This window comes from Pinus tabuliformis, chromosome 4_2 (assembly GCF_031772625.1).
Source record: "Pinus tabuliformis cultivar Carrire ecotype Pingquan chromosome 4_2, CPIR1, whole genome shotgun sequence".
In the NCBI taxonomy this organism is placed as follows: domain Eukaryota; kingdom Viridiplantae; phylum Streptophyta; class Pinopsida; order Pinales; family Pinaceae; genus Pinus; species Pinus tabuliformis.
In genome coordinates this window covers 807,915,997-807,988,085 of record NC_142304.1, presented here as the reverse complement: position 1 = coordinate 807,988,085, position 72,089 = coordinate 807,915,997, and positions in this window count along the sequence as shown.

Below are 72,089 nucleotides of genomic sequence, written 5' to 3'. Positions count from 1 at the left end.
GTTCGTCTCAGAGATGTGACAATTTCAGTTGAATTAGAGAGGGATTCCCTTTACTAGTTTCTTACATTTGTTCTTTATTTAAGTAATTATAGGTGAAGGTAATATTTTCTCCTTATTGGATTCAATGATGATTATATTCTTAGAGCAATGAGGTTGTTCAATTTAGTTTGCAAAAGAGTTTAATGATATTATGGATGGTTTTTTTGTTAAATCTTAGTAGCAATTTTATGAGTTGATTATTTCATGAAGGAGTTAAAGGATATCAATTACTTCTCATTTAACGAAAAATAAGTTTTTGGTCTTTGACATTAAGTTAATAATCCAAGAAATGATAATAATGAATTCAACAAAGTGCTATAATAAAAATGCATACATGTAATCAAAAATATGTATGCAGTTTTCAAAATCTAACCTCAAAGTCTTTAAAAACCCATGGCAGAAGACCACAAAATCACCTAAATAAGGTTTAAAAATACACATGACCCTCATGTGTTCTAATTATGTGCATTTTAGTATGCTTTTTCATTGTATCTTGCCAAATATATCTACTCTATCCCATTAAAATAGTAGTTATATACTCTATTCCATTAAAATAGTAGTTATATTCTAAAACAGGGAAAGGTAGCTTGCCTTCCCACAACACATGCTATCAAAATTTCAATTCAACTACATGTGTTTCAACCCTAATTTGAATAGAACAAAAAGGTCAAGTTTAGAATTGTTGTTAACTCGCCAAAATCAAAGCATCTTCCTTCCTTAAATGATAAAAAATATTAAGTTTTTATAATGTAACCATGTAATCCTTCATTAAGTTATAAAATGTAGCAAGTGGACTTGGGATTCACCATCGACAAGTGTTTCATCTGAAAGATGGTTTACAATGAATTATTAAATGTATTGTAGTATCATAATGATCGATGTTAGGAAAATTGGTAATGATTGTTATCTAAAAAGGAGAAAATCATGGACAAGTAAGTTATAATTGTTATGTTAATTATTCATTGTGGGATACAAGCATAATTTGGCTAACCTTTTCATTGTCAATTACAATACCTGAATTCTAAACATAGATAGTGTGCAAATGCCAATGGGGTATTTTCAAACCGAAGCTTTTAAAAATGTGCTTAATTTTATAGTCATAAAATACAAAAACAAAGTATAGAGAACTAACCTTCTGCAAATCAGCACAGGTAAAGAGATATCGTTACATAAATAGGAAGAACATTGAATATGCAGTGTCAATCTCAATGCACAGTCTATAAAAATCATAAATAGTCACTAAAATCATACATGAAAGAAAGGTTAAAATGACCATAAACATGACCAATTACTAGTTGAATGAAACATTGTAGTATTGCATCTATAAGATCTAGCCTCTAACATCCATTCCAATGATGTTAGGTTCCATGCATTGAACAACCACTGATTTCTCACTGCAAGGACAACATACACATTGAATGCATCTTGCAAGGGGAGGTAAACATCATTAAAAGCTTATCATCTCGATTGTATGGAAATACATGTGTTAAATAGCAAATCAAAACTAGAATCAGTCTAGGCTATTGGTATCCTTAATTTCTTGGATGGACACATTGACCTTCAGTCTCTTAAAACCACGTATATTGCATACAAAGGTGACATGCATATGCATGGGTTGCCTTGTTTATATCAATTTGTATATTTTTAAATTATATAATATTGAAATTTGATTCCTTTGTTTATATCAATTTATATATTTTTAAATCATATAATATAGAAATTTTAAGACATGGGCTGCATGCAACCTCTTAATTGTTATTATCATTTAAACCATCGGACTAACGCACATGCATTTCTACCCTTAGAGCTACGCCTAATGCATTTGGAAGCATAATAACATTCTAAAGATAATTTTTATTCGCAAATAAGGACTTGGGTTCTAGGCTACTAAGAGAATGAAAATTACAAATTTTTATTCGCAACTAAGAACTTGGGCTCTTGGCGGCTATGAGAATGAAAATTACAAATATTTCAGGTTGGGGATTCATAGTTCCTCCTTTTATTTTCCCTATTCCATATGCAAAATAAAGGACATGAATATAATTTGTACTAGATTAGCCATCATGGTGTTAGTTATCTTCATATTTGGTGTCGCTGCATTAGAATAATTTCCATCGGGTTTAAGAGGGCTCCAATAGACCTTGGAGAGTATGACAGACAATCTAAGAAGGCATTCAGGCAAGCAGCTTTGGTGAAATCTTCAACCTAGAGATAATAAGGATATGGGTCCTTACCCAATAGGATAGGATATGAGATGGGTCCTTATGATATGATTTTTCATCCCCATCATTCTAAATCAAAATGTTCCATCGAAGGTTTCATCAACTCGAAATGATGGGTACAATTTCATCTGTGTACCCTAGTTATAAAATTTCCCCTATATTTTAACATCTTAGTTACTTTACGAAAGAATTTTCGGCGTAAATCACATGGTATTTCATTTGTCGACGCGTTTCAAACCAATCAGTGTGGTTCATCGTCAGGACAAGTTGAGGATCAAATCAAGCTATGCATGTTAAATAGACAGAGCAGACCTCCAACAGCTAAAATTCAAGAACATGAAATCGCTATAACGGCTAGGCTCTTGACCAAAGATCCATTGCATTCCTATGTCATGAGTAGCTTAGTAAGAAGTGTCTAGATCCTAGATGTATGTTAGCAGGTAGATTCCAACGTAGATAGGTGTTCCATCTAGATCCCTAGTGGAGGTAGCTCTACAGGCTTGGTGATATGAGAGATACCAGTGTGGCTAGGTCCCTCTGTGTAGACCCCTACTTCGCTAGAGTTAGGTCGTGTCTACTTGCCGATAAAATATATACTTGTGTTGATTATAATATCATTTAGCACAAGGAGATGGATTTGTGCTGGCATGAGCATGGGAATCTTCATGATTCAACTAATGAACAATTAACGTTGTTTATTCATAAAAAGTGGGTGCAGGACATTTGTTCAATTGGATTTAAACTTTGAGATTGTGATCTTAATTTCGCCTTTAACACTAATATAAGGTGTAGAAATTTAATTGTAGATTCAATCTTCTCCTGAAATTTACTAAATCAAAAGACAAGAATCTACTCTACCAATCTGCAGAAGTAAATTCATGATTGAGAACAAGAATCAATAACATGCATCAAGATTAAAGACACATACACATATATATATCTAGGGGAGAAAAACTGCTCAAAACCCCTTATTATTTGTATTGAATTAATCAAAGGATCTGGATGAATACACTATGCTTTTCTCAACCTTGAGCTCAACTTGCACCTGTATCTTCTATCCTCTACTTGATTAACTAACCTTGGCCAACACTTGCCAAATTTTCAAGCCTATAATCTCTTATTTTCTTGCATTGTTTCCTTGAGAATTAGGCCACTATTAATTAGGAAATTCCTCAATGATAATTGCACAAATCCTTTAGGCATTCCTCTAATTGCATGCATGATGTGTACAATTTGGAATATTCTACAACTGATAGTACACTAACTTTGAACTCCAATATCAACTGGGTAACTCAAATTTTGTGCATCCATGAGTTAATTTAGGTTTATTGATCAATTAATCGGATGATCACTGAGTGCAAACCCCACTACTAGACGTCCCACTAGTTCCTCTAACTGTTGGAACTAGTTTAACTAACCATAACTCAATTTAATTGAATTAAATTGTTACAACTGAAATTAACTCAACCTAGGCTCTTAAAATTTAGGAATCACTATACAAAACTAAAGTTATCCCTCTAACTCAAACTAAATAATCCAACTAAATCAAAATAACTCAATTAACTCTTACAAGTTGTCTGTTGACATGGAATTTTGAATTTTCTGCTAATTTAATTCAAAGGAAAAATTAAATTAGGAATTTCTTGTTTCATTTTCAACACTCCCTCTCAGAAAGAAAGGTATTATCATATATCCCAATACTACTTTATGGAACTCAAATTTTCCTCTTAACAAGAACTTTTTCAAAATATCTGCATCGTTCTCCTTCGTCGGATTGTCCTACAACAACATGATCTGCCTCTGCACACAATCTCAAAGATGATGGTACTGAATATCTATGTGCTTGGAACAATCGTAAAAAACTAGATTCTCAGAGAGATTGATACAACTCTGATTGTCATAGTAAATCACTATAGGCTCCATCATATGACCAAATAACCCAACAAAAATCTTCCTCATCTAGATAGCCTCACAAGTTACTTGATTGGAAGCTATGTACTTTTCTCCTGCTAAACTAAGTGAAATTGATCTCTAATTCCTATTGTATGCAGAAACTATTATTGACCCAATACTAGAGATTCCTCCTGAAGATCTCTTCCGACATGATGCACTTCCAACCCAATATTCATATGTGAAGCCTTGCAACTTCAGTCCCTCTGTTTTTCTGTACCAAAGTCCAAACTGAGTGGTGCCTCTGAGGTATGGTAGCACATGTTTAGCTGCCCTCCAAAATGTTTTGTTTAGTTGAACCAAGGCTTTGCTCAATTGATTGACTGCATAACACAAATCTAGCTGAGTTTTCACCAAATACATGAGTGAACCCACCAAATTCCTTTACATAGTAGCATCCACTTCCTCACCTGAAGTGGCATCCTCTTTCCTCCATTGTGTCTCTAGAGGAGTCTCCGTGGGTTTTCATTTTTCCATGTGGAACTTTTGAAGTATCTCATTAACATACTTTCCCTGAGAGACAAATAGTTCCCCATATTTCTGCCATACCTCCAAACCAAGGAAATAGTGCATTAACCCAATGTCCTTGATCTTGAACTCTCTTGCAAGGTCCTTCTTGCAAAACTCGATCATTTTTTCATCACCTGTGAAAATCAAGTCATCAACATAAATAGAAATAATCAACAATTTACCTTACCAGAATGTGGTAAAGGTTTGCATCTGATTCACTTTTGGTGAAGCCCAACACGGTGATGTAGCTAACGATCTTGGAGTACCAAGCACATGGTTCTTGTTTCAATCCATACAATTCTTGCTTGAGTTGAAACACATGTGACTCTCTCTTGAAGGTATCAAATCTTTTAGGTTGCTTAATGTACACCTCCTCCTCAATCACTTCATTGAGGAATGTTGTCTTCACATCCATCTGGTGTATTATCCACCCCATCTATGCAATCAAAGTGAGAATTGATCTAATGGAAGAGTACCTTTCTACAGGAGAAAAGGTCTCTTCATAGTCAATCCCTTCTACCTAAGAGTGCCCCATAGGCACAAACCCGACCTTGTGCTTCTCAATGCTTCCATCTACTACATGCTTTACATTGTAAATCCATCTTGAACCCACCATTGACTTCTCTGCAGGTCTTGGGACCACTTCCCAAACGCATTTTATAACAATGGATTCATACCCCTATACCATAGCATCAAACCATATTGGCTGCTCTACTGCTTCCTCAAATGAGGTTGGTTCTAGCTTGCTCATCAGAGCCATGTACCCTATGTACCGATATGGTGACCTCCTCTGCCTACGCTATGATCTGGGTGATCCTAGATTCTCTCTAGAAGCCTGTACTATTTTTTCATCTTTCCTGGCCTACTTCCTTCCTTCCCTGGATGTCTCTGCCTAAGTGGTGGTCTCCACTCTCTACTCCTCTCCTTGTGGTTGCTCCACATCTTCTTGAGGTTCTTCCTTCAGATTCAATAACTCTTGATCTACATGCAACTCAAGCTCCCTCTCAAGGGGACAGTTAATTTCCTTCTCCTCATTGAACCTCACATCTTTGTGAATAATTATCATCCCGAGAGATTGCAAGTACACATGATAGTTGTGAGGTGTAACAGTGTACCCAACAAATATTCCCAACTCAGTTGTTGGCTCTAGCATTTTACTTGCTTCCTTGGAAACATGGCAATATATTGATTATCTAAAGATCCTGAAGTGTGGCACATCTAGTTTCTTCCCTGAAAAATCTTCTTTTGGTATACTCATCCTGAGAATCCGATGAGGACTCATGCTCTGCACATATACCATTGTATTGCATGCTTCAACCCACAAATGTAGAGGTATGCTTTGGTCATGGAACATCGCCCGTGTTTCTCCCACAATACATTTGTTCTTCCTCTCAACCACCCCATTCTGTTCTGAGTTATGAGGTGTTGTCAATTGCTATTGAATTCCTTCCTTTGCACAAAATATTTTAAACTCATTCGAGACATATTCACCACTGTTATCATTCCTGAGAGCCTTCGCTTTTATCTGAGTGTCTTTCTCAACAAGTGATTTAAACTCAACAAATTTAGAGAATGTTTGGTCTTTCCTCTACATGAATAAAATATAGCACTTACATGAGAAATCATGTACAAATATAACATAATACATGTGATTGGTCATGGAGGCTTTCCAGAAAGTTCCACCGACATCAAAGTGGATCTTTTCAAAGAATAAATGCACCCTGCTATCTCGGTCATTGAAGGTGGCTTTTGTGTACTTCCCAAAGGTACCCTTTGCATGTACTCTACTGCTCTAGTGCTCCATTGGGGAGGCCTCTGGTGATCTACTGCATGATTGTCAAATCCCCATGATCTAAGTGGCCAAGTCTTCTATGCCACAATTCACGACATCTCGGCTCTGCACCTTCTCCCCCTTTCTACTCAAAGCATCTGTAACAACCCTATTGAAAATTCCATGTAATAATGTTAAAAACAATAACCACGGATGACTGGGACATTTATTCCAATCTTCATGTTCGGAAAATAGCTCATGAAAAGATAGAAAAGATAGATCAACGCCTTAGAAATAAGCCTCTTTGAGGGGGGAACCTCCTTTACATTACACAAATGAACAATTCTTAGATGATTCAAATGAAAAAACCTCCTTTCTATATATAGGAGTCTAAGGGGTCACAATATAACCAAGCCGACCTAACAATAATAATATAAAGGCACAAAAATAACCATAGAGGGATTCTATGGGGCATAATAATAACAATATGGGGACAATAGGGGCACAAAATCATTAATAAGGGATACAACTACAATAGTAATGGGGGAATCACTAGTATTATAAGGACTTAACATGTCCCTTTCCTTCAAAAAAGTGTTGTCGTCAACGCTTGAGTAGTTTTGGATGCTTCTGTGTAAAATTCTCATCCTCTCATGTGGAATCTTCAGCGGATAAGTTCTTCGACTTGATGAGATACTCCAAAATTGATCGATTTCGTCGTTGTCGAGTTCTTGTTTCTGTGACTGCTTCTGGTTCCAATATAATTTTTCCTTCCTCGTCAAGTTCTGGCAATATTGTTTGAATTGGAAGCTTGTCGCCTATAACCCTATTTTAACATGAAACATGGAAAATTGGTGTTTGGTCAATTTAGTGTCCTAAATTTCTCTACATAAATTATCAATCCGAGTATTCTAAACTGATGAAGTTTAGTGTACTATATGTGCTAGATGGCCCTTCTGACTTCAGTGTTTTTGAGTTTTAAGTTGTTTTGGGGCTTTTAATCCTTTGATCCCTAATGACGTACAATGTATTTAACAAAAACCTTAAATCTACTTCTGCTAAAGAAATTAAATGAAGACTAAGAGTGCTTAAAGTCAGATTTGGAGGTAAAGTTTAGTCAAGAAAAGGAAAACAAAGTTCCTATTTCTGCTTTTATTAGTGTTTCGAAAACATGAACTAAAGGAAATGAAGAGTGAAGTTGCAACTATAGTCTAATTAGCTCATTGAAATGTTGAAAGTGGAATTGCAGCTGTTTATGATGGAAATAAAGCTGAAATGAAATACTGAAATTGAGATTACAACTACTGTTTTAGTCTATTGCATAATCAAAACTTAATGAAAAACTGAAAGTGAATTTACAACAAAACTAATTGAAAGACTAAGACTAAAAATGAAATTGCAACTAATCTAATATGGAAAACTAAATGAAGTGCTTAGTTACTCTGCTACACAATTTTGGGAGAACAACCTCCTTGTGATAACATTTTGAGGAATTTTCTACTTCATCATTCTAATAGAAAATAAATACAAAAATGCAAGAGAAGACTCATTACATAAATGAAATATCCAACCGCTTGGTTTAAGATGAACCATCAACTGGAAGGGATTTTTAGAAACATTCACTTACAATATGAGTCACTAAACTAGTAATAAAATGACAAAATAATAATGGCACTAATCATCTTTAACTAAAAACTTAAAGACTAATGAACAACAAATGAAATAAATTACTCTACACTACTGAACTCAACTTCAAGCTACTGATAAGAAACTAGAAAGAAATGAACAAAAGAACTATACTGTACTGAAATAAAACTATTCTACATTAGTAAGAAGATGACAAAAACTGCATTATGAACAAAGTTAGAAAATGGTTATAAACATCATGGAAAAAACAGTGAATTTACAGTTCAACTATGAAAGACAGAACAAAAATAAAATGTAACCTTAGCCAGCACAGGGGTCCTCTGTTGCTGCTCAGGTTATACGTACTTAATCAACACTCCAACAAACACTTTCAAGTATCCATGAAACACACAGTCTTCATGTTAAAAAACAAAGAATGAGTTCTCAAAATTACAAAGCGGTAATCTAAACTTAACACATGAGCAAAATCGAACTGGTTCTACATTCTTCACATAGGTATTTATAATGAAATTATATAATTGTTTTAAGGAGAAAAATAAGCTACAACAAAACACGTAGGCAGACAGGTACACATAATCATATTCCTTAGTTGTTGGAGACATAAATCTAAGGTAATGGTTGTTGTATTCTGTCCGTACAAGTGGTTGATGAATTCTATCACCTTAGGAATCTGCTTTGGATCCCATCACTGAGAAATGTGTACAAAACAAAGTCATGTTTGCCTTAGGTTTCTATTTTTGACTTCCCTTTGATTAGAGTCTTCCTTGTCGACCTGGGCCAAGTGAATAGGACACGATCCATGCCCTAATGTTTTCCAAGCTACCTATGTAGTCCTTTTTCCCTCTTGACACCTAGAACCTGCAAAAGTGCGGAGGCAACTGCGGAACAACCGGTTAGCTGCAGAATGTGGCTGCGCTCCGTAGCTAAAAGATAAAAACTTATTCAAACATCAAGCATAAAAGTATAACATATAAATCACTAAAATTCTCTCCTTGAGGTAATGTATAATGGTGATTGATGATAAGGATGCATTTTTCATGGAAAAGCAAAGAAGAATGGATGAGAAAATTTGCTAAGGAAAGGGCAGTTTTGGAGCTCAACATACCCCCACTACAAGACTATTGCATGTCCCCATGAAATCAAAATTGTGCACTTCCTCCTCCTACTGCATTTGTTCCAAGACTTTAGTCAAAATATCCAACCTCTTCTTGCTTTTCTTTGCACCAACTGCCATCCTTGGCTTCCTCATGAGAAATCTGTACTTGAGGTTAATAATTGCCATATTTAGCTTCTTATTCTTCAATTTTAGTTTTCTATTCTTCTTGTGCCATAAACCCAAGTGAAGCATAGTGTTATCATGGATAATATTATCCAACTTGTTCTGTTCTTTTAAGGCTTCATTTTATCTTTGGATGTGCTTATTTAGAACTTATAGCTCATAGATCTCCTGTTTAAGAGAGCTAGTTAAAGTTTCTTGTGAGGTGGCAGGCTGCTCTGGATTAGTTGAAGTCCCTGGGTCTACTGATGTACTCTTTTTCTCCAATGACTCTATGTGGTCATAAATATATTGTTGGATTGGATCAATACTAGGAGAGGATCTTCTTGGGCTGCTCTCAAAGTTTTGTGGAGGAGAGTTCTGTGGGCTTTGCTCATATGGAATATTGTTAGGGGACTGAGTTGGAGTTTCTCCCTCTAAATCTATAAACTGGGTCTCTTTTGATTTCATTTTATTTACATTTCCCCGGAGTCTAGAACTCCTCCTCAAGTTTTGGGAGCCTATGATCTCTTCCTCTGTAACATGTTTCCTTTTTCCTTTCTCCTTATCTTTCTTGAGTTGTTCCCTGATTTTGATTAGTCTCTCAGAAAGCAGTTGTTCATCCTCCTTAGGTGATGAAGGTTCAGGAATATCCTTGTGGATTTCTTCAACCTTTTCTTTCATTTTTCTCCTTTTCTTAGTCTGCTTTCTGATCTCTGTTAATTTCTCAGAGATTGGCTCTTCTTCATTGTTTTTCTGTGTTGAAGTTTCAGGGGTGTTTTGAATGGTGAGACTGGTCTTCCTTCTCCTACTTCTTTTTACAGGACTTCCCTCAAGAAATTCTAGAGCATCTTGGAAGAAGTTCCTTACCAAAAAGTCCTCCCATGTGTCCCCTACACTTCTCAAATGAAATTCAACTAAAATCTTCACTAGTCCATGGTGATATAGAGTGGTTTCTATTGACTCAACTTTTTTCTAAACATTAGTTGCCATTCTTGTCAGACTATTCAAAAAGAAAAGGGGTAGATTGAGGGTTCCATATTCTAGAAAATTCATTAACAGTCATATATGATATACATACATAGAACCAAACCTCCATATGCATGTAATAAACTTTTGCAAAATCAACAACATGATACTCCATTTGTTTTTAAGTGCAGAGATTGGAATCCCTTTTCTAAAAACTGAAGTGTCCATACCTAGATTTTTAAGAATGACCTTCCAGGATTCATCATGAAACTCTTTGTTCTTAAACCACCTTTCTCCTAGCCTTGGGATTTATGTTGCTTCAACTATAAAGGACTCGGTAACTGCAAATTTGATGTCACCTATTTCCACATACATTCCATCAAATGACCTGGCAAAGGATTTGGTGGTTTCCTTATGGTAACCGTTGAATTTTTCAATAAAACTCAACTAACTAACCTTCTGTAACATTCCTTTTAGCTACAGATAACCCTCCATGTACTTCACCCTTGTAGGTTCAGTTCTAACAATGAGCCCCATCACCTCTATTATCGGCTACTCTTCAAAATTCCCTTCACTATCTGAGAAATGGAGTGACTGTGTAAAGAGAACTATGTATATGAAAATGGAGCAACTGGATGGATAGTAATAGAATGATTAAGGATATGGAAATAGAATGATACTGTATATGGAAGCAGGATGATTGTGAATAAAATGACTGTATATACAAAATATATGGAAACAGAGTAGCTATATACGTAAACTGTGTGAAAAACAAAATGACTGTATGCATAAAGTATATGAATACATAGTGACTGTATGCAAAAAAGTTCTGCGGAAGTATGAAAGTAAAACTTGGTGTAATAAATGAACAATCAGTATTTTGACGAGTCATATACAGATAGTTCATCTCGTTAATCTAACCGTTAACAAGTGTGGCTGTAGAAGTCTAGTTAAGTACGAGTCATGGAGTTTAAAATGGAGATTAGTTATGAAGGCACCATTTGAATCATTTGGCATTGAAGACGGAAGGTGTGTCAAAGTCATCATGACAGTCAAATCATATCATGATTAATGAAGGAGACATGTGATCATACAAGCTATACAAACTTATGTTTTTGTATTGCTTTTTGAAATAAGTTTTTGTTTTTACCTTTGGAACCTTACCTTCCGCTTGCTAATATCTTGATGTTTGCTTCCATAGGTGCTTGTGATTGGTCTTCAAAGTTGTTTTCTCTTCAATTACCTGCATATGAGATTTTATTATGCATTGGCCTCTTTGTGCTTGGATTGATAATCAAACTATTGCTGCAGAATCTGTAGAAATTTTGAATAATATGACACATATTCACAGAGATTATCCTGATTATACACTTATAAGCGGAACATGCATAATACGTAACCTCCTCTACGTTGATCATCAATTTACAGAAGCAAAAACATTCACAGGTGTACATAGAAGCATCAATCACACATATGAACACAGTATTTATCCCGGGGAAAGCATCTCGCTAAAATCCCAACTATCTGTATATTATAGTGATTGAATCATGTAAAAATACATAGTACAATACTCCTCACAAGTACTCAGTACTATCTCCACATGCTACACACAATACAACTCAGATTTGATCTCCAAATCTATTCCACTGCTTGCCTGCCTCTCCAGCTCAATACCTACTCAAGAACTGATGAGCATGGCTTACCAAACTCGTATTTGACCTGCAAATAGTCACTCACACTCTGTTGGACGTGAGAACAGGCTGCAATACTTGATATTGGCCAATTCATTGGCATATTCAATCCCTCTGATTGTGCAAATCATCATGCACAGCTATAGTCACAACTGATAGCAATCTGATACTCTAACACATGTCCCTGCTGAACTGAACATGCACTCACATGCAACTGAGTTAACTGATATATTCTATAGTTGCATTATGAGTTAATAACTTGTGAATTAATTAATAACTAATTCACCCAACTCATCTCTAGTCTATTGATCACTTAGACTAAATACAACTAGTTTAAAAAAGTTAAACTGAACACAACTCCATCAACTGCACCTCCAGTCCACTAAACTCAACTCACTTGAGTTCTAACTGAAGTCCTGCATGCAAATATTAGTCATCCCATAGGTAACCACACATTTCCCTTTGGGATCTACATGTACCACATCCGTATCTCATCCTGAAGTGCTCCAAGAGAATAAGATCAAGTTTATAGTCCAAATATTATTATGAGACAATAATATTTGAATTTTCTATTTTTGACAGTGTTATAGACATTTTTGTGCCTTACAACATAAAGCATGAAATCTCAATAATCTGAGGGATCCAAAGTCCCTAAACATGTTGTTCCTGCCCCTAGAGGAACAAGGTCAGCAAACCACAGCACTGAAAATCAGTTCTCCACCTAAAAACACTCAAAAACAAGCTAATTCTGGATCATGTCAACTGCTCCACTGAGCATCTGCGCTGAATGTCAACTGCTCCACTCTGTACCTGCACTGAATTTCAAAAGAAATGAAGGCTACCTGCGCTGGGCGAGATTGGCCAAGTGGCACAGTCATTCCTCAATGTGTCAAATGCCCAGGAAGCTTCCAAAATGACAGTTGGATCAAGGAATTCGCCTTGTGATGAGTAAGAGGATCTAGATCTCCAAGTGGAAGTAAGAAACTCCAAGTGGACTCAAGAACTGAAGAATAACTGAAGTGGGAGAGGACACTAGTCAGCTTCATGCCAAGCTCAAGCTGACTCATCCTTTCTCCAAAACTCCTATATATAGAGCTCTCTCATGAGGTCTAAGGGGGCTGGAATCTTGTGAATGTAAGGAAGTGTTGTTGGTTTGAGTATAGAACTATTGGGTGATTTGCTTGAAGGAGGTGAAGAGGAGATTTCTTTCTGCTGGGAGGTGTTGCTGGATTGGGCCTCTTATGGTTGTAACACTCTCAGAACTTTACTTCTTCCATTAATAAAGCATTTGAGGTTCTTCTATATGCATGTGTCTCTGTGGTGTATTGATACTTGTATATTTGATTTATTCTAATCCTTGAATCAATTATGGATGTATGCTTCTTGTAGTTTCCTTTTCTTGTGCTTTTGCAGGATCTTTGTGTAGCTGGGCCAGTGAAAGAGTAAGGAGTTGGGAGCAAGCAACAAAGAGGGAAGATTGGATCAATCATTAGCGGAAGATAACAGTTAGTGGATCTCTTTCTCCTCTCTCTTACATCTCATAAAGAAGTAATCTCGAATAGCTTTGCATTCAGTTGTTGCTGAGGTACTATCACCCTTAGAGTGGGATAGGCTCATTCCGTATTGGATACTTTTCCCAACAACAAATTGGCGACTCCGCTGGGGATCGTATCTTGTTGGTTGTTTGTGTTTTTGCTATTCATTTCATAAACACAGGGAGTACCGAATCGAACTGCATTTGGATCTTTCAAATGCAAAGTAGAGGGCAGCTACTCTAGCTCAGTTTCTGAGCATGTTTATGATTTGAAGAGATGATCCACAAGGACTCTGAATATTCTCTTAGTGATATCTTTTCATCCTCCTTTTCATCCCTTAGTGTGTACTTGACTGATAGCTTCTGATTTGGCCAAAACTGTGAATTTTTTAGCAATCTGTGACCCGGAAACCAAGAGAAACGAAAGTTTCGTTCTTCAGTGCAGGCTGTGTGAAGGCTGTCTGCATTTCAGCGCAGTTCCCGAAGGGGCTACCTATGCTGAAGGTCAAACTGCCTGTGTACCACCTGTGCTGAACCAGTCTTGCCTTGTGCTACTGGGGTTTCCTGCTGTTTCTTGCCCTGTTTTCACTCTTGTTTTGCTGCCTGTTACCAGTCAATGTACCTATCTGAAACCAACTTTCCTTGCCACTATTCCGCCTCGGTTGTATAAAGAAACTGTGTTTGTTCTTTGTGTATTTCTTGTATCATTTACAGTTTCCCATAACGAAAGTGAACTAGTCCTGCTGTGGCCTCTTAGATCTAGACCTGTGATAAAGTGTCATTTTGATCTTAAGAGTTAGTTTGTTTGCTGTTCATAGCTGATTGAGCTTTTGCTTTCGTCATATGGTTTGAGTTTATATATTTCTAGTGTCGAAACAAGTAAATCTTAAGGTGTCTTTTGATTTTGGACAAGCTTGTTTGCTTTCACTTGAAATTGAATTCAAAGTTATACAACAGCTTTCTTTTTGTGTCGCACAAACATTAATAAAGAGAAAAAAAATACTTGCATTGTGCATGTGCATTATGACAGTTTGCATGTTGATTTAGGGAAAAAGTGCATTAGTGTGTGCTCTATGATCTGTGTGAAAAGATGTTATCTTTCTTTTCCCTCAGTAGTTAAGATTTTCAAAGTTGAAAGATTGAAAAGCTTTCTTATCATCTTAGACTGCATTTAGGAGTGTTACTATACATCTCGTGGTGATCCATAAAGGAAAACTGCTAAACAAGATCAACCTTAAAATAAATTGAATTTACATAACAACGTATTGAAACATAACGCAAACACATAGAGGTCTAAGCTAGAGACGTGTTTCGGCATCGTTAAACGTGATATCTTAGCGTTGAGTGGTTGGGTGATTCCTCCACAGTGAAGCGATAAGTATCAATACGGACTTGTGCTCCCACGTACCGTCGCGTATATATTAGGAGACCCCTATAGGATCAAAGCCTTTATCCATAGGAAACCGTGTCGGCCGCCCTACTGATCGCAATGCAGTGAACACATCATTCACGAAGATCGACCACCCGTACCGTAAAACGTATTCTGTGGTTTTGCGAAAAGTTTGGCACACCCTCTGCCTAGAACTCCAGAGCAGTTTCTTTTGGCCTTTTTCAAACTCTATAACTGAAAAAGTCCATCCGAGCATTTGTCACTTCGGGCTCGTTAAAACATCGAAGGAGACTAGAGTCATCTTTAGCTTTTTCTCGACTCTTAAAAAGTGAAAAAGCAAGTTGTGTCTAAAGCATCGTTATAAAATTTATTTTAAATGGAACATAATCACCTCCTATTCCCGCGTTGATCTTTAGGTTGAGAACATGGAACGCTCCAACCAAGGAATTCCACATGATGGAAATCCTAGTCCTTTCTCCTCTTGGGGAGAAGTTGGTGCACCCCACATGGCCACATTGTCGCTTCCAGGACTGACAATTGGCCTGCCAATTTGGCTATTCTCAACCAATGTAGTTTAGAACACCATGGTTCCTGAATAGTCGAGTCAACAGTTAGATGAGTCTAGAGCTACCCACCAACCTTCTACTTCCTATAACTCTTCCTCTAATCCTTCATCTTCGCAAGGTAGAGCCGGCAAAAGCCAAGCTCCCATGGAGAAGAAGGAGAAGAAGAAGAAGGAGAAGAAGAAGAAGGAGCCTAAGGCGACTGGGGGCAAGCAAAAGACATCTGACAAAAATCCACACACAACACAGACCGGGCCTAAATCGCCATGTGTCATATGTAGAGGAGACCACTTCCATAGAGATTGTCCCTGTATTCCCCGGATACTAAGGGACTGGTCACCTCGTTTGCACAATTCGGGGGCATCAACCTCTGATAGCCATGTTGAATGCTTACCGTCAACTAGCGAAAGTGAAGGTTCAAGACAAAGAGGGGGAGCAAGATCCCCCTGCAAACTGTGTAAAGCCGATCACGCCATCCACCGTTGTCCCTTCTTAGACGAAGCGAAGAGAGTTTTGAAAGATCGTCCGGTTTCACCGGTAATGCTTCCTCCTGGATACAAAAAACTCGTGCCAGGTCCTTCGTTGGTTGAAAATACAGCTGGCCCGCTCAAGTGGTCAGCTGAAGAGTTAGTCGTTGAAAATGAACCTACTGAATCCAGACCAGACGAAAGTTTAAAGGTCGATACGGCAGTTGACCCGGTTCTCCCTTCATAGGTTTCGTCTTCAAATGACACTGTCACTGAAGATTCATCTTCAAATGACACCCTCACTGAAGAGAATAAGGATGACACCATCCAGATTCTTTTCATCAACACAGACTCTGATGAGCATCAGGGCAATGCGCCCATTCCTTTATCGCAGGAAGGAACATCGTCAGGGTCATATCCGGCAGTGTATTCGGTCCCACCACCAAGCAACCTGGTTGTGTCCTTTGATTGGAACCAACTAGGAAGACCCCGGTTGCCAGCCAGTATACCATTCAGAATCATAGTCCAAATTTATAGAATGGTAATGGCTGGAACTATCATTGATGAAGGGGCATATGTGAGTATACTTTCCTCTATTGCATGGAAAGCACTGGGTTCCCCGGAGCTTTTTCCTGAGATAAGAAATCTCTCGGGTTTTGATAAAAAAACCAGTCGACCATTAGGGATCCTCCCCAATGTACCTGTTACATTGAAAGGGAAGACCGTTCAAATGAACGTGATGGTCGTTCAAGGACCCTTGGATTATAACCTACTCCTTGGACGAGACTATATATATTGCATGGGAGCTATAGTCTCCTCACTCTTTAGAGTAATGTGTTTTCCACACGAAGGAAGGATGGTCAAGCTCGTAGACCAACTTTCATTTCCGGGATCACGCATCGCAAATAGTCACATACCAACCCTCAATGGTATATTCACCCAAGAAATGTCTCCACCCGCAGTCCTCCTTCCCGATGAATGCGAGTGATTCAGAAAGATGGGACTGGAACCCAGGGGGCATGCATCCTGGTCTGCTTCGGGCAGAGGAAACCTTGGGTATAAGGTAGAATTTCCGCGAAGGAATATGACTAGTCCGTACCCCGTCCGTGGAAGGAAGAGGGGTTGTTCTAGAACAGGATTCTTTTGATAAGGTTACTTGTTTGACAAAGGTCATTCACCATTGTCTACTTTGGTAGACAGTGCCGAGGAAATGTTTTCGTTTGATGGTGTTAACAAAACAATCTTTGGGTAACCAGAAAGAGGCAAGCCTCACCCTTTAAAACAAATGTTTTATCGGATAAGTAGGGGCAGCCTTGAAATTGTACTTTATACCTTGGGGCATGCAAACCTTTTGGAGTGCAAGCTAGGAGCAATTATTTATCTGTTTTTGGGATTAGCCGTTTCCGAACTTGCATAAAGAAAGGATGAGAGGGAGCAAAGCTTAGTGAAGATGAAGCTCTATAAAAAATAGAGATCTCACAAGAGACATTTCTTATCTTATGACTGGTATTATCGAGCAGTTTTACTGCGGAATTTATGCTCGTTAAAAAATAGAAAAGCGAAGATCCGAGTAGTTTTAGCACATAGTTCATGCTCGTTAAGAAATAAACATAAGATCGAGCAGTTTTACCGTGGAATTTATGCTCGTTAAAAAATAGAAAAGCGTGAGCAAGAGTTTCCTCCAGAGTTCAAGCTCATTAAAAAATGAACCTATTCCGGTAAATAACCATTGTGATCGTAAATTTATTAGCCATAAAAAGCCTTGGTCGTGTTTGCACCCGCCACCTCCATTCCATTTGGCCAATCGTTCACCTCCATATGATTGTTTACCTATTTTGAGGAACAACTGCGAAGAGTGATTTCACCTAGCCATCCTTGTGACACTGTCGTGATTGGAAAATTCCAACCTGTACCTGGAATCTGCTGCTATCCCTGTTTATCACTCGTTCCTCAAAAGACGAGTCTTCTTTGAGCTCTTTTCTCCTGACTCGTAAAATATGAAAAGTTTGCCGAGTTTTGGCCTTCCAGCTCGTTAAAGTGACCGGAAGAGCTATCCCTCCTCTAGATTTTAATCTTTTTGGACTTGAGGGATTATTGCACAAAAAGGTCGAGCTCTTGTTTTATTCGGCTCGTTAAAGTTATCGAAAACTCATCCCTTCTGTATTGTTTTATACTTTTTCAGACTTAAGGGATTAGATGACGAAAAAGGAATTTTGGAGTTAACTTTCTGTACCTTTTTAGACTCTCTAAAAATGAAAAGGACCGAGTTTTCCTTGTCGTTAGACTCGTTAAAATGATTAAACAGCGACAAACTTGTCTTTAGACGAGAGCGAGTTTCCCTATCGCTAGGCTCGTTAAAACATAGCGATGGGCTTGCCCGAAGGGCAAGTTATAGAACAAGCATATGTTATCCTCCTCAAGCTTGACAAAAATAAAGAGGTACTGGTCAGAAATGACTGGGGAAAAATTGGGAGAACCTCAAAGCTTTAATGGTAGCAAGTCGCTCTTGAACATGACACTTTGTCCTCCGTATCACATCGGGTTGGGTTGTTTCATTCACTGGTCTCATCACCATGGTCCTCGCCAAACCATCCACATTTGGGGTAATGCTACCGATCCATCACATCAGTGTCGTTATATGTTCAAGAGATGTTGTTCAGAGAGAGTCAACCGTGTCCCATCCACTGCCATACATTATCCTTCATCCACCCATGATCGTCACCCTGGATCATATTTCACAGATTGTTTTCACCTCCACTAAAATCATTAACTCCGTTCCGTGTCACTGATGTGGGATTCATTAAGGCCCTCCTGTGACGGATCGCTTCTTGTCGACTTCAGCTCATTATCCAAGAAGTTGATCTAGGGACAAACCCCCCAGTACTTTGAAGCTTGCATGCCTCAATGGCAAGTTTCTCACTTCCGGCGACAGGTATACATCAATGACCTTCGACCAGGAGATTTTGCGTGGTGTTCGACGCCAAGTCCTTTATTCACACCGCGTGAATTGTACTGCAGTACCTTGAGGGTCATTATCATTATCGGTGATTCCTCTCGTGCTTGTTAACGGTTTACATTATTGACCAGTAATCAAGCGATGTCTTTCCATGTTCGACTTCAGCGTAATTCTCACATGGATCGACTTGTACTTAGAGTGAAGATCGAACGAGTTTGAAGACCCCGGATCTAGTTTCATCCATCCGGGCTGCGATATATATTCAGGAAATATAAAGACATTTGATATGTACATCATTGCAGCAAATGATCATCCTACTCAAAGGATGATAATTTCAGCAGAGAATTATCGGTCTACCATCAGACGATCATCTGTCATATGTACCAAAATGAATTTATAAAGCTGAGCATGGGAATGCCCGCCTCAGCTAGATCATGAAAGTAGAATGAAAAATAATGTATTGTATTGTATTTATTACAGGTCACCTCTCAACGATTGAATGAACTTCGGATCCTCCTGGTAAAGCATTTCACCCGATAAACGACCTCATACTTTAGGGGGCAACTGTTATAGACATTTTTGTGCCTTACAACACAAAGCATGAAATGTCAATAATCTGAGGGATCCAAAGTCCCTAAACATGTTGTTCCTACCCCTAGAGGAACAAGGTCAGCAAACCACAGCACTGAAAATCAGTTCTCCACCTGAAAACACTCAAAAACAAGCTAATTCTGGATCATGTCAACTGCTCCACTGAGCATCTGCGCTGAATGTCAACTGCTCCACTCTGTACCTGCGTTGAATGTCAAAAGCAATGAAGGCTACCTGCGCTGGGCGAGATTGGCCAAGTGGCACAGTCATTCCTCAATGTGTCAAATGCCCAGGAAGCTTCCAAAATGACACTTGGATCAAGGAATTCGCCTTGTGATGAGTAAGAGGATCTAGATCTCCAAGTGGAAGCAAGAAACTCCAAGTGGACTCAAGAACTGAAGAATAACTGAAGTGGGAGAGGACACTAGTCAGCTTCATGCCAAGCTCAAGATGACTCATCCTTTCTCCAAAACTCCTATATATAGAGCTCTCTCATGAGGTCTAAGGGGGCTGGAATCTTGTGAATGTAAGGAAGTGCTGTTGGTTTGAGTATAGAACTATTGAGTGATTTGCTTGAAGGAGGTGAAGAGGAGATTTCTTTCTGCTGGGAGGTGTTGCTGGATTGGGCCTCTTATGGTTGTAACACTCTCAGAACTTTACTTCTTCCATTAATAAAGCGTTTGAGGTTCTTCTATATGCATGTGTCTCTGTGGCGTATTGATACTTGTATATTTGATTTATTCTAATCCTTGAATCAATTATGGATGTATGCTTCTTGTAGTTTCCTTTTCTTGTGCTTTTGCAGGATCTTTGTGTAGCTGGGCCAGTGAAAGAGCAAGGAGTTGGGAGCAAGCAACAAAGAGGGAAGATTGGATCAATCATTAGCGGAAGATAACGGTTAGTGGATCTCTTTCTCCTCTCTCTTACATCTCATAAAGAAGTAATCTCGAATAGCTTTGCATTCAGTTTTTGCTGAGGTACTATCACCCTTAGAGTGGGATAGGGTCATTCCGTATTGGATACTTTTCCCAACAACAGACAGCCAATCTAAAAATAGACTTTGATCACTCACAGTGTGATCAATCACACTGTGGTCACCCACACTGTGATCACCCACACTGTGATCATCCACACTGTGATAAAAAATAGAAATTGCGCCATAATTTGCCTGCGGGCCCACTTAGTGAAGGCGACTCTTTTCACTAAGCTCCATCATCTTGTTGCATTCTCAACAAGCATTTCTTGTTGCACACTTTTCAACAGAATCAGATTAGCTACAGAACAAGATCAACTACGGAATGGGAGGAGCTGCAGAATGTGGAAACAACTGTAGAATGTAAAACAAAGAATAAAATATGGCTTATGAATGAATAGAATGGAAATATCTATGTGAGTGAAAATATGGCAAGATGATAAATGAAAATGGAGATGAAAGAAATGTTGGAGATGAAAAATTTATTGGTGGAATATGGCAATGGAGTGAAGTGAAACTTGCAAAAGTTAAATAGAGTGAAATGAGATAAGACAATGAGTTTTTCAGAATGCATAATGAGTCACCATTTTTTATTTTTAGAAAATAAACTGAAAATATAGGGTGTAAGAGTCTTCTGATTTTCACCCTGTATTTTTTGTATAAGCATGCCAATCATTGATTGGTTTTCAACCTTATACAAATTTTTTATTTTTATTTTTTTATTTTTTTTATTTTCTTTTTAGATAGGAAAAACAAAGACTAAGTTGGTGGAGAAAAAGGATTCTGCTTCACCAAGTTCATTCCAGAATTGTTCTGAAAGATCTTGATGAACTCCTCCTTTGAGATTGGTTTTTGATAAATTTTCATTCTATAACCATTCACATGGAGAGGAGTTTGACTTTCATGTATTGTTCTGATCCTTACTGCTCCATTACTAAAAAAAAATTCAATATCATATGGCCGAAGCCAATGAGTTTGAAAAATTCCTTGAAAATCTTTAAACTTTGAATCAAATAAGAGTGCCCAATATCCCTCTTGAAACCTCTTGTCCTTGATGTAATTTTCATGCCATTTAGCCTTCTGTTGTTGAACTAGACTAGTTCTTTGAACAACCTCTTATCCGATTTCATCAGGTTTATTTAATTGCTCCAGTCTATGCTTTTGAGCTTCTGATCCCCAACTGGGCTGCCATCTTGAAAGTTTTGACTTGGAACTCTATGGGGAATAGGACTTGCTTCCCATAAACAAGTTCATAGGGTGTATGTCCCATTGTGTTCCTCCATGTATTTCTATAGGTCCACAAGGCTTCTGGAAGCCTTTTTGCCCAATATCTTCTATGTAGATGCACAATCTTGGTGAGGATTCCTTCAATCACTTTATTTGTAGATTCCACTTGACCATTTGCTTGTGGATGGTAAGGAGTAAATTTCCTATGCTTGATCTTTTACTCCTCCATAAACTTCTCCATCATGTTGGATGTGAATTGAGATCCTTGATCTGTCACAATTTCTCTTGGAACACCAAAGCGAGTAAATATGTCCTCAAAAATAAAACTAACTACAGATTTTTTGTTAGCAAAAAGTAATGCTTTGGCTTCTACCCATTTGGTGACATAATCAGTACATACCAATATATACTTTTTCTGCTTAGATGAAGGATTAATTGGTCCAATAAAGTCTAAAGTCCACTTTTCAAAGGGTTCGATAAGTACCTGAGTTTGTAATGCCATTTCATTTGAGGGAGTAGGTTTCCCTACCCTTTGGTAGCTGTCGCACCTTCTGGCATATTCTTTAGCATCTTTGATGATGGATGGCCAATAATATCCTAAAGAAAGGATTTTATAGATTTTATTTTTGTCAGCAAAGTGTCCACCACACAGCTCATCATGACATGCTTTGAGAATATCATACATTTCATCTTCCCTAACACACCTTCTGATCATAAGATATGGCTCTGTTTTATACAATTCGTTAGTGATCCATGAATATCTTTCACTTTCTTGAATAATCTTTCTGTTCTCTCTAGGAAATAAATGTGAAGGTAACTTCCCTGTAACCAAGTAATTAAAAACATCTGCAAACCAAGGAGTTTGAGTAGTTACTGCAAATAGATATTCATCAGGAAACTTATCTTCAACAGGGGAGTCTTCTTTGATATTCTGAATCCTAGTCAAGAAATCAGCAACTATGTTTTGTTTTCTAGGTCTATCTAGCATAGTAATGTTGAATTATTTCAAAAGTTAAAGCCATCTTGTAACTCTGACATTAGTAGTAGGTTTATTCATCAAATATTTAATTGCAGAGTGATATGTATGAACAAAGGTTTCATAGCCTACTATATAGTGTCTGAACTTATTAATTGCACGAACAACAACTAAGAATTCTTTTTCAGTCACAGTATAATTCAACTCAATGGGAGTCAAATTTTTACTTGTATAGTAAATGGCATAAGGTATCAAATATTTTTGTCCCAATACAGCTCCCAGAGCTGTATCTGAAGCATTTGTAGAAATATGGAAAGGAAGTTCCCATTTTGGTCCTCTTAATATAGGTACCTCAGATATTTTTTCTTTCAAGGTTTCAAATGTTAGTTGGCAATCACGATTCCACTTCAATTCACAATATTTTGTAAGCAACTTGAAGAGTGGAGATGCTATTTTAGTGAAGTTTTCTGTAAATCTTCTATAGTATCCTGTAAATCCTAAAAAACTTCTAATATCCATTTGACAACTTGGAATTGATAACTTAGAGTTGACTTCAACTTTAGATTTATCAACTTTAATCCCATCTCCTGAAATGTGATGTCCTAAAACAATACCTTCTGTAAATATCATAAAGCATTTTTCATGGCTTAGTGAAAGGTTTGTTTCTTTACATCTTTTACGGACTTTTTCCAAATTTTCCAAAGCTTCTTCAAATGTGTTACCATAGACTGTAAAATCATCCATATATACTTCTACACAATCATGTATTAGATCAGAAAAATTCCTAGTACTGCTCTTTGAAATGTTGCAAGTGCATTAAATAACCCAAAAGGAAGTACTCGGTAGGCAAAAGTTCCCCATGGACAAGTAAATGTGGTTTTATCCTGATCCTCAGGTGCTACCTGAATTTGATTATAACCACTAAAACCATCCAAGAATGAGAAATACATCTTACTTACTAATGTATATAATACTTGATCTATAAAGGGAAAAGGAAAGTGATCTTTCAAGGTTTCTTTATTCAATTCTTGGTAATCAATGCACACCCTCCTTTTACCATTCTTTTTACGCACAATTACCATGATCTTTCAAGGTTTCTTTATTCAATTCTCTATAATCAATGCACACCCTCCATTTACCATTCTTTTACGCACAATTACCAAAGGAGAAACCCATTGGCTATCTGAAATTGGGTAAATGAATTTTACATTGAGTAATTTTTGGAGCTCTTTTTTCACAATTTCCCTAAGATTTGGATTCATTCTTCTCTGAGGTTGTCTAATTGGTATATTATTTTCTTCAATATAAATATGATGAATACAAGTCTTAGGATCAATACTTTCATGTCAGTCTATTCCCATGGAAATGTAGCAGAATGTTTTTGTAATATTTTGTTTAGCTCTTCTTGTTGTAGTTTCTCCAATTTTTGTTTTATGTTCAATGTCCTACCTGGAAAAATTTCAATTGTAGAGCTACCAAACTCTTCCATAGAATAGAGAGACATCTGCCTAGATGAAAAGTATTCAACATTAGATTTTTTTTGAAATTGTGCATGATCATATTCTGAAGATGTTTCAAAATTTTCCAATGTGTTCAAAATTTGACTATCTTCACTAATTTATGCCATAGTAAAGAGAGGCTGAATATCATCTTCATCATCAATTCATTCCTTGTCATCTATTTTTGTGATTGCTTTTGTTGGAGGATACAAAGTAAATTTCTTTATTGAATTACCATCAGAAATATACATGTCACTAGATCTACAACTAATAAAAGCATCAGCTGTGGCCAGCCAAGATCTTCCTAATATGAGTGGGTGTCCTCCTAGATTATTCTTGGGAGTTAAAAACATGAAATCAACGGATATTCCCAAGAATCTAAGGATACTGAAATGTCTTCTAGTACACCATCCAGTTTGATTACTGATCTATCTGCAAGTTGTAGCAAGGTAGGTGTGTAAAGAAGATTAGGAAGTTTAAGTTGTTCCATAGTTTGTCTACTCATAATATTTATTGTTGTCCCTAAGTCAATCAATGTGTTTGAAATTTAAATTCCATTTATATGTGTTTTTACAATTAGACTTCCTGGATCCACATATTTCTTCATGGCAATCTTTCCCATCATGATGTCTGCTATCTTTCCTACCAGGTGAATTCTTTTTGTTTCTCTTGGTTTCCTTCTTGGTCTTTTAATGCTCAACTCCTTTATTTTCTTGGCTAGAATAGGAATTTCTCTAATGGCTTGTAACAAAGGAATTTTGATATAGACATTCTTCAATTCATCTAGAAAGTCACAATTGGGCAACAAGATATGTTTCTCTACCCCTCTATCAATTTGTAATCTCTCAGGAAAAGGAGGTGTAGAAGTAGATACTGGTTGCTCAATGATAGGGGTTGTGTTTATTGATTTATTTTTGTTTTTCTTTTTCAATGTTTTGGTTTTGGAGGGATTTTCCCTCCAAACTTTTATTGACTTTTAGAGATGCTTCCTCAGAGATATCTTGTTCTTGAATGACTATAGAAGGTTTTTCCTTTTCTAATATCCTACCAGATCTAAGTTGAACATCATTAAGATCTAGAGGAGTAATCATGTAAGTTGGAAATTGTTGTGCTTCTACCACATAAGCATTATGAGGGTTTTTATTATTGGATTTTGGAAATGGTTGGGTAGGTCGCTGATTTGGTTTTTGTTAAAATGGGAGTAAGAGCTGAGGATTTTTACTTTGTTGTAGAGGTTATTGTGGAAAGGGTAATGAGAGTTGAGGGTTCTGATTTTGAAGTTGTGGTTGCTGATTTTGCTGTTGATTTTGTGGGGGAGGATAACTCTGATAGGATGGAGGATATTGGTAATATTGGGCAAATCTCCCATAAGGATTTTGTACCCCTTGTGCCCACAGTTGAGATTGATACTAAGATTGAGGTTGAGGCCAAGGTTGCTGCCAAGAATTCGAGTTTGGTGGAGGCTGAAGATACATTGGATTATTAAATCCTTGATTTTGTGGCCCCTACCAAGGTCTTCTTGCAACAAAAAAAAGAGATTCTATAGAATTTGGGACTGTTTCCTCTTGAAAGACAGCCTTAAGACCTAGGATTGAGGGACAACCCTTGGTCTCGTGACTTTCTGAACAAATCATATAAGTTTCTACAATTTTTGCATCTAAAGGGAATTCCCTTAGAGCATGTTTCTTTCTGCATTTTGGACAAAATATGGCTAAATCATCAGCGTCTGTTTTCTGCTTGTTTTGAATTTTAAGGTTGTCTAGCTGCTCACTAAATGTTAGTTTTGAACTCATCAAGGATATTGCCAATTTCAACCCTACTTATAGATCTAGTTGCATATTTGTTTGCTTTAACAAGAGAAGGATCTCTTGGCCCTTTCCTGGTTTTAGATTTCCCTCTTGAGAGATGAACACATAGTTCTGCCATGTCACTCAATGGAAGTTGAGAGATATCTCCCTTCCCCATCATGTTAAGGATATCTATCCATTCATCTCTAATGGCCTTCAACAAAAGAGCTTTCAAAGTTTCTTCATCTAAATTGTTCATATTTTCTCTTTTCAAATTATAGTTGAATCTCTCAAGCAAATCCTCTAAGTTTTCATCCTCTTTTTGTATTATTTTGAACACCTCATCTTTATGATTGGTAGGCATACAATAATCTAAGTACCTATACAAAAATCCCTGTTTCATATCATTCCATTTTCTAATGGATTGAGTGACTAACCCCATGAACCATTTCAAAGCAGCCCCTTTTAGTGTTGAGGGAAACAATTTGAGTTTTTGAGTGTCTTCTAAATAGTCATAGGTTCTGCACAAGATTTCAAACTCAAACAAAAATGTTTTAGGGTCCTCACTTCTCAATCCATAAAATTTTGGGAGGACATATGGTGAGGTGTTTTTCATTGTGGTATGCGTTTCCTCATTCACTATAGGGAATCCAAATGAGTTATCTACTTCCCTATTTCCTCTGCCTCCTCCATTATTACCTCTACCTCCTCCATTGTTTCATCTACCTCTCCCTCTACTCCCTCCTCCAAACAATGAGAATTATCCATCTTGTTCTTTTTCTGCCATTACAGTTTCTTTAGAGTCAGTATAAGGTTCAACCTACAAGGTTATTGCCTCCTCCTCTGGTTCTTCTATTAATGGAGTATAGGAGAGAGTTTCTACTTCTTCTTCTTCACTAAGTATTCCTACCTCTTCAACTACAATAGGCTCCCCTGTAGAGGTTAAAAAGATCTTCTCTCCTAGGTCTGTTTTAGTAGATGAAGTAGGAGAAGGTCTTCTCTCCTAGGTCTGTTGTAGTAGATGAAGTAGGAGAATCTTCTGATTAAATTTCCGCCCCTTGAATTCTAGGAATCCTATGGCTGGGAGTATGAGTCTCGGATGGAGGTGTGTCTCTTTTAACTCTTGTTGGAGTAGGTGGAGTTGTGGGAATTGAACTTCTACCCCTATAGTCTCTTTCTCTATGCATGTCATTGTTTTGTTTTGTTGTTTTTGTTTTTTATTTTAATGAATGTAAGATATAAGGCTACCTAGTTACACTTCTCCAGCAATGACGCCAAAATGTTTGGTCAATTTAGTGTCCTAAATTTCTCTACATAAATTATCAATCCGATTAGTGTAAACTGATGAAGTGTAGTGCACTATATGTGCTACATGGCCCTTCTTACTTCAATGTTTTTGAGTTTTAAGTTTTTTTGGGGTTTTTAATCCTTTAATCCCTAATGATGTACAATGCATTTAACAAAAACCTTAAATCTACTTCTGCTAGAGAAATGAAATGAGGACTAAGAGTGCTTAAAGTCATATTTGGAAGTAAAGTTTAGTCAAGAAAATGAAAATAGAGTTCCTATTTTTTCTCTTATTATTATTTCCAAAACATGAACTAAAGGAACTTAAGAGTGAAGTTGCAACTATTGTCTAATCAGCTTAATGAAATATTGAAAGTGGAATTGCAGCTATCTATGATGGAAATAAAGGTAAAATAAAATACTAAAACTGAGATTACAACCACTGTTTTAGTCTATTGCAGAATCAAAACTTAATGAAAAACTGAAAGTGAATTCACAACAAAATTAATTGAAAGACTAAGACTAAAAATGAAATTGCAACTAATCTAATATGGAAAACTAAATGAAGTGCTTAGTTACTTTGCTACACAATTTTGAGAGAACAAACTCCTTGTGATAACATTTTGAGGAATTTTGTACTTCATCATTATTATAGAAAATAAATACAAAAATGTAGGAGAAGACACATTACATAAATGAAATATCCAACCACTTGGTTCAATATGAACCATCAACTAGAAGGGCTTTTTAGAAACATTCACTTACAATATGAGTCACTAAACTAGTAATAAAATGAAAAAACAGTAATGGCACTAATCAGTTTTAAATAAAAACTTAAAGACTAATGAACAACAAATGAAATAAATTACTCTACACTACTGAACTCAACTTCAAGCTACTGATAAGAAACTAGAAAGAAATGAACAAAAGAACTATATTGTACTGAAATAAAACTATTCTGCATTAGTAAGAAGATGACAAAAACTGCATTATGAACAAAGTTAGAAAATGGTTATAAACATCATGGATAAACACAGTGAATTTACAGTTCAATTATGAAAGACAAAACAAAAATAAAATGTAACCTTAGCCAATGCAGGGGTCCTCCGTTGCTGCTCAGGTTACGTACTTAATCAACACTCCAAAAAATGCTTTCAGGTATCCATGAAACACACACTATTCATATTAAAAAAATAGAGAATGACTTTCCAAAATTACAAAGTGGTAATATGAACTTAACACATGAGAAAAATTGAACTGGTTCTGCATTCTTCACACAGGTATTTATAGAGAAATTATACAATTGTTTTAAGGAGAAAAATAACCTACAACAAAACATGTATCAAGACAGGTACATGGAATCCTCTTCCTTAGTTGCTGGAGACATAAATATAAGGTAATGGCTATTGGATTCAGTTTGCACAATGGTCGATGAAGTCAGTGGCCTCAGGAAACTGCTTCGAATCCCATCACTGAGAAATGTGTACAAAAAAGAGCCTTGTTTGCCTTAGTTTTCTATGTTTGACTTCCATTTGACCAGAGTCTTCCTTGTCGACCTAGGCCAAGTGAATAGGACACGATCCATGCCCTACTGTTTTCCAAGTTGGCCATGTAGTCATTTTTCCCTCTTGACACCTGGAACCTGCAAAAGCGTGGAGGTAGCTGCGGAACAGCCGATTAGCTGCAGAATGTGGCTGCATTCCATAGCTAAAAGACAAAAACTTATTCAAACAACAAACATAAAAGTATAACATGTAAATCACTAAAATGTTCTGCTTGAGGCAATGTATAATGGTGATTGATGATAAGGATGCATTTTTCATGGAAAAGCAAAGAAGAATGGATGAGAAAAGTTGCTAAGGAAATGACAGTTTTGGAGCTCAATAATTGGGTGCACTCGAGAAGCTGCAGGAAGCTCCAATTTGTATGCCATAGTACCGATAATTTGTAACACCTTGTGTGGACCATAATACTTTGGTGATAATTTACTATCCTTCTTAGCTTGCTTGAGGGAAATTTGTTTATATGGTTGTAGCTGTAGGAATATGCAGTCACCTACATCAAAACTTCTTTCGATGCGATGTTGATCTGCCTGTTGTTTCATTCTATTCTGCGCCAAAACGAGGTTATCCTTTAAGAGTTGGAGAACTTGTTTTTGATGCTTGATGTGATGTTCCACTGCTTGAACCTTAGAATTTTCTCTTAAATATGATTTGATGGATGGTGGCTAATATCCATAAAGTGCCATAAATGGGGTCATTTTGTTGCATAATGGAAGGAAGTGTTATACCACTATTTAGCCAGAGTCAACCATTTGACCCATTTTGTTTAGTTATCAGATACAAGCAATGAAGATATCCTTCCAAACATTTGTTTACTATCACAGTTTTCCCAACAGATTGAGGATGATAAAATGAGCTATGAGCTAACTCAGTACCAAGACAAGAAAATAATTTTGTCCAAAAAATTCCAGTGAAAATGGGATCTCTGTCACTTACAATAATATTTGGGTTTCCATGTAGCTTTTGAATTGTTTCCATAAATGCAGTAGAAACTGTATTGGCTTTAAATGGATGTGATAATGCACAAAAGTGTGCATACTTGGTAAGACTGTCAACTACCACCACGATGACACTATTTCCTTCAGACTTGGGTAAACCTATGATAAAATCCATTGAAACCTCCTCCCAAAATTGGCTTGGAATGGATAAAAGTTGTAATAGGCTTGGGGTCTTAATTGTTTCAACTTTATTTTGTTGGCAAACCAAACATTCTGCCACAAACTTTTGAATATTTGATTAAGGCCATCCTAAAAAAATTCCTTCTTAACCCTATGGTAAGTTTTTAAGAATCCTGAGTGCCCTCCTAAGGGAGAAGTGTGCAATTCCATAAGAATCTTTTGTTTGAGTTGGGAATTTTTACAGAGGTATAAGCGATCTTTGTACCATAACGAATCATTTTTCTAGCTAAATGTATCAGATGTATTGGAATCTTGCTGTAACTTTCGAATACGTGCCCACACTTCTTCACCATTCTTCCATTCCTCCCTCGCTTCGTTTATCTAATCTGGTTGGATAATAGAAATGGCGCGCAACAATGCTTCCAGATCCTCATCCTTTCTTGAGATTGCATCTGCCACAACATTTTGCTTCCCTTTTTTGTAGATGATTTCAAAGTCATAACCCAACATATTTGTGATCCATTTTTGTTACTCTTCAGAGGATAATCTTTGTTCTAAAAGGTATTTAAGGCTAACATGATTCTTTTTTACCTTGAAGTGTCTTCCCATTAGGTAGGGTTGTCATTTCTTAAGTGCATGTAGTATTGCCAACGTTTCCTTCTCATAAATAGCTTTGTGTAAATACTTTCCCTTGATTGGATGACTTTCGAAAGCAATGGATCTTTCAACTTGCATTAAAACAGCACCAATTCCATTTCCTGAAGCATCACATTCCACAATAAAGGTTTTTTTGAAGTCTGGTGTAGCCAAGATTGGTGCTTGGCACATTGCCTCTTTAAGATGTTTGAAGGCATTTGTTGCTTCTGGAGTCCATGAAAATGCATCTTTCTTCAATAATGTTGTTAGAGGTGCTGCTATTCTCCCATAATTCTTAACAAACTTGTGATAATACCCTGTCAATCCAAGAAATCCTCAGAGATGCTTTATGGATGTGGGAATTTTCCATTCCTTAATGGCTTTAATTTTTCTAGGGTCTACCTTAACACCTTCATGAGATACAATATGACCCATATATTCCACCTCTTTTACTCCAAAGAAACATTTGGATCTTTTTTCATATAATTGTTTCTCCTCCAATAGTTGTAACACCCTATCAACATGTTCAACATGATCCTTCCAAGACTTGTTGTAGATTAGTATATCATCAAAAAATACTAACACAAATTTTCTAAGGAAGGGTTTGAAAATGGAATTCATCAAACCTTGAAATGTATAAGGTGCATTTGTAAAGCCAAAAGGCATGACCAAAAATTCATAATGACCCTCATGAGTTCTAAATGTTATTTTTGGAATATCTTCAATCTTCATTCTAATTTGATGATATCCTGAATAAAGATCCAACTTGGTGAAGTAAATTGATCCATGCAGTTCATCCAATAATTCATTAATGACAGGAATAGGAAAATTATCTTTAATAGTGAGCTTGTTGATCTCCCTATAATCCAGATACATGCGCCATGATCCATCCTTCTTGTGCACCAATACTACTGGAGCAGAGAAATAACTTTGACTAGGTTGAATTATACCAACCTCTAACATTTCTACAACCATACGTTCAATTTCACTCTTTTGGGCATATGGATATCTGTACGGCTTTATGTTTGGAGAAACACTTCCTGGAATCAAATGAATAACATGATCTTGATCACAAATAGGCGGGAGTACCTTGGGAGTCTTAAATACCTTGGAATGATTTGTGTAAGAATTTTTGGAGATATGGAGAAATAGATCATTTCAATGTGCAAACATCTAGCGAACATAATTGTGCAATTACACCTCGTTGTTCCTTTTTTAGAATCTTTGTCATACCGTTAAAGTTGATTATCTTTCACAATTTCCCTGCAATACCCCTTAATTCAAATTCCTTTCCTTTCGCAGAAAATTTCATGAAACATTCTTGAAAATTAAAAGCTATTGTACCCAAGGATTGTAGCTATTGGACTCCTAGTACAAAATCAAAACCACCCATTGGAATGGAAAGAATTGGGCTATTCAATACATATTATCCCATGGATAGCTTGATATTATGGTACTTTCTAGAGCAATTTATGGTTCCTCCACTTGCAACCATCACTAGAAACTCTGGTGCTGGATATAGAAAGCAATTCAATTCTTTTGCTATCTTACAATGAATAAAATTGTGGGTAATTCCTGAATCAATCAACACTATTACCTTTTTCTTCTTGATATGTCCTTCTATCTTGATAGTTTGAGGAGTGGTAATTCTAGCCAATGCATTACAAGTTATGGTTGGATTCATTTCTTCTTTATCTATGGTTTGTTCTTGGAGTATATCCTCTTCTTTTGACATTTATTGTTCCTTTTCTTCCTCCTCTTCACAATATATGTAGAATAATTTCTTCTCAGCACACTTATGACCTTTAGTGTATTTGCTATCACAACTGTAACAAAGCCATTTTGCTCTTTTTTCTTCCAATTGTTGTAGTGTCAACCTTATAGGTTGTGGAAGGCTATGGGAAACAACACTTCCATCTTTATAGTTGTGAGTGGTAGGCTTCCTGGTTGCCATAATTTTTCTTTCCATTTTTCTTGCTAACCTGAATGCCTTCTCCAATGAATCAGGTTCCCAAAGGCGAACCTCATGTTGGATGGTATCCTTTAAAGTCCCTATGAACACATCAATCCTATGCTCCTCTAGAATATCTTTTATCCTTATGTTCAATTTTTGGAAGTCCTCAATGTGCTCCATCATTGAACCCTTTTGTTAGAGACTTATCAATTGGCTAAAAAAGGTGTTGCTTTTTGTATCCTCATAGTTTGTTGTCATTTCTTTCGTAAAAATTGCCCAAGTGACAATTTGTTTGCGAGATAAAAGCCATCGATACCATACAAACTGATTTGGTTCCAAATATAATGTTGCAATATGTACCTTTTGTGTGTTTTGCACATTATGGAGATCGGAAAATCGCTCCATCTATAGTATCCATGTTGTGGGATCCTTGCCATCAAACTTCCTCATATCAATTTTTGGAATATGGTGGGTCTTCAATCCAACATTAGAGTCTATGAAATCATGATTAACATTTCTTTTTTTGTCATCATGAGTTTCCTTTACTACCCTTTCACCATTAGTGACCATTTCTTGTAGCAACTTATTCAAATTTATCTTCAATTCTTCCATATTATCATCCATGCCATTCATCTTAGCTTCCATCTTAGCATCCATGCCATTCATCTTAGCTTCCATGCCATTGAACTTAAATTTCATGCCATTCATATTAGCTTCCACGCCATTCCTCTTGGATTCATTTACCTTTAGTGAGAGTGAAACTTGTTGTACTTGGTCTTGTAATTTTGATATATCATGTTTCATTTCTTCCTCTTCTTCACAAGTCATGCTAGAGTTTTCAGGTTTCTTACTAGGTGTTTCCATTTTCTTTCTTCGGGGCATTAATTAATTCTAATAATTCTTCACTATTCCCTTTGAATTCCTTCAAACTATTTTTTCCAACCAATCTTATGCAAAATGAAAAAAATTACACACCTCTTTTTTCGCTTTGTAAGAGCTCGATATTGAATCTATTGTGCCTCTGTATCCGCGGATCTCAAATATCTGAAATATCATCCTCCGGTAGCCCTTTGAGTCCTCTTTCTAACCCCACAAATCTGATCAAGATTGGATTCTTCAAGGAAGAGTTATGCCAAATCTCCCATGGTGACCTGATTATAGACTAGTTCAGTAGAGAAAACTTGTATGACATGCCGCATATCATTATTTCAACCTTAGGTTCTGAAAATGATACTCACAAAAACTACAATCCATCCTTTTTTTTTGTAACTTCTTATGAAAATTTAATCTGATATATAGAGCGAAAGTTATGACAATTTTCCCAACGTGACCTGTTTGAAATGTAATTTGGGGGTCTGCGAAAGCTCTAACTTCCTCATATCATATCTTCGAGAATATAGCGATAGAAGCTCTAAAATTCGGACTTGAGATTCAACGCGATTTTTTCTCAAATGGGTTTGTTTTTCGCTTCTGAAATGTCACAGAAAGAAAGTTATAGCAAAAATGACACAATGTCCTGTTTGGAGTAGCAAAACCCTAGAATCGAAAGCTCTAATACCAAATGTTAGGAAACAAGCTCACAAAAAGATAGAAAAGATAGATCAACACCTTAGAAATAAGCCTCTTCGAGGGACAACCTCCTTTACATTACACAAATGAACAATTCTTAGACGATTCAAATGACAAAACCTCCTTTCTATATATAGGAGTCTAAGGGGTCACAATATAACCAAGTCCACCTAACAATAATAATATAAAGGCACAAAAATAACCATAGAGGGATTCTATGGGGCACAATAATAACAATATGGGGAAATAGGGGCACAACAATATTAAAAAGGGATACAAATACAATTGTAATGAGGAAATCACTAGTATTATAGGGACCTAACATCATGTTGGGAAATACATCCTAGGGGGTGTTCATTTGGTTGTTTGTGGCTAAAGAAATTGGAAAAGGCATTAAAATGCATTTTGGAACATTTATTTATGAAAATAATGGAAACTAGGAGAAAAAGGAGGTGAGAGGTCCCAAGTTGCATGTTAGGAGGAAAATGAAGAAAATAATGGAAAATGAAGAAAGTAGAGGCCTCATTTATAAAAAGTCTTCTAAGGATCAGTTGGTAACCTTTTGTTAGTTCATTATTGAAGCTCTCTAATTCTCTCTCTCTCTCTCTCTCTCTCTCTCTCTCTCTCATACTCTTGGATACAAAGAGTTTTCCTGGAGCACTCTTGGAGGGTGTGGCATGCTTGGATTATTGGAGCAAGAAGGAAAAGGAAGGGAAGGAAAGCACAAGAGGGAATCAACATCAACAACTACATTGGATTTTCTTGCAAGTACCAAGTTGCATGTATGATTTCTTCACTAGTTTGGACATGCATCGAATATGCATGTGGATTCTTGGTTATGATCTGTCATTGGCATGATGGATTTCTTAGATTGATAGTGGATTTCCTAGCCTTGTCATTTCCTAGAAACCATGGTGATGATGAGTTTATTTTCATTATTTTTTTTGGTTGGTTCTCAGGGTTTCCTTAGCTTGGGTTGAGTTATTAGTTCCTGGAGCCTTGGTTGAACAATCCTCTGGAGCCCTATAACATCATAGGTTGAGTTACTAGTCCTAAAGCTTTGTTTGGACAAATGATCTATAGCTCAATGGTAGCTGTGAGTTGAGTTACTAGTCCTGGAGCCTTCGTTGGAATAAATTCTTTGGTGCCCTAGATGGCTAGGATGGAGGCCGATCTAGTGATGGTTTTGGTGATGTCTAACTATGAGGTGGAATCACTGTTTGATGGGTTGATGTGGATGGCCTCTATAAGCCCTAGATGAGTTTTGATAATTGATGTTTTATATGAGATCTCGCATTCATGATTGGAATATGGCATGGACTGAATGGATGAAAAGATATTTGGCTCAGCCATTCTACAGCCAGGTGGAACATTGTAGTCCCATCTCCAGTTGGTTCATTGCATTCATTAATGAGATATCCATTCCCTTGATTTTCATTTGTAAAATTACTGATGTATTTATGAATTTTATGGTTGATATTTTTATTGTATTTTTGTTCCTATTATGTTGGTTATATGCACCTTATATGACAACAACTATGTATGGCTCTTAGCATGTTTTTACTTGTATGTGAATGGATAATGTGCTTATGACCTCATAGATGATAATGCAACAAATGGCATGAAGGAACAATGGTTCATAACAATTCTCAGACGAGTATGAGATCCCTACACTTAATTCTGTTGTTTACACCTGTAGATTAAATGTTGATGATATGTTCGACAAAATGACTGGGATTGCTAGTAGGGATCTAGTCAAAGTCTTGAACAAGTATTTTCTTTTACTTTCATTTCCATGTTAATTTACTTATTTGAAGAGATGGATATGTTATTGGCAATATCCTGGGCTTTGAGACTGAGAAAGTGGCTTAAATCCCAGGGTCGATGGCACAACACTGACAATTTTTCTCAATAGTCATTGGCAGGTAGACTTGTGAGGGAGATTTTAGGTTGTTGGTCGCTCCCTTGCCTATAGCATGAGAGCGACTATGGCCCAAGAGACCTAAAACAATAGTGGGACCCAGGGACAGGTTGTTTGAGTGGCTGACTTGTCTTATGAGGGTTCTGTTGATGATGTTGGATGTATGTATGGTGTGTTTCCATTAGCTCCACTTCTTTAATTTGACTTAGGAGGTCAAATCATATCATAGTGGCCTCTCATCACATGTTTACCCCAGTTGGCCGGTTGCTTGGGTTGATCCAGATTTAAATAGGAATGCAATAAAATACGGAGATAACCATAAAGAAAAATATGCAACGTAAATAATACTTCATTTCATTACTGTAAAATATTGAAATATGCTTACAAATAGAAATGGAAATAACCCAGCTAGGGCGATGGTAGCTTATCTCTGAGAAGAGATGTGTCGGCTACATGCCTCTGAACTGTTCTCAAAAAATTGTGTTACGATGAGGCTTGAGGGCCTATTTATTGTTGAGAAATAATGGAAAACCCTTCACATTCCAAAACCTAACACTAGAAGATGAAACGCCAAATTTTGGGCCCCGCTTTTGGGTAAGTTGGTACATCAATTTCCCGGGGTCGCGAATTGGTCGTACTATCTCCATTTGACGCGCATGATAGCCCATTGGAAAGATCTCTCCGAGGAATACGACGGAAAAGACGATTTTTAGTCAGAAAAATCGTTGGGGTGGATTTCCCAAAAAGCGTCGTTTAGGGCCTCAAAATGGCACCGGAAGTTTAGGACCTGAAAAACTGTTAAAAATAGTAAATTGTGCTATAATTAAGGAAACAGAAAAACTGAAAAAGACAATTGTGGGGGTCCAAATGGGATAGGTGGGTGGTCACCAACATCCACCTGGATCATTCCTCCCCCCTTAGGAAGCAATGGTCCCCATTGAGTTGAGTTTCTCCCTGAGATGAGGAAGCTTCTACTGAGCTCGGTCTCTGGTGAGTTGTTCTGCAATCTCTGATGTGTCTAGAAATGGTGGGGAGCATGGTCGGCGACAGTCCACATTGAAAACTCGATGCAAGCGAAGGAATGGAGGAATGTTGTGCTTCAAAGCATTGTTTCCTGTAGCCTTGTTACTGGTGTAAGGACGATTTCGAAGTGGTCTAAGTTTCTGATGGGTTCTGGTAAGGCGCTCCCTCTACAAATGTAACCAAACTTTGTCGCCCACCTGAAACTTGTGTGGTACCCCTCCGGGTAAGGAGAAGTTGTTCCTGTGTTCTGTCACGACTGTATCCCTCTGTTGCTGCTGTTGTGTGGAGGAACCCTTTGCGGGGGTCATGTAAGTAGCAACGATCTTCCCCTTACTTTGGGAGCGAACCAAACAGAAAATAAATTTCCTAGTCTGTGAGATGAGCTTGCTGCCTTTCTTAGCAGTGATCAAAGAGGTGGCGGTAGGTGGGCTACCTCTGGTATCCTGTATAATGAATTATCCAAAGAAATGATGACAGCACGAGGCCTTGACTCATACACAACATGTCGCCTCCACAAGTATGGCTGGCCCAATAGTACTTCACAAACATCCAGAGGTGTAACATCACATAATACCTCGTCTGTGAAGCGCTTGATGCTCTAGGGAAGGCGGCACTGTTGGCAAACTTTGAGATCTTGTCCTTCGTGAAGCCAACCGATACTGTACGGCTGTGGGTGTGGTGTAGTTGGTAGGCCCAACCGCTTCACAACCTCTACTGAAATGAGGTTCTTTTGGTTGCCACTGTCGACAATGAATTGCAGCGGCGAACCCTTCACCCACATCTGTGAGTTGAAAAGACATTCCCCCTCCTTTGGATCTTCGGGCTCATTTTTCTGGATCTTGGCAGTAGCAATAGTGGCACTCGGCTCCGCATCAATGATCTGCTTCCCTTTGTCATTCCCCTTGTCGGGTTCTGACTCAGAGTCGAAACATGCATCTGATTCGGAAGCCTTCAACTCGACACCAACGACTACTTGGTCCGACACTCACTTGTGTTATGAGTGGGACTCTTGTGGAACTCACACCACTTTCCAGTGTCCTTCTTTGGCTTCGTGGTGTTGTTCTTTTCTTGCGGCTTCGACGGGTTGTCTTAGGTCACCCCGCCATGGCTTTGTCCTTTGGGCTTTGGATATGCAGATCCAAAGTCTTGCTTCTTTTGTTTGAACTTTTGCTCGATTTTGACAGCGTATCAGTATGTTGTGCCGAGTGAGGAGATGTTCAAGAACTCCATCTCTTCCTAGATGTATCTGTGTAGGTAGCTGCAGTATTTGAGTACCAGATGAACCTCAGAATCTTTGATACCCAATTGTGTGCGAAGGGTATGAAAAATGTTTGTGAACTCCGACACATCTTGGTCTCGTCCCTGCCGCAGTGTGGTCCATTTGATGTATTTGTACTCATAGATTTTGACAGGGTAGTACTGCTCCTTGATGTCATCCCGAATGTCATTCCAAGTGGGTGCGGCTGAAAACAGTGAGCCTGCACTTTCATCCTTCTGTTCGCAGTAGGTTTCCCACCAGTCCTTGACGTGGGGGACTGCTTTGAGAAGAGTGAAAACAATCTTTTCCTGACTTGAAAATTCATGGACGGAAAAATACCCATCGAGCAGATTTAACCATTTATCTACGACATCTGCATCTATTTGACCCTCGAAGATGGGGATTTAAAAATTAACTTGTACCTTAAACGGTGTGGCATCTCCAGAGTAGCTGTTGGAAGCCGATGCGTCGCCTCTAGGTAGCTGCTGAAGGATTTGGGCAAAGCTGTCCATCATCACGTTCCTTTGTCGCTCGAGGGCTTCTTCGAGCAATATTTTGATAGGATCTCCTGCCCCCTCGTTTTTCTTCTCATCCGCCATGGGAGGTCGTCGAGATTTGCGAGGCTGGTCTTGCAAAGGTTCGACCAGTTCCAGACCTAACTCCTTATATCCCGACCTCGTTGGGGACATGCAAAGAAAAATAGAGAAAAAGCAGACCGCTCTGATAACACTGATCCAGATTTAAACAAGAACGCAATAAAATACAGAGATAACCATAAAGACAAATATGCAGTGGAAATAATACTTCATTTCATTACTATAAAACACTGAAATATGCTTACAAATAGAAATGGAAATAACCCAGCTAGGGCGATGGTAGCTTATCTCTGAGAAGAGATGTGTCAGCTACATGCCTCTGAACTGTTCTCCAAAAACTGTGTTACAATGAGGCTCGAGGGCCTATTTATTGTTGAAAAACAATGGAAAACCCTTCACATTCCAAAACCTAACCCTAGAAGATGAAACGCCAAATTGTGGGCCCCGCTTTTGGGTAAGTTGGTACATCAACTTCCTGGGGTCACGAATTGGTGGTACTATCTCCGTTTGACACGCATGATAGCCCGTTGGAAAGATCTCTCCGAGGACTACGACGGAAAAGACGATTTTTAGACAAAAAAATCACTGGGGTGGATTTCCCAAAAAACGTCGTTTAGGGCCTCAAAACGTGATCAAGAGCTCAATACCAAGTGTCGTAAAATGGTCAAAAATGAAAGTGCTCAGAACTGATTGGAAACTAAACGAATGGATAGAACTCGTCTTCCTGATTTCGGTGTCGCAAACGGTTCAAAAAATGGTCACCGTATGAGAAAGTTATGCCAAAAACAAAATCGCCCAAGAACCCTTAGTTTTTGAATTTAAAAAAAAGAATATTCCACGTAATATTCTTTGGAATATTCCTTTTGGGCAGCCAATCACAGGCTGCCACGTGGTAGGCCCAGAGGTTTCCATGTGGCCCAGGGTGATGTCAGCAAGGGTATGTTGGCATTGTCAAAATTTCGGTGGGCGGATGGAGGTTTGAACGTGCGACCTCATTCGTATTAACCAAACGCCTTACCGTTAGGCCACAACAGCGGATCTTGAATTCATTATTGATAAAATGTATTCGCGTAGTCTAAAAAACCTACAAAATAATTTATTTGAAAATTTTGGTAAAAAATTTTGAAAATTTTGGTTATAGTTGTCGATTTAAATGTATTAGGGTTTTGAAGAAGAATTTTCAGCCCATGTACTTTAAATACAGTGTTTTATTTAAAGATTATTTATGATAATGATTGTTTTGCATTTTAAGATAATGTTTTTAAAAAGGTTTGTAAGCTTGAGGGTAGTTAAGAAATTAGCAAATTGGTTTACAAAATAATGGATTTTTTTGGGCAATTTTTTTTTGGAAATCTTAGATATAGCTGTTAAACTTCAAAATTTTAAGTGCTTTTAGAATATTGATGGTAATAAACCTATTTCCACCCTAAAAATAAGATTCAAACACTTCTACCATCATATTAAGAAAAAAAAAATCACCCATCTAATTTAAAGATATTTACTGTTTCGATAAACCTACCTATAACAGTAAAATTCCATAGATTTTCTTAAATAATTATTGGGCTTACAGAAGATTATTTGCTATTTGGAAGAGTGTTTGGAAATAACACTATTGTAAATTACTATGATGTCACGGATGTGTTTCCATATTGTATCTTATACTGAAGTATTTACTTCAATAAGGTCTAAAAACAAGATTACGAAAAGTAATTATTCATTATAAAATTAATATAATATTTAATAAATTTTGAAACATATAAAAAAATAATAATATTTTATAATATTATGCAAAGGTTTTTGCTTTGTAAAAGTTTTTTTAAATATTTCAAAATTTATTCAAATATTCACAATTTATCCCAAGCAAAAAAGAAATAAATCAATTCTGAGGTTAGAATTTTATATGTGAATTCATTACTTTCCTATAAGTATGCATTGTGGACAAACAATCCAACAAAGTGGAATTTGTCACTTTATTGGTTTTTTTAAGCCACTTAGATGTGTTTCTTATGAATATAAGCAATGCATGATTATAAAGTTGTTATTGATCGGGTTAATCATAAATTAATCATAAAATTTCGGGTTAATCAGGTAGGGAATAATATCATTTTCTCACATCACTCATGAAATGAGTTGAATGTATTAGCTAATTAACTTTTAAAACACACTTTTAAAAATACTTATATCGAAAAAACTTCAACGAAGAAATTATACTCTCCAATGGGGAAACTAGTGGTACCTTTAGTTTTTATCTCTATTTAATTATACTTTTAGATTTTATTTATATTTAGTTTTTATCTCTATTTAATTATATTTTTAGATTTTATTTATATTTAGTTTTTATCTTTATTTAATTATACTTTTAGATTTTATTTATATTTATGATTGTAAGGATAGATTAGGTTTAAGCTTTTCACATGGAACAAAATTTGGTCCCCTTTTCCTCCTAAAGGCAGGTGGTGAAAAATCCTTTTAAAATAAGAATAATACTATATGACTTCCCTATTAATGTTTGTAATATTATATAACTATTTTTTTAAATAATAAAAAATTTAAAAAATAAATAAAATAGTAAAGGAAATATCATTTAACATTATTCACGCATATTCCTTCACCCTCAACACAAATATAAAATTGAATATTTTGTTAAATACTATATATAATTTAATATTATTTTAGATTTAATAAGTAAATTATATAATATTTTAAATATAATATGTATTTTTCTGTATTTTATATGGGATTAAGTTGAATTATATTTTTTATTGGTAATATTTAAAAAATAATAATAATAATAAATTAACCAATATTTATTTTAAACAAAAAAATTATTTATAAATATTATTATTTTAACTTTATAATATATATAATGTAGTTTTTTTTTAAATAAAATATTATTTTAAAAAATAATAATAAAGTTACAAAACTATAAAATAATGGAAATAATGAGTATTTTTATTTCAATTTATTAGATTGGAATTCTATAAATCATAATATGTATATCATATTAAAATAATAATGATTCATGCCTATAATGTATAACAATGATATTTGAAAATATTTAATTATATATATATGAGATATAAAATTACTATTTCTTTTCAATATATATTTATTTATCATTAATATTATGCAAATCACACCCGGATGTGGGTGACTTTCCTGAGGATTAACGTGATGGGACAGGGGTGGAGCGATCTTGAATGCCACCTGCCCGCCCTGTACAACAAATATTATAGCCGGATGACAAATGATCCTTGGCATTTGGGTATTGCAACGTTTAACGGCTTCATTGCACGCGACTTTGATACTACCAACTTGTCCTTTGTCTTGATTTTCACCTCCGCACGCTCTGATCTGCTCTGGACCTCGGGTCTCTTGAATGCCATAGTAATGGCGGGTGCAATTCGAGGCAGGAATGAGAGTAATAAATCTAGCCTCCACCATGGGATCACTCTGGAGCCTCTTATGTCTTGTTGGTCGAGGTATGGCCTGGTGGATGCTTGCTCTAATAGACTTGCGGTGCTGCCTCCGCCAGTTCCTTGGATTTTCTCTAAGGCATTGGGCTCTCGTCTGGTTGAACATTTGATTTTCCAGTGTTCTGTTACTGTAATTGTTTGGTCTTGTTCCCACAGCGTCACTGTCGCTTTCGTAATGCCCTTTCGGTGCCATAGGATGAGATGTCGCAGAGGCACTCAGAGGCGGGCGCCCTCTAGCCCGACCTCCAGTTCTCCCTCCCTCTCAAGTGATTTCACTTCTAGCCATTACCCTCGCACTCGTAGTGGGAGAGGGCGTCTTCATCTGCCCAGCCATTACCCTGAGCCCCGTCCTCCAAACTCCTTGTCCTCGCCCTCTTTCGGCTCTGTAATTCTCACTTTCAATTGCTCCCTGAATCGTCCCAGGATTACTGCTCATGTTTCGGTGTTCTTTCTTGAGGAATCCCAGGAGGTCGGAGGTTCCAGTTCTCATCAGGAGGGTCTTGGTTCGGTCTCTGTGCAGGCTGCGGAGGTTCCAGTGAGCAATGTTATTGACATGGTGATGGAGCCAGCGGCCCAAGGTTCGTCTGAGAATGATGCTGCTCGTGCTCGGGATCCGCTTGACTTCGGCTGGTGCAGAATCGTGGAAGAGCTTCCTAATGCTTAGTTCTTTCTCTGTTGCTTTGTTTCAAGTCATGCGGCTCATTATAAAGGGTAAGTTTTTGTCACTGCTGATAATTTTTGTTAATGCTGATAAACTAGGGTTCAAATGCAAGTTTTTTGGAATATCAGTAAGCTCTGTAATGTCCATAAGGTCATCTCTGGTTCCCTGTGTGGGATTGGATTACAAGGTATCGTCCAAATTTTCTGTCTTGGGCAATTTTTTTTGTTCCTATCTGCCTCTCCTTCTGGGAAGTTGCTTTAGACTTCGGTCATGATGTAATTGTACCCCTTTAATGTGAATAGATTAGCTTTATTTAGAAAAAAAAAAATTATTATGCAAATCACACTAAATAATTAAATAAACAAATTTATATGTATTATCATAGTTTTAATAAAATTAAAAATGAGTCTGTGTGTGGATGTTAAATTTATACGAATATAAATAATATTATTAAAAATGAGTATAAATCTATTTTAATTTATTTAAAGGTTAAGAAGAATGAAATTTTTATATATAAATATTTTCTCATATTTTGCACTCAAAAAGAAATTTACAAATATATATATCCTAAGTGTTTGGTGATTATATATTTTATCTATATGAAAAAATAGTCTTTGCATATGATTATATGGAAATTAAAAACTATAGTCATTGTAATTGAAATAAAATTAACAAATAATGATGAAGAATATGATGGCTAATTTATAATATAACCTTAATGGTTTTTGAAACTTTATGACAAATATTAATTACAATATCACTATACTTTTTGGGACTTATAGTCAAGAAAGTTAACAATGTGAAAAATATTTTAAAATATAAATTTAACCTCTTAGTATCATTAGAGGCAATAGGCTCTTTCATCCCATGATATTTTGGTAGTTGGAAAATCCAAATTTCATTATGAAGATCATGAGAATGTGTTTTATTTTAATAATGTCTATTTTCTTTTTGATATTAATCAAAAGGGAAATATTTTTTGTTTTAGAAATTTAGGTAGATCACCTCCTTATAATATCTTAATTTGATTTTTTCATCTTACACTTTATTATTGTACAAGTTTTCCTTAAATTATGATGTAATACTATTTTTATTATTATGTAACATCCTTGGTAAACCTTGTGTAAAAATACATAGGATTAGAACTCTTCTTATAGTATTTACTAACATGTAAAATTTTCAATCACTTACTCTTTAGATACAATCATCGTCATTGCATAAAGTAACTTTAGTAATGGAATAAAAAGTCTCATAATGTAACAATTATTGTTGCATCATATTAACATAAAGCTCCCAGTTGTAACTGACATCATTACTATTATTCATTTAATTAGGCTAGTTAATCACATATTTAATAATATAATGTAATCATCATGCAAGGTAGTAATATCATAAAAAACACAATAGAAACCCCGTAGGGAAAAACTAGAAAATGTTTATTTTATCAAGTGTTTTTTATCTAAATTGGATCATTATATTGTTTTTCATCCATCCCGATCCATTTGGAGTGGAAGTGGAGAAATCAACTCATGAGACCGTTTTCACCGGCGGGACCCAGATTGGCGAAACGGGGTCTGAAACCTTCTAGGAGCATTTTTAGGCATCAAATGAATTTTTTCATAGTAAAATTCTGTCTCCTAAGCACCACACTTTTTCATGCTATTCTAAACACAAAAATATTTCGAACGGCGCAAGAATTGTGTCAATCAGAGTCCGTATGCAAAAGTTATGCCACTTAGAAGTTGACCTTCATGTTTTCAAACCTATAATTCAGGAGGATGCAGCGTCAGACCCCTATTATTCATGAAAAATGGGCTAGCCACATTTTTTGATGTAGAAGACTCTAGAAGAGTCTTTTTTGTAAATATAGTTAACAGTTTATGTAGTCAAACTAAACCATTAGTGAGCTATTGGGTTGTGTTATAACCGGGCCACTAGGAGGAAGAGGCATTCCATTCTTTCGAGAAAATTTGTGGACATAGATGAGAAAATATAGCTAGGAGAGATAGGAGGTAGAGCGCACATAGAGGGTTTGTGCACTGTAGCAGTGCACAGGCCACAAACATTACTTATTTGTATCTATAGCCATATTTCCAAACAGTAAAAGAGAGCGAAGCGGCCTTAACTTCCAGCTAGGTTTTCTCCCGAAAGGGTTTCCCATAGAGCATATTTTGTGTCTTATATGTGTGTGATCTTATTGTTTCATTCTCTTCTTTTCTACATAATTTACTTTGACATGCATGCACTAATTATAGCAAGATCTACATATCTAGAAATTAAATAAAACTGTAATAGTGTAGAATCTCAGATTTTTAATATAATATTATCAGATCTATTGTGACAAACTGTCCACCCCTCACTCAATGGAAGTACGGCGAGCCCATCCTTTAACCATTGTTAAAAATTTTACAAAGAAATATCATCTTAAATTCAACATAACTAGCTAGAGCCCATTACACTAATCATGATATCATTTACCCACCCCCCCACCCCCATTTCCTCAACCACTGTGTATTTGTGGCCAGGTTGTTCTCCATAGTGAATTATCTTGTCTTTGTTAATCCTTCAATCTATATGGGCCATTAATTCATTTCCTTCCATAATGTTAAATATAATCCATCCTTTGCATAAATCACAATTATTTCCTGTAATTACTACCATGAGAAAACTTCGATATCAAAACAATTATCAAACCAATAATAAATATTTACTGGTCATGCTTCAAACATCCTTTCATGTGCATAAATAAAATGTATACAAAATATCAATACATGCCTCTTTTATTGACATCGCAAATGCATTAATTGAAAACGCATAACTACCAAAACATGTTTATTTGCCTTTATGTGTGTATGGCTATGATGCACGTATATCCATCCAAATCTTCCATGTATAAAGTAAAGTACATAAGATTTCTAAGGTATGCATATCTTCCCATTCACAGAAGAAGACAATGATATTTTAAAGAATAACCATGGTTATCATAGTAATATTTAAAAGTATCACCATTTTTATCACTATCTCTTTGCACAAGAAGAGGGATTTCAATCCATGAGTTAAACACTACAACTTCTATTATTTTCTTTGCATAAGACCACATTTTCCATTTTAAAGAAAACTAGCACAATAGTTGTTATCTTTGTGCATGAAAATACATAATATTTATCCAAAATAAACTAACCCAATAGTCATTATCTTTGTGCATATAAACACATATTTCCTAATACAATAGTCATTCTTTTTTGCATGTAAAGACATATTTCTTTTCCAAGAAATCTAGCATGATAACCATTACTTCTGTGTATATATATACATAATCTTTTTCAATAAAACTAGCATGGATTCTTATCTTTGCATGCACAAGATGCGTATGTAACCTTTCAAGAAAAATAACCTTGATCCATACTACTTTCTTTCACAAAATTAATAAACAAATTTTCAAGAAAACAATCTTGACTCTTATCATTCCATGGACAAGGATTCATATGTAATCTATCAAAAAATAACATGGTTACTTATATTTTATGTAAGAGAATCATATGCATTGTTTTCCAAAAGATTAGCACAGTTAATTTATCTTTTCGATATAGTATTTTCAAGAAAACAATGTGGCTAATCTTTTATGAATATCATATTCATGTGCATTATTTTTATGCATATAATTCAGGGATACTTTCAAAATATACGTATGAAATAATTTCTTTCAAGAAGAATAGTGTGGATACTTATCTCTCATCAAACTATGATGGTTTGACTATTCATCTGCATTGGTAGCCACAACAAATCTCTACAAGTCTAGAAGGAATGACCATTAGTGTTTGATTTTCAACGCATATCATTTTATTTCAGTACAACTTAAACATTCGGCTTCAAATGAACTTCAAACTCTACACTATAAGCTCCAATATCACCACAACAAGATCCATTCTCTAGAGATGATACATTAGATCATGGTCAGCTCCACGGTACAATTTCACTGTAATAATGATATGCTCTAGTAATGAATCTGTCAAATCAATGGTACATTGCAAGTCACAATCTTTGCAGGATCACATCGATACGCATTTCTTAAACCTGCATATGTTGCTAGATCCCACATAGTAAATATTACCCATTGATCTTAGTGTTATCCATCATAATGGACACAACACAAAAAACCTCTACGTGTATCATGATGGGTATAGCTTCAAAGAATCGTTCAACCCTCAATAAATCTTGGCCCAACCGCTTGAATTAAATTGACATATTAATCAATAATAAATTTTATATTACTAAATCCATGACATCTAATTCTAGGGATAGACATATCACATACTCCAACCCTTAAAGATAACATTATCCTTGGTGTCCATCTCTTTCTTCTTTCATCATTATTATGCTTTTTCATACTCTCTATTTCCCACTCGAACTTTGTATTTTTATTTAGATTTCTTTTATCTCTTGCAATCTACTTTTTAGATCATATTTCAATCATGAAATTTATCTTAGAAAAACCAAAAGGGGATCCTTCCCCTTCAAAATGAAGGATTTTATTCCAAGAAATACTAATAAGTAAAATAAATAATGTTTTATCAATAATCATAAACATTTACAACTACAAAAATATTCAATTTTTACTTTCAATCATTTAGCCATTATTTAATTTTGGAAAGAAAACAAAAACAAAGTATTTATAAGACTTATTGTTATTTGTCAATAATATTGGAAATCATAACCACTTCACAAAATAATTTTAATTACAAGTGGTTTTATTAGTTGTGGCAAGCACTCTAAGAGTGCTTTATCAACCTTCATGGAAAGCACCCGATAGTATATGACCAACAAATCCAAATAGTATCGCTTAGTCATAATAAAATTAATTTTAATCACAACATTTTCAACTATCAATTATTTATGCAATTTGTGGTGATATTTTTATCTTAGTACTTCTACAAGTACTTAAAGAGCACCTAGCTCTCTATTCATCGAAATGATCAAAGTTATCATAACTGCACAAAGTGCATATTGTGTTAACCCTTGCTAAATGTTGGACACCTAATCCTAAGTGGGTTAGTGTAGAAGTCGAATGGACAAAAGGAGTCCAAGAGACCTTGGGATCTGAAACCCAAGAGTCACAACATTGTATTATAAATGTACATCTATTGTTAATAAAAAAAGTACTGAATGATTTATCTTTCCTATTGTATTTACTATCCATGTGTGTTTAACATGGTATCAGAGCAGGCGTATTCCTGCCCTGCATAATTAATTTGAGCCATTTGTTTTATGGCCTTTCTACGCAGTTTATTTTTGCCATGAAATTCATGAATATTTTCTCATGAGGTCTGCTAAATTTTAGCTGCACTCTGTTTATACTGGTGCTGGTGTCTGTTGTCCATAAAATTTGCTGCCCCTCTGTCTGACTGTTCAGATCTCCAACTGTCATAAACGTTTCAAAAAAAAAGGGCGCTTTTTGCACCTGCGCCTCCATTGATTATTCTGTGCTCAGATCTGAAATAATCTGCCTTTGCCTTATTCCAGCACTGCCTCATAAACACTGTACGTTAAATTTCTTCATGAATAGCGTTGGTTCATGACTGACAATGTTGAATGGTGTATAATGAATCTGCGTGGCACTGGCCTAACATGCTGATGAGGGTTGGTTGAACGCTGCTGTATATTAAATCATAGCAGTGTCGTTTCCAGTTTCAGCGCTGAGGCTGACATGCCACCATCGATGAAGGTCCAGCTCCTGGTATGCCAACGATTTTTGGGCACATTCTTGTAACTGAGTACATTCCTCGCTGGAGATGTCAATTATATTGTCAATCTCTCTATATCTTCTACTAGATGAATCAACGACTTGAAAGCGTTCAACCACTATGATGCATTTCACTTGCTTCCAAGCCTGTTTCTTCGGACGGGAATTGAACGAACCCCTTGGAAATGAGAGCAGGATTGAATTGATTGTATAACAATTATTGTAAAAGAGTATTACAGATATATATTGAAGAATGTTTGTGGCATTACACGAAAGACAAGAGTCGGGATACGAACTGCAATTACTACAGGAGGCATCCTTGGGTGTACAGAGCTCATCGGATGAACCATTATAGAAGAAGCTTTGGCCATATTTTGAAGTTCCTCTGGATCAGTATCAGGAGAGGACGTGTACCCAAAATATATCAAGGTCCAATCCCCAAGAAATTCACGATCTGTAATAGGCTTCCCGTCACAATCTGTTAGCGTGAAAGGACCTCCAATGGAAGGTTTACTGGTAATATTTGCAGAACCTTGTTGTGAGGCTTTAGGTATAGCCCTCCTTTCATCATTGTAGTGTAACAGAAGGCCTGCACTGATAAGTACCAACAATGTTGTTGGAACAATGTCGAGCCTGAATGCCAATGGCCTTGATGTCAAGCCATTCTGCAGTAAGTGACGGTTAGTTTCAGTTCCATTCTTTTTGGAATTTGATGATGTTGTATATTTGAATACATGACTATTCAAATGCAAAACCGGTAAACTTAATGCAATTTGATGATGTTGTATATTTGAAGACATGACTATTCAAATACAAAACCGGTAAACTTAAGCAGTTCCTGTAACGATGCGTTGCTCCGATGGGATTGGGTGTGTGTCCATATCCCAAGAGGCTTTGCGAGGTGGATAAAGAGTGGGAATGGAGGTTGGAAAAGCCCTTGAAGGGGTAACGAGAATAGAAACGTTTGGCTCTGATACCATCACAATTCTACTCAGCAGAAATCTGCCCATGTCTTATATGTGTTTGATTACTCAATCCATTATTCCTTGCGCACGCGCATTATGTCATTAGAAATATAAGTTCATAAGCTATAGCATCAGTCAATTGCTCTGCATTATACTCCAACCCAAACATTCTCACAAATTCCATGTTAGGATCCTTCAAGTACATATTATGTGAACAGTCAATAAGGTAATCCGATCCTTATTCATTAGTTTTTTTGAAATAAACACGGTACAATTGGGCTACCTGCCTTACTGCATTTACAGGTCCAGTCAACCCCATTATTTTTGCATGAAATTCTTTGAGATATGCACACAATTGTGAAGGAGTATCACGCAAGGGATCGATGGTAATAAAGACTGGGTTAATCCTCATGTTCTTCAATTCTAAGATATCAATGACTTTGACCATCTTGTTTGAATAAATTCTTTGCACGTGCCAATGAGGAGGCTTTCATACACTTGCTGGAGAGTATTCTTGTACAAAGGATTTAGTTTGTGAGCACTGGGAGTAGTGTGGGCATAGATATTTCTTAAGAGTGATTTTTTTCATAACTTGAAAGTAAGAACAGCATTCAATTCAAATTTATGGTGGTAATTGTACAGTTGGGAATCTTATAATTATTAAAACATTCAGCTAGACTGCCTGTCCTTGAACAGCTGTACCTTGTAACAAAATACTTGAGAGGCAGGAACTAGTGATGATGCGTTTTGTGAATGTAGTTGGATCCTGCTGAAGAGTGGAGCATGCTTTGTTGGAAGTTAAATTCTCAGGTGAATTGAAGAAAATTCATTTTTTGAATGAGGAGTCTGTTTTCTGGATATCACCATTCTCTGTATGTTGAATCTATTGCAAGCTGATTTGAAGTTGTTGCCATAAGTTTATTTGGTGTCCATCTTTTCCTCATTGTTTTATTATTTTGAGGTTAGAAATGGCTCCAATCGGTGCAATATTAGAGTTAGTGAACAATCTAATACTCTCTACTATGGATAATACAGTCAAAATCAACAAGGATTTTCTCACCGATATTCATAGTTGTTTACAAGATGTACATGAAAAGATTGATTTTTTACAACTTGAATCTCAGCTTCAGCAAGAAGAATTAAAACAGAGGAGTCATCATTCTAAACATGTTTCTGTTCAGAACATTGAGACTGCATCCCATAAACAGCAAGTCAATAATGTTACAGCTGGTTCAGATTTAGAATCCAATAAAGCAGCAGTTGTACATGCAGATGCAGAAACTCAGTTTGCACTTCCCAAGCCCATCATCAGACCTTGGGAACAGCTTGTCCACAACAAGCACAAAACTGGTCTTGGATATGACAAGGACTTGTCCTTTCATATTCCAGACTATGCCAAGCCCATTCAGTTTCAGAGTGCTGGATTCATTTATGACAGTTCACCTGCTCCTTATGACAGTTCAGTTTCAGCTGTTCCAGATTCTACTCCTCTTCCACCGCAGCAACAACAACAACAGATTGTAAAATTCCAACACTGTGACCGAGTTGGCCATTTGAAAGATCACTGTTTTGATCTTCATCCATGTAAGCACTGTCATAAAACCAGCCATTCTTCACACAGATGCTTCAGAAATAAACATCCTGCAAGAACAAAGATTCATCTTGGATGGATCGCTTCTTTGCAATGGGCATCAACAGCCAAGAAGATATTCCAAACACATGTCAGAACTTGTTCCAGAGTATTAAACAGTCTTGCAGTTGAGTTTTCTCCATCATCTCACCTTGTATCTGACAGGGGGGGAAATGATGGTCATCTACAAGCTTCAAAGTCACATCAAGCGAGCCTGAGCCACAACCTGCCACACCAGTTTCAGAGTTGTAGCCAGAGACAGAGATGCCTGAACATGCCTTCAGTTGGCAATCTGGGACACTTCCTCTAGCAGAAGACTCCAGCTTCTCGCCAGTTTTGGAAGAGTTCCAGGAATTACAGAGTTGTTGGTCATCCTTAAACCATCACAGATTAAGAACACTTCCTCTAGCAGAAGACTCCAGCTTCTTGCCAGTTTTGGAAGAGTTCCAGAATTGTTGGTTATCCTTAAACCATCACAGGTTGAGACTTCCCTTTCAGGTTGAAGTTTTACCTTTTATGCGGGGTGAGACCTCCCTTTTATGGTTGAAGGTTTCCCTCTTTAAAACAATAGGATCACTTCCTCTAGCAGAAAACTTCAGTTTCTTGCCAGTTTTGGAAGAGTTTCGGGAACTGCACTAAGTGTTCCAGTGTTGGTGGTCATCCTTAAGCCACCGCCTTTTTATACCAACCTTTCATAGAGCACATTCAACCTAGTGCTGCCATGCATTTTTTGCACATTTTGTATTACAACTCTTTTCTTGGACTCATACATAACCCTTCGGATTAAGGGGGGAATGTTGGACACCTAATCCTAAGTGGGTTACTGTAGAAGTCGAATGGACAAAAGGAGTCCAAGAGACCTTGGGATCTGAAACCCAAGAGTCACAACATTGTATTATAAATGTACATCTATTGTTAATAAAAAAAGTACTGAATGATTTATCTTTCCTATTTTCTTTACTATCCATGTGTGTTTAACACTAAAGACATCAAAAAGACTCGTAATATAATAAAGGGACTACACTTCAGGTAGTTCTTTCCTGAGCACTAGGCTCCTTTCCTCTGAGGATGTAAAAAAAAATCTTACACAATCATGCCGAAAATTCATTTTAACACATCACTTACTTGGTTAGTTAACTTTGTTTTCCATGAAACCCATAGTGGGAAAAAGAGTGCTCCTCCCATCTAATGAGAACCAGTTTTCACCAACCAAATTGAGCCAATTTCACATCCAATACAATTCCTTAACAATGACCAAACTTGGTCCAACACATGATTCTTCTTGGCAGCATCCTTCATGTTCCTATGACAATGTCTTATGTTGAGGAATTTTAGTTCAAAAACCACCTCTTTTGGGTCTCCTCTGATAAGGTTCAAGACCAAGAGGGTTGCCTTGAGATTATCCCCTCTGACCTTCTTAGCCAACCCTTTTCCCTTACTAAGATCAACTATCTCAAGGGAGAGGATATTTGGGCATGCAATTACCTATGCCCCTGGCCATCCTTGGGCCTTTCCCAACTGTCCTATAACTATCTGGGATGTGAATTCTCTTTAGCACCATTTCCCACTGCAATTTACATGGCTAACAATTGCACATTAATATTAAATAAGAAAGAACATTTATGTACATCATGTGTTCATATTTGACCCTCAGCATGGACCTCAACGTATTTAAAAGTAAAATTTATAGAAAAACGTGACTAACATCTCATGTCACATGAGTGGTGTTAATTTCAAATTTTCCATATAATAAACAACATGAATTTAGAATAAACATTACTATATTTTCTACACACAATCTTGCATATCATAACAATAAACATTATAATTTGTAATTGTAAATCACATTGCAATGTTTTACCTTTCATTGTTTCTTATATTCCATGCTACTAGAGCTTTAGTGGCACTAATATGCTTCTATTAAGCTACCATGTTTAACCACAATAGAAACATTAGTCACAATTTCTTTTGATAAAACTGTACCTTCTACAAAATACTGGTATTTACAAAATATCTTGTCATTTTTACTTTGCACATGCATCAATGTTCTCAAGATTTTAACAATCTAGAAAGTTATTGGTGTGGTTGTTTTCTCATAAACCATTTCCATGCATTATGAGTAAGTATAGAGAATGTGAATACCTCTTCCAGAATATATATAGTAAAATTGAAACCAAGTTTCCATGAAGCTATTTTACAAAACAACAATTAAGGGAATAGGATCTTAATCATTGGCATTCCCATAGTTCTAATTCATGAAAAATGAAATTTCATTTATGCATGTGTATTTAATCAACAATCATTATGTAAGATTACTAAATTGAAGTTAATCACATAGACTTTCCTTGATTAAACAAATTAGTAATGCCAACATATTCAAAATACTATCTAGCAGGGAAAATTTTAAGAACCTCCCCTAAATTTACATGTATAATAAATGGGTGAATCTCCATGGTATATAAGAAAAATGGAAGGCGATTTTATCAATAATATGATATGTATATATAATTTTTTGGTGAATCTCTCACCAGGCATGGAGAATATTTTACTCAATTATAAAATCTTGTGTTTATTGAATACACAAATGAAATCATTGCATTTCTTTAAAATATCTTTTGAAATCAAAATGACTGAAATTACATATCGATAACCTAGTGGGTTTAGGATAAAAGTCACCCGTGCCATTCACAGAAAGCATGAGAAAAAACCTAATACTATATATAAAACCAAGAAAAATTCAAATTCATCACTTCTAGGGACCTCGTAACCACCTTGCCAATACACAAGTATGTTCCTGTTTTCAATTAGAAAAATTACCCAAATTGCAATCTGTTTACTCCACTTCTAGGGACCTCGTAACCACCTTGCTAATACCCAAGTATGTTCCCGTTTGCAATTAGAAAAATTACCCAAATTACAATATGTTTACTCCAGCATATGTTGGAAAGTTATAGAAGGATGACTAGTGCAATCAATCCATTCCTTTTAGCCCTGGATTTGTTTCAGTTTAAAACAGAAGTATACAAATATACTTGTCCAATGTTTATGCTTTAACCATTCACCTTAAGATGTTTTTACAATATAATTTCATAAGTCTATTTAATATCTTCATTATCATAAAAACCAACCTATATCCATCTTAACTCCACATCTACCACTCTGAGGGGGATGAAATCTATTTATCCCTCTGAGCACTTGGTAGACCCAGAATTAAGATGGATCTAAGATATAATTTCCCCTTTAAATAGTCTATGCTCACATGAATACCATGGGTCAATACCATGGGTTATCATAAACCTGGAGCTTAAAAATTACTATTAGTAATTTATAAAAATTAATAAAATTAATAGTTGATTTTTATTTTATTTTTTATTTTAACCAAGCTAAAATGTTTAACATACATTAAATTACAACATCCATTTTTACTCTTCATCGGATCAACTATTTTTTCACCCTATTCTAGTTTTCATATCATGATATTTGATACCTCTCAGGGGTTAGTAGATCCAGAGTAAAGATGGATCTATTCTGGTTTAATTCCCCCATTTAAATAGGCCACATTCCAAGTGAATAACATGGGTCAATACCATGTGCCATTTTGGTGAATACCATGGGTCAATACCATGTGCCATTTTTATTTTTATTAATACTAATATTAGGGTTAATAATGTTTTTTTGCATGGTATTAATAACAATCTAGTCCATGGTATTTGTCCCATAGTATAAATATAAAGTGACTTATGGAGTAAATATAAAAAAATGTTTTGTTTGTTTACCATAACTCTTGTTTATTTATATTTTTATTAATTTATCATACCATTCATAAATACAAGGTGACTTAAGGAGTAAATATAAAAAAATGTTTTATTTGTTTACCATACCTCTCGCTTATTTATATTTTTATTAATTTACCATACCTCTTTTACAAATATGGTATTTGGCCAATAGGATTCACTTAAATAAAACCTCTTTCTTGAGCCTTCATAAATAGAACGAGGGTTATGGACTAAATATAAAAAGAGATTCTATTTATTTAGCATGAGTCTAGTTTATTTATATTTGTATTTATTTACCATACCTTTTGAGTAAGTATAAAAAGACGTTTTATTTATTTACCATACCTCCACTTTACTTATATTTTTATTTATTTACACCCTTGCATGTATATAAGGTGACCTATGGAGTAAATATAAAAAATGATTTAATTATTTACCATACCTCTCATTTATTTATATTTTTATTAATTTACCATACCTCTTTAATAAATATGGTATTTGGGCCTTTGGCCCATAGGATTCACTTAAATAAAACCTATTCTTGAAAATGGGCGAATGGATTCACTTAAATAAAACCTATTCTTGAAAATGGGCGAATGGAAGGTTGTAACTCCTAATTTCAAGGGATAAATTTACCTTTTTTACCCTCTCCCTTAAAATAAGGTGGGCTATTTGAGGTGATTTGTAAAAATGTACTATGATACAAAATATTCTCCCACTAAAAAATTAAAACCCCTTAATTTCGCCAAAGGGCGAACATTCGCCCCTAAAATCACCCCTACTATCTAGTTTTTTGTTTAGCGATGAAAATGAAGACACCATATTTCCACAACATAATGGAGTTAACTAATTAGATTTAATATGTAATGTCAACACATTATTTACACACACAAGATGAATTTATAAAGGATGAAATTAACATCTTTATTAGATATATGATGCATATCGATTAACCTCATCATTAAATCATCAAGTTGTAGAGCTGTAAAATTTGAACAGACAGTGTAATAAACAACATCTCATTACTATTATTTCTATCGTTAAGTTGCTTGAACATACATCATCTATTTCATCTCATGCATTTTAGTACATTATTAAACTATCGAATAATCTTGGTTGCCCTCATCCTATCAATTATTATTTATGCATGTTCATATGAAAGGCCACAATCATTTTCCTTTATGTCTTATTATAACAATGCATTTCTATTTATCAGTCACTTTTAGAGACTCTATTGTTATCATGATTGAAGTTATTTGTAACGTTCAAGAACTGATAGTCATGTGTATGCATTGTTAAACTAGTATCCACCTCTGTAATCATTGTAATTTCTTGTATACTCTATTATTATGCATAAAATCTTATACAAAAGTTTACTCCACAATTGAAACAACTTATTCTTACCATAAGAATAATCCACGAGGATCACATTTTTTACCATTTTAACAATAATCCTAAATTAAGAACTGAATGATGCATATTCCAATATAGTTTGTTAATTGATCACCTACAATATATTAACATTGTAATTACTAACAATGTTGTCATGAAATATTAATTCATGAAAGATATTATAATATACTAAATAATCAATGCTACTAATCATCATAACACAATCAAAATCCACGATCAGACTCAATTGACAATTTTTCATGATAGTCAAGACCTACTACTTAACTCATTGTTTAGTTTCAACATTCAAAGGTGTTCTTTCAATTTATTTCAAAACATTCTATTGTCCTCTTCAAGGACAACCCCCACCTTCTACATTCTTTCTCTATCACACAAAACAATGCATGCATTCATTCTTTTCTTATAAGTAGTGCATTGTAACTCTAATCAATTTTTTTTAAATGAACCATTAAAAACTATCATAAGAGTGTGCATGAAAAGTTTGGTAGTTAATCCATACCATCACGAATTACAATGTGAGTATTCAAAATTGTTCATGATTTAGCTATAAACAATGCAACAAAAATTTTATTGTCTTCTATTTGTATAAAGACTCAAATGTCTTGAGCATAGTTAATCCTTAGAAAAACATTACACTTATCATTCTTCAATATGGTTATTAACACCATCATGCATCTCATGTAAAATGAAATCTAATGCATATGCTTCCATGTAATTTTCATTAGAATCATAACTAATCTTATATACAAAAGCATCATACCTCTACTTCTTCACTACTTATAGATTCCCAAAAGGTGCTAGTGCTACAACCTATTGCTCTGATACCACTTGTAACATCCCTCAGTAAACCTTGTGTAAAAATACATAGGATTAAAAAATTTATGTTGGATTTACTACCATGTAAAATTTCCAATCACTTATTCCATATTCCTTAATTGATCATTAGATACAACTATCATCATTACTAATGTAACTTTAGAAATGGAATATAACAAGTATCATAACGTAACAATCATTGTTACATTGTATTAACATAAAACTCCTTTTTGTAACATTACATCATTATTATTGTTCATTTAATTGGGCTAGTTAATCACAAATTTGATCATGTAAATGTCATTGTCATGCAAGGTAGAGATATCATCAAAGCAACAAAGTAGGAAACACATAAATGGAAACTGATATACCCGTCAAACCATGTAGGGAAAAAACAACAAAAAATTATTTTATTAAATCTTTCGTAAGGGCATTCACCCCTCACATAATGGAAATGAGGGATACCATCCCTAGACCATTGTTAAAAAATTTACAAAGAACTGTCATCTTAAATTCAGCATAACTAGCTAGAGGTCATTACATTAATCACGATAACATTTACACGCCCCTTAAATTCCTCAAGCACTGTGTCTTTGTGGCGTGGTTGTTCCCTATAGTGGATTATCCTGTGTTTGCTAATCCCTCAATCTGCATGGGCCATTAGTACATTATATGCCATAATGTTAAAATAATCCATCTTTTGCATAAGTCACAATCCATTCTTGCAATTACTAATGTCAACAAAATTTGACATCAAAATATTTATCAAACCAAATAAATTTCTTCTACTAGTTATGCTTCAAACATCCATTCATGTTGATAAATGAAATATATACAAAGTATCGATACATGCCTCTTTTATTGACACCGCAAAAGAATTAATTGAAATCACATAGCTACCAAAACATGTCGATTGATATTTATATGTGTATGACTATGACACAAGTATATCGATCACAATCTCACATGTGTAAATTAAAGTACATAAGATTACCAAGGCATGAAAATATACCCATTCTCACAAGAAGACTGTAATATTTTAAAGAATCACCATGGTTATCATAGTAATGTTTAAAAGAATCACCATGGTTATTCCTAACTCTTCGCACAAAAAGAGGGACATATTTCCATGAGCTAAACACCGCAACTGCTATCATGTTCTTTGCATAAGAAAAACCTGTTTCCAAAAAAAACCTTCGCAAATACCCAAATATTCTTTTAAATGAAACTAGCACATTTGTTGGCATCTTTGTGCATGCAAATACATAATATTTATCTAAAAGAAACTAACCCAATAGTCATTATATTTGTGCATATAAACACATAATTCTCTATTATAATAGTTATTCTTTTGGGCATGCAAATACATATTTATTTTCCAAGAAATATAATATGATAGCCATTACTTCTATGTATACAAACACATTTTTCAAGAAAATTAACATGGAATCTTATCTTTGTATGCACAAGATCCATATGCAACCTTTGAAGAAAAATAACTCTGATTCTTACCACTTTCATGCACAAAATTCATATGCAAGTTTTCAAGAAAATAATATTGACTCTTATCATTCCATGCACAAGAATTCATTTGTAATCTTTCAAGGAATAACATGGTTACTTATATTTTATGCAAGAGATTCATATGAATTTTTTTCCAAAAGATTAGCACAGTTAATTTATCATTTGCCATGTCGTCTTTCCAAGAAAAGGACGTGGATAATATTTTATGCAAAAGATATTCATATGCATTCCTCTTATTCAAATGATTCATGGATACTTTCAAAAAAATTGTATGCAATGTTTTCTTTCAAGAAGAAAAACATGGATACTTACCTTTCTTCAAACTGCGATATTTCAACTATTCATCTGCATGGGTAGCCACAACAAATCTCTGCAAGGTTGGAAGTTTGGACCACTAATATTTGATTTACCACACATACCATTTTATTTTAGAATGACTTCAACATTGGCTTTGACACAACTTCAAAATCAGAACACTATAGGCTCAAATGTCACCACAATAAGCTCCAGGCTCCAACAATGATACTATAGATCATGTCAGTCTCCATGGCATGGTCACATTCGAATAATGATACACTCTAGCAATGAATCTATCCACTGAATGGTACTTTGGAGGTCACAATTGTTGTAGGATCAAATCGATACACATTTCTTCAACCTGCATATATTTCCATATCTTGCATAGCAAATATTTCCCATTGATCTCATCTATATCCATCATAATGGACACAACACAACCAACCTCTTCTTGTAGCATGAGAGGTGTAGCTCTAAAAAACTGTTCAATCCTAACTGAATCTCGGCTCAACTTGTCAAATTAAATTTACATATTAATCAATAATAAATTTTATATTATTAAATACATGATGTCTAATTCTAGGGATAAAGATATTACATATTATCGTTATTGGGTCGAGGGGGGAAATGACCAAGCCTGTATGAGAGAGATGTGTAATTCTGTTTGTTCACAAACTAAAGTTGAGACATGTTCCTTTTAAAATATAAATAAAATATTCTCTAAATAAAACAATGTTAACTATTGTAAAACAAAACATATATATACATATTGGTTAATTTTCATTAAAAGCATTATTAATATTACAAACCGCTTAATACTTCAATAGATTAAGTGATTGAAAATTAAAAGAAGAAGAAAATTATATTTTATGAAGATGTGAAATTCTTTACTTTTTAATAATATTTTAATATGATTTAAAAAAAATGTTTGAATATCCATGTTAATTAATATATTTCAATATCAAGTTCATATATTTAAGGTTGACAATAAATAAATTAATTCAATGTCCAAAATTTAATAATATGTAATTCATCAATTTTTTAATATAAAGTAAGAAACATGTTTAGAAAACATTTCAATCTAGATCATATATATATTGTAAAAATATTTGAAATATAATATTTCCAGTTCTAATATAGAGATAAATAAATATGAAAATTTCATATATAGAGAGAGTGATACAGAGATAATGGGATTGAAGTTAGCAGAAGTTGGATCCCCCCTTGTCACGCCCCTATCCTAGTGGTAGTCTTTCAACAACACATAGGCGGGTGCGACACCACTACAGTTTTTCTTTTCACCAATACTAGAGTGTATGGAATATGCCTAACTCCAACACTTAGCCAATTTTCCAATGAAGTGTTCTTATCAATGCAATGGAATAAAATTTACTTCAATTAACATTCATCATCATTATGTAGCAAAAATTATAAACCATACAATTATAACACACATATACTAGGGAGGGGGAACGCTTGTAAAGTCTGCCCAAGATAATATACAATTGTAATGTACAATATCTTGCAATTACGAGTTTACAATAGTCATGTGCTACAAACTTCCTTGGCATACACAATCCACCAAGTGTCGTGTCACAACCTTGCGGCTACTCAGCTGCCTATTTCCTACACAAGTTACCAGGAAACCCCAAGTTTCCTTGCCTCAAAACAATTTTGCAGCTTCACTGTTGTTCGGCCATACCAGTCATTTGGCTCTGCTGGTCATTCGACTCTGCTAGTCGTTCGGCCCTGCCGCTTGTTCAACCCTAATGGTCTTTTGGCCCTGTCAGTCGGTTAGTGTTGCTGGTCATTAAGCTCAACCAGGTCGGGTCGCCCTATCAAACCCTTGGGTTGTTCATCTCACTCAAGTCAGGTCACCCTGTCATGCCCAAGGGTCGTTTATCTCACCCAAGTCAGGTCGCCCTGTCGTGCACTCGGGTCATTCAGACTGCCTGCCTGTCGGTTCCTACACATGTTCAACCTACAACTCGTTCAACCTTTGGTTCATCTCCTTATGTCTCCATTGCTCATCCAAACTCTTACGAAACTTTAGAGCAAGCTCCCCTTGAACATCCTCTCCAAGTGTGTATATATACCCACATTACCACATATAAGTGACACGACCATACACTCAAGTATGGTTTCGCAACCCATTCTACACGTCAGCCTAGCCACCCTAATATATCTATCGGGTCCACTTTTTCAAGTCGGCCTTCACCCGTCAGACTTCCTAGGTAGCCTATGAAATCGCCCTCATTACACTTTCCAACTCATCGCACTTTCCATTTGTGGGTCAAATGGGTCACCCATGACGCCCTCCATCATTGCACATTTTCCGCACGTCACACTGGGCACTTATAGGTCTTGTCCGCTACCTTTAACTGACGCGCTCTCTGCACGATGCGTCAGACATAGGGACACACCTGCCTATCGCACAAAATCGAGAATGTATTCCCACTATTGAACATAACCAAGTTCAGGTGCTCGCCACACATGGGCGTGCCCTACTCAACTCATGTGCCTGACATTCTCCCCCACTCTAAATAAGGTTGTCGTCCTCGACAACTCCATCATATATCATCGCAAAGTGTTGCTAGCTCCAACATTTCAAAGATGTCCATGTTTCCCACTTTTGCTCCATCATTGCACAAACCATCAAGGCTCATGACTCCATCAAATGGGAAAGTCTCATCAATCTATGATCATTAACCACATCCATCACAATCTCCACATGCTTCCCCACCATGGAAGGTTGATCCCTCCAACTCAAGCTACATGCTATCACTGCAACATATATCGTGTCGACCCATCATGTATTATAATCATGCTGACTACTACCATGATACTCCACCTCAACTCAAACATATGCCAGTTTACTATCGACCCTCGCGACTTGAAATAGTGGGGTGATCAGTCCAACTGTCATGCTCAAACCATGAGCATGAACCTTCTCATGATATCATCATTCATTTCTCCAGCATCCTATCAGAACATCAACTCGATCAAGAATCTATCCCAACTCAATGAAAGTGTAAAGTAAGCCATGCCCAAGTCCATGAAGTAGTCTCCATCTCGTCTACAACATGTTATCCATGTGTTGGTGTTAATGTGTTGTATATCAATTAGTTGTGTGTATCCAAGCATCATCATCCATATGTGTGAGGTTCATCTCCTCAAAATGAAAATATCCTCTCATCAAACCAATGCTCAATGTGCCATATCTATGTCCATGAAGCAACCTCCACCTCATCTGCAATATGCCATCCCTCAAACCTATCAAAGGGGCAAGTCTACAACTACCTCATCATCCATGTGCTACCTATGGTCATAAACCAATCAACCACCATGTTTATCAAAAGAGGTGAAGTCTCATCAACTCAACTCATGCCCAAGTTCTACCACCAAGGCATATCCATCGTTGTAACTCCTTCAACTCCAAAGTGTCTCATTTCGATCACATCCATCAAGTCACTCCCTCTTAACACACCCCATAAATGTGCCCAAAGGTATGTATCCCATACTGCATCAAATTTAGGTACACCTATGACCTCATCTCCTTGATGAATTAGATACTCTAAGACCACCATAACATGCAGTCTCCACTAGATGTAACTCTCTCAAGTCCTCATGAACACCTATGCATCATCACCAACCAACACCTTCGGAAAGCATACATTTCTCAGTCTCAAGTTCCACTGCAATATACATCTTCCCTCCATGCAGTATGGATAATCGATAGGCTTCTCACAAAACCAATTAGTCCATGGCCTTGTTGTACAAATGTTCACAACATCTCCATCGGCTCATGCATAAAATGTCTCTATGTCACACCAGCAAGTCTATCCATACAACATACCTACCTTGTCACTCCTCATTAGATGCCCATAAGTGACATCTCTATAAGTGCTTTTGCATAATTCCCCTACAAGAAGTTTGCCATACTCCATCTATCCAACTTGATGTCCATGACTCAGGCTGCCCATGTTGTCTATCTGAGTAGACTCATCACAACATCGGTCATCACATCTTCGTCTTAAACCAAATTTAGTGCCCTCCATCACTCAAATCACATATCACATCAATCATATCATGTCATAGGTTCCTTCCATAACTTTTTCCTCCCCCACTAAAGGTCCACTAAGTCTTCATCTTGGTCACAACCAACAAGAAGTCCACCCAAGTATCATATCATCAAAACTTTGGTGTGTCCTCTCTAATCTATCCATGAGTCATGTCAAGCACTTAGCCAATTCTCCATATTGCTAAAGCACGACTGATCCTCTACAATGATCATCATGTTCCTCCCTTGTCATGATAATTTGCACGTTCTGTCATAAGGTCACAAATTTCCCCAACAAGCTCTGTGACAATCAATGTTCCTTCCTTCATCAAAACACAACGTCTCATCATAGTCATCCATGGTGAGGTTGTCCATTGCATTGAAAATTTCCCTTTTCTCATCGTTGCATATGGCCCATCCTCCAAAAGCTTCAATTAAACACAAGTAACAATAATAATTACTTCATCATGAGGCTCCTCTATGTGAGTGCCTCCATCCATTAATGTTTTCAATATGTATGATCCTGGTCCAACTTGGTCAAGTTTCATCACACCAAGTTCTTCCTCCATCGTTGTCACGACTACAACATCCTCATATATCACAACTTCTTCTTATTCATTGCAATCTGCAGCTACATCCTACTCCATTTCCCAACCAAGTCAAAGAGGCTCTTCTTCAACGTTTCTTTCCAAGACCTGAAGTTCATCTCAAATCTGTGGGTTCTTTTTTTCCATACACCTCAATTTGTATAAGGTCAGCTAGAGCCTCTCGTGATATTCTTCCAAACTTTTCATATGTTGTTGTTCAACTTGGCCCAAGCATAATGCTTCACCCTTTCTCAACCTGTCACACTTGGTTCAAATCCCAAGTGTCCAAGCTTAAATACCAACTGCAACCTTGCTGTCGTATTTGTGTTTCAAATCTTCAATCTGCAAAGCTCTACGAAAAGAGCCTTGATACCATCTGTCACACCCCTATCTCGGTGGTAGTGTTTCAACCACACATAGGCGGGTGCAACACTACTACACTTTTTCTTTTGACGAATACTAGAGTGTATGGTCTATGCCTAACTCCAACACTTAGCCAACTTTCCAATAAAGTGTTCTTATCAATGAAGTGAAATAACATTTACTTCAATTAACATTCATCATCATTAAGCAGCGGAAATTATAAACCATACAAGTATAACACACATATACTTCGGAGGCGAAACTCTTGTAAATTCTGCCCAGTGTACTATACAACTGTAATGTACAATATCTTATAATTACAAGTTTACAATAGTCATGTGCTACCAAATCTCTTGGCCTACACAATCCACCAAGTGTCATGTCACAATCTTGTAGCTACTCGACTACTTATTGCCTACACAAGTTATGAGGAAACCCCAAGTTTCCTTACATCAAAACAATTTTGCATTTTCACTATTGTTCAGCCATGTGGGTCATTCATCTTTGTCGATCATTCAGCCTTGCCTGTCGGTCACCTTTGTCGGTCATTCAGCCTTGTCGGTCATTCAATCTTGCCTGTCATGCAGCTCACCCAAGTCAAGTCGCCCTTCTGCACTGTCAAGTTATTTAACTCACCTGGTTTAGGTCACCTTGTTGTGACCTTGGGTCGTTCCGCTCACCCGAGTTGGGTCACCCTGCCGCACCCTTAGGCCGTTCAAACTGCCTACCTACCAGTGCTTGCACCCATTCGGCTTGCAACTCGCCCAATCTTTGGTTCATCTTCTTATGTCTCCCTTGCTTGTCCAAACTCCTACGAAACTTCAAAACAAGTTCCCCACCTGGATCCTTCATTGTCTTGAATGTTGCCTCCAAGTGTTTATATATACCCACAATACCACATCCAAGTGACACGGCTGCCCACCCAAGTATGCATTGGCCTGCCCATTATACACGTTGAACCAACCACTCCAATATATCTGTCAGGTCTGCTTCGTCAAGTCGGCCTCCACCCATCACACTTCCTAGGTGGCCTATAAACTTGCCCTCATCGCACTTGCCAACTCATCGCACTTTCCATCTACGAGTTGCTTGTGTTGCCCTCTTTCGTCGCACACCTTTTGCACGTCTCATCGGGCGCTCGTCGATCTTGTCGGCCGCTATGGGCATGCGCGCGCCTGTCGCCTTTAACCAATGCGCTCTATGCACGACTCATCGCACAAAGGGGAGTGCCTACCCATTGCGCATGAGCGCGTCCATCACACAAAACTGAGAAATTCTTCCCACCACTGTACATAATCGAGTTCAAGAACCCGTCGCACATGGGCGTGCCCTACTCAATTCGTGGCCCACACCACTGCTCACACAAAAATACAATCTCCAACTATTTAGCACTCCCGCATCACTAACCATCTCTAACCCTTCAAATCCATAATTAAACAAAAAACGCCATTAAATCTATGAATAATATTAATTGTACAATAAACATATATATATATATATACACAATCAATATACTCACAATTAAAAAATGTAAATAAATAAAATAAATATATTCGAGATACATTTTAATTAAAATTTTGATTACTTCATTATTATTCAACTTATATGAACTCTAACTTAATCCAAATATATTAATCTACTTACATTTCATTTAGATGTATTATATCTTTAAATCTATTTCAAATATATTAATATATTTAATTAATGGAAAGACCTGTGAGCAATTTTGAAACCGACGTTTCGGACTAGCTAGGTGAGTCCATCATCAGGGTAATGAGATCTGCATTTTGAGAAGAGAGAGTCAAGAAAATGAGAACCTATTAATAGAAGGATGGATAGATAACCTAGGTTTGGAGAGGTCGGCTTGATTTTCATCAATTTATTAATAACTGGATTAAATAAATTTTAATTTTGTTTTAAAATTTAATTTAATTAATAAATTTAAGACTATATTAAAAGTAATTTTTTTTATTTAACTAGATTAATTAGACCTAAATTAAAAATAAAATTAATTTAAACTAAATTTAAAATAAAAACAATTTAATTGGTTAATTAATTAATTAATTAATTAAATTAATTTTTAAATCTAGTTTAATTAATAAATTTAAAACTATATTGATTAATTAATTAATTTTTAAATTAAGCTTAATTAATAAATTTAAAACTTCTTCTTTTTTCTCTCTCTTTTTTTTTTTTTCTAAATTCACTTAAAGTAATTTGGCCTAATTTAAAAATAAAATTAGTTTAAACTAAAAGGATTAAATGAATTTTAATTATGTTTTAAATTTTTACTTTAATTAATAAATTTAAAACTGTATTAAAAGTATATTTTTTTTCTCTTAACTAGATTAATTTGACCTAAATTAAAAATAAAATTAATTTAACCTAAATTTAAAATAAAATCCATTTAATTAATTAATTAAATTAATTTTAAATTTAGTTTAATTAATAAATTTAAAACTATATTAATTAATTAATTAATTTTTAAATTTAGTTTAATTAATAAATTTAAAACTTTTTATAAAATTAAATCACTTAAATTAATTTGGCCTAAAATAAAATTAGTTTAAACTAAATTTGAAATAAAATCAATTTAATTAATTAATTAATTAAATTATTTTAAATTTAGTTTAAATTTTGATTAATTAATTAATAGAATTTAGTTATTAATTTATGCAATTGTGTGTGTGTGTGTGTGTGAATATTAATTTATTTACTTTTTTTGAGCTGTAAATGTTGTCTTAAGGGAGAATTTGTATAAAATACAGTTACTTTATTTTGTTTAACAAGGGTTTCCAGGTATTACTTAGTTTAAGACCATCATCCCTATTCATATTATTCGAAGATTTTTCAATTTCTATAGCCTCTTTAATTCTTCTTTTTAAATAGTGGTCTTCCTTGTGGATTAATTTAGCTTGTTCCATGCATATATAGTGAGAGGAGGAACAAGCATGCTCTGCAAGACCTGATTTATCAGACCTATTTCTAGAAATATCACTAATGTGCTCTTTTAATCTTACTCCAAAGGATCTCCCTGTTTCCCCTATATAAACTTTACCACACGAACAGGGAATCGAATAAACATCTTTGTGACTTTTTGGGTCAGTTGCATCTTTTGCAGATTCAAGCATGTTTTTTAAGGTGTTAGGGGGGGTGAAAGCTACCATAATGTTGTGCTTAGCGAGAACTTTGGCAATTTTATCAGTGATTCCTTTGATATAGGGAAGGGATATTCTAGGGTTATCAAATGATTTCTTTTTGTTTTGTTTATTGGTTAAGGAATTTTTAATAATTTTGTTGATGGTCTGATGTTGATAGCCATTGTTTACAAAAACTTCATGGAGATGGATAAGTTCTTCCTCTAGATGTTCTGGGTCGGAGATTCTAGAGGCTCTGGTGGTTAGGGTTTTGATGACTCCCATTTTTTGCTTAGGATGGTGGTGGGAGTTTGCATGAAGATACTTGTCAGTGTGTGTTTGCTTCCTGAAGACCTGGTGGCTTAGCTTGCCATCCTTCTTGGTGAGGAGGACATCTAAGAAGGGGAGCTGGTTGTCTTGCTCAATTTCAATGGTGAATTTTATGTGTTGGGAGAGGCTATTTATATGGGATAAGAATTCCTTGAGCCTTACCAGCCTGTATGGAATCTCTCTTCAACATATTAATATATTTAATTTATTTAAATATATTAATCATTTACACACACACACACACACACACACACACACACACACACACATATATATATATCCTTTAAACTTTTATATGTATTAAGCATTTACACAGTAATATCCTTTTAATAGGTGACTTTAAAGGGTGAAAGAGTTAAAAACATACTCTATATATTCTTGGCATATATTCTTACTCTATATATCTTCGCATATATTCTTCGGTGAAAGTGTTCTGAGGCTCGGTGAAAAAGTTAAAATCATACTCTATATATTCTTTGGTGAAAGTGTTCTGAGGCTCGGTGAAAGAGTTAAAAACATACTCTATATATTCTTGGCATATATTCTTACTCTATATATTCTTCGCATATATTCTTCAGTGAAAGTGTTCTGAGGCTCGGTGAAAGAGTTAAAAACATACTCTATATATTCTTGGCATATATTCTTACTCTATATATTCTTCGCATATATTCTTCGGTGAAAGAGTTCTGAGGCTCGGTGAAAGAGTTAAAAACATACTCTATATATTCTTCGGTGAAAGTGTTCTGAGGCTCGGTGAAAGAGTTTGCAGGTTGCGGTGGGCACGGGAGATCTGCAGTCAGTTACCAAAGATTACCAAGGGCAGACGGGCGATCTCCAGTCAGGTTTTCTGATATCAGGTGCACACATCCCTTATCTTTTTCTTTTTCTAATACATATTTGCTCATATAATTTCAAGTATGAATATTTCACCACAGTTACCAAAGATTACCAAGGGAAGACCTAGCACAGTTACTCTGCAAGGCCTCTATAAGTATATAGAGACTTTAGAGAAACGTAGAGAACAAAGAGAAGCCAAGCTACAAAAAGAGTTAGAAGCCATACTGGAAAATAGGTTTGCATCTCTTGAAGACACGATCCAAAAACAAATAGAAAATAAAATAGAACTACTAGAGAATAAAATGGAGGCAACGGAGACTAGACTGCAGGTTATAGAAAAACCTAACCAAGATATTAACCAACCATCCCAGCAAGGAGATGTTGATACTTTAGAGAGTATTAAAATGAAAGACATGATTAAATAACTAGAAGAAAAAGTTAATAGCCGCCTCACCCTAAATAATGTGGTAGATAAGTTAGATATTAAACCAATTAAAGATGAAATGAAAAAATTAATAGAATTAGACCACGAACGTAACAAAAGGGCCTTAAACCTTATAATATTCGGTTTAAAAGAGGAAGTAGATGAGGATACTTTAGCCTTAGCCCAGACAGAACTACATAATAGATTACAAATTGAAACATTGTGTCTCACAGAAGAAAAAAGGTTGGGGAAATTAACCGAGAATAAAGGAAGACTAATCCGCATAAAGGTGAGCTCCATTGATCATAAGCACGACATACTTAGTAAAACCTCAAGTCTAAAAGGAATAGGAATATTCATAAATGAAGATCTCATTCCAGAAGACCAAGCAGAATTAAGAAAGGAGGTTCAAAAGGTAAAAGAAGCTAGAAAGGAAGGAAAATGGGCAATAATCAGAAATATAAAAGCCTTTATTCGAGATAGAAACCAAAAAGATATAGCAATTAAACATGCTCCGGATCCTTTCTTGGAATTGTCGGGGCTTCCCATGGAACAAAGGCCCCAAGCTAAGTTGGATTTCAAATGATGTTGATATTATTTTGCTTGTTGAAACTTGGGAGCACGAAGAATCTAAGGTCCCTAACATAGATGGCTTTACGCTATGGTCTACCTGGAACAAGCGATCCTCCCATAGATGCATTGGGGGAATAGCTTGTTACATTAAGAAGAACATCTCCCCCCATGTTAGGATTTATAAAAATGACCCTCGCAACCAATATATTTGGATAGAGATCAAAGACATTAATAATAAAAAGTCTTACATAGCAATATTTTATTTTCCCCCCATTAATTCTAACTTCTATAAGAAGAAGAATCTAGATAAAACTAACCCTTACAATGGTTTAGAGAATGATATTTCTAGCCTAAGGAATGACGGTAATATCCTTTTAATAGGTGACTTTAATGCTCAAACTTCAAACAACCAAGCTATTATTCTAAGCAATCATTCCAACCCTAATCCTCTTTGGTTAGACGAAGACCCTACTCTGGCTAGCAGGTACAAAAGGAACTCTAAAGATCTCGGGGAAAATTTGTTTGGGTCAGAGCTAGTCAAGCTCTGTAGTGCTCAGGATCTCATAATTTGCAACGGTCTAAAGAAGTGGCCCAATTCTAGCAAGATGACCTGCATCCATGGACTTGGTAGCAGCGTGGTAGACTACGTTATTTTTGATCTCCCATTATACAACGAAATAATAAATTTTGACATCTTAAACGACCACGAACCTGAATTTGATCATAGGCCTTTACTTATAACTCTCAATTTTGTCATGCATAGAGTTCCCATAGAAAATAATACTTATAGCCAAAAGAACTTAATATTTGATAGAAATAAAAATGATCTCTTTCTAAATGAATTAAAAACTAATTTGCTTCCTTTATCTAATATAGACAACATAGAAGGCCTCTATCATAATTTTACTACAACCCTCTCATATTCTATTAACAAGTTCTCAATTGAAGTTTCAAATAATAAAAGAAATAGCAAAACCAATCCATGGTATGACAAAGATTGTAAAAGTGCAAGGAGAGCAATTAAGGAAGCTGTTGATGAATCTCTTAAAATGGACAAGATAAAAATATATAAAGCCCTAACTAAAAGGAAAAAGAGGCAGTACATTCGTCAAAGATAGGAGAATCTCTTACACCTCTCTAAGGTAGCTCCTAAGAAATTTTGGAGGCAGATTTTAACTAGGAAGACTAAGGATAATAATAAAATTTCTCTTCACGATTGGAATTCCTATCTTAAAAAGATTTATGAATCTCCAAATGTCATGGATAATTTAGAAACCCTTCTCACAACGAAAGAAGTTTTCTCTTTAGAAGACATTAAGTTTGGGGTTAATCGCCTCGCTAATGGGAAAGCTAAGGACATTGAAGGTTACCAAGCGGAAATCTTAAAAATTGGAGGTCCTGTCCTCATCCCCCACATCCACAAGCTTTTCAATCAAGAAGTCAAGCAAGGGTTCCCTAAACCTTGGACTGAGAGCCTCATTATCCCTATTTTTAAAAGTGGGGATACAAATAACCCCTCTAATTATCGAACAATTATGATCAGCCCTCTCTTAGCCAAGTTATATGGTAGTATTTTGGAAAAGAAGTTAAGCATATGACTTGAAAGTGAAGGTAAGCGGGCTAAAGGCCAAGCAGGTTTCAGAAGGCATCACTCAACAACATACCACCTTGTTACGCTTAGGATCATTGCGGAGGAATGTCGTAATGATAAATCCAATTTATTTTGTTGCTTTGTGGACTTTAGAAGGGCTTTCGATACGGTTCTTAGATACAACCTTTGGAATAGATTAGAAGAGCTAAAGGTTCCTCTCTAGTTGAGAGCTACCGCCATAAGGTTATACGAGAATGTAATTGCCAAGCTAAAGAGCAATGAAGGGTGGTCGAAAGATATTAAGTGTAACATCGGAGTTAAACAAGGTTGCCCCCTCTCCCCTACCCTATTTGGCATTTACATCGATAAACTCGAAGGCTATTTAGAGGAAGCAGGATGTGATGGCACGATCTTAGCTGGGATAGTCGTCATCCTCATTCTTTATGCTGACGATATTGTTCTTTTGGCAAGGTGCCCATCTGATCTTAATAAGCAACTCAGGCTTCTTAAGGATTTTTTCTCTACCATGGGTAAGACGGTTAACACTAACAAAACAAAAGTTATGATTATCAAATCCAAGAAGGACATTTACACTAATTTTATGTATGACAATAATAACTTGGAAGAAGTGTATTCTTACAAGTACCTAGGAATTGATATTCATCACAAGCTCAACTAGAACCATAACATTGAGAAAAGGATTAATGGGGGGTGGAAAGCTTACTTTGGTCTTGAAAATAATTGTAAAATAGCAAACCTTGTAATGTGGGATAAAAAGAAGTTCCTCTTTGAAACTTTAGTCACTCCTGTTATCTTATATGGCTGTGAGGTTTGGGGTTGCAGCATCTCCAAAGAATCATGGAGAAAGATTGAGCAAATCCAGAAGCGTTTTATAACTTATAACATGAAAATTAAAAGTAATACACCCTATCCTATTCTGCTTATAGA